The sequence below is a fragment of the Panicum virgatum genome, chromosome 1K, assembly GCF_016808335.1.
Source record: "Panicum virgatum strain AP13 chromosome 1K, P.virgatum_v5, whole genome shotgun sequence".
NCBI classification, from domain to species: Eukaryota; Viridiplantae; Streptophyta; class Magnoliopsida; order Poales; family Poaceae; genus Panicum; species Panicum virgatum.
Genome location: NC_053136.1, coordinates 18,860,788 through 18,932,134, shown reverse-complemented (window position 1 = coordinate 18,932,134; position 71,347 = coordinate 18,860,788). Strand labels below are relative to the sequence as shown.

General features: G+C 44.3%; 4 protein-coding genes across 8 annotated transcripts; all 4 read right to left on the bottom strand.

Annotated features, from left to right (window-relative positions):
- Window positions 1–18,546: 18,546 nt before the first annotated feature.
- LOC120698382 lies at window positions 18,547–24,076 on the bottom strand. Of its 2 annotated transcripts, none has more exons than XM_039981957.1 (3): window positions 23,221–24,076; window positions 22,751–22,919; window positions 18,547–18,816 (listed from the first exon to the last, which is right to left on the bottom strand). In XM_039981957.1, the coding sequence occupies exons 1-3, from the start codon at window positions 23,863–23,865 to the stop codon at window positions 18,800–18,802; spliced, it is 831 nt and encodes a 276-aa protein (XP_039837891.1). In that variant the 5' UTR covers window positions 23,866–24,076; the 3' UTR covers window positions 18,547–18,799. The 2 variants fall into 2 exon arrangements, with proteins under 2 accessions (XP_039837891.1, XP_039837885.1); XM_039981951.1 differs by having other exon boundaries at window positions 18,547–18,827; window positions 23,221–24,073.
- A 3,240-nt stretch (window positions 24,077–27,316) lies between these two features.
- Window positions 27,317–28,801, bottom strand: LOC120698371. The gene has a single exon (XM_039981940.1). The coding sequence runs from the start codon at window positions 28,412–28,414 to the stop codon at window positions 27,602–27,604; it is 813 nt and encodes a 270-aa protein (XP_039837874.1). The 5' UTR covers window positions 28,415–28,801; the 3' UTR covers window positions 27,317–27,601.
- Window positions 28,802–40,232: 11,431 nt separating this feature from the next.
- On the bottom strand, window positions 40,233–54,644 carry LOC120698339 (putative elongation factor TypA-like SVR3, chloroplastic). 4 transcript variants are annotated; one of them, XM_039981898.1, is made up of 14 exons: window positions 54,323–54,644; window positions 53,552–53,661; window positions 52,877–53,080; window positions 52,370–52,546; window positions 52,112–52,264; window positions 50,895–50,984; window positions 49,628–49,762; window positions 49,429–49,545; window positions 48,804–48,955; window positions 48,648–48,732; window positions 48,418–48,512; window positions 41,432–41,597; window positions 41,161–41,356; window positions 40,233–40,823 (listed from the first exon to the last, which is right to left on the bottom strand). In XM_039981898.1, the coding sequence occupies exons 1-14, from the start codon at window positions 54,519–54,521 to the stop codon at window positions 40,693–40,695; spliced, it is 2,010 nt and encodes a 669-aa protein (XP_039837832.1). In that variant the 5' UTR covers window positions 54,522–54,644; the 3' UTR covers window positions 40,233–40,692. The 4 variants fall into 4 exon arrangements, with proteins under 4 accessions (XP_039837832.1, XP_039837841.1, XP_039837849.1 ...); XM_039981907.1 differs by having other exon boundaries at window positions 53,552–53,658; window positions 54,323–54,615; XM_039981915.1 differs by lacking the exon at window positions 54,323–54,644 and adding an exon at window positions 53,733–53,787 and having other exon boundaries at window positions 53,552–53,658.
- A 9,544-nt stretch (window positions 54,645–64,188) lies between these two features.
- Window positions 64,189–66,190, bottom strand: LOC120698330 (glutathione S-transferase T3-like). Its single transcript, XM_039981885.1, has 3 exons — window positions 66,102–66,190; window positions 65,018–65,459; window positions 64,189–64,932 (listed from the first exon to the last, which is right to left on the bottom strand). Exons 2-3 carry the CDS (start codon window positions 65,447–65,449, stop codon window positions 64,372–64,374), a joined length of 993 nt encoding a protein of 330 aa, XP_039837819.1. The 5' UTR covers window positions 65,450–65,459; window positions 66,102–66,190; the 3' UTR covers window positions 64,189–64,371.
- Window positions 66,191–71,347: the final 5,157 nt, after the last annotated feature.

Sequence of the window (71,347 nt, the reverse complement as noted above, 5' to 3'; positions counted from 1 at the left end):
AGTTATATTTTTTTTCCTTTCCTTTCTAAGGTATTCCTTTGAGTATTAAACTAAGTTCCTTTATCTAATATTTTTACATTCAGTTATGTTGTCTCCTAAGAAATTTTTGTTTGATAAATATTTTATTGAAATTATACTAATTTTTTTTTATGGAAAGTTGGATAGTGAACTTATGCACAAAAATTATGCGAGAAGTTTTTCTGATAATATTATCATGGAAGTTATGCTAAAAATCCTCTAATAAGTTTTTTTTACAAAAAATTATACATATAAGTTGCATATCATAAAAAGTTAAAGATGAAGAAATCAACCGCAAGATTCTCCGAAGCCTTCGCAAGCCCGATTACGACATCATCAATACACTCTTGCAAAAGGAAGACTTGGTCAAGCTTACACCCAATCAAGTCATCAATCAAATCATTGCCCATGAATATAGTATGGGGATGATAAAGAAGAAAGAGCAAGAGTCCACCTCTTCTTCAAGCAAAAAGAGTCTCACCGCCAAGCACTCATGCAAGCACCAACAAAGGCGACAAGACTCATCAAACTCAAGTGAACAAGAAGAAGAGGATGAGGAAGATAGTGATGATGAATCAAGTTCAAGTGGTGAAGAATATCCAAGGGCCGTGCTATACCACCACCGCAAGATTGCCGAGCATGTACATGAGCTCTATGAGCTTGGGTACAAAACTCTCATTAGAGGAAGTGCGGTTGGGATGGAGAAGATGGCAAGGAGAAAGAACAAATCAAGATCTCAAGTTCTCTCCGCCATCTACAAGCCCAAGAAAAGTGGTGAAAGCTCAAGTCACAAGAAAAATTCCAAGAGCTCCACCACCCATCGCCCTCGGAGATCATCACCACCTCCCATGTGTCTTATGGCACTAGGTAATAACGATGTAAGTGATGACTCCTCCTCCAATGATGAATCCGATGTTGAAACCGAAGAAATTAGTGAGATGATGACACTTCTCCATAATCAACAAGAATGTCTCACTAAACAAAATGAAGAAATCAAAGCTCTCAAGGGTAAAGAAAAACTTCATGCTTCATTTGTCTCAAGATATGAGAACTTGCTAAACAAATACAATTTGTTAGACAATGAGCATGAAGATCTTAAAATGAAATATGAGAGTCTTGAATCTAAAAGTGAATCATCATCGGATAAATCTTTCCCTTGCAATATTCCTTGTGCTATTCCCATTGTCAAGGTAGATGCGTCTACCTCTTGTGATCTAACCCCTTGCAATGAGGATGTGATTGTAGAAACATGTGACGATCTCATTGCTAAAGAAAATGATGAGCTTAAACAAGAGGTAGAAAGGCTAATGGCAGACTTGAGGAGGCTCAAAGGAAAGTATACTCAAGAGCAAGTCCAACCTTCTCAAGATAACACCTCCGCGGGCGTGAAGAAACTTGAGAAGGGAGAAACCGTGACTTGCTTCAAGTGTTGTAAAGAAGGCCACAAGTCCTACCAATGCAAGGAGAAAGAGGGCAAATCAAAGGGCAAAGAAAATGGCAAGCCCAAGAACTTGAACAAGAACAAGAAGGCATACTTGAAGGCTTCATACATGTACACCAAGCCCACCCACAAGAACAAGCAAAAGAGCAACCACTACTTACTTGAAAAGAAGAATGGCAAGGTGGTGGCTCATGTCATGGGGTGGAGAACATATGGATATAATCGGCCTATTTGGGTGCCTAAGGATATTATTCATACCATGGATGGCTCTCAAAAGGTTTGGGTCCCTAAGACTTAGGCACCAAACAAGTGCGACGGGGAATTTGGAGGCTTGGCAAGGTTTGGGATGCATGAGTAGGGATGCATCATGCAAAGTTGAATTAAAGCCAAGCTGTGGATTAAAGATTAGTGACCCAAATTCCCCTCCCCTACATATGAGGTAATGAGCAAGGTAAAAGGATGATCTCAATTTCATTTGATATCCTTCATGCATCATTGTAGCTCAATGCCTCTTTAGGATTGCATGATCTTATCTTTACTATTGGTCTTTCATTTGATATGCCTTCCTAGAAATTTCATATGATAGGTTGTCTATGCTTTAGCATATCTTGTTGCAACCTACATACGCTTAATTGTTTCTCTCACATGGCATATGCCGTCCATAGCATATCTTGCAATTTGATATCTCTCGTATTCGTGGTAAAAATGCTTTTGATATCAATTGCTTGCTTATGGTGCCATACATTTGTTTAAAGTAATTCAAACACTAATGCACACTTTTAGGGGAAGCTAACTCTGTAACTTATGTTTGTGTGACTAATATGCTTTGCAAGTGCTATTTGTTGTAGTCACCTAGAGCTATCTCCATGAGTTCAAATTTCTTTTTGAACACTACCCCTACAAGTCACAATTGGCATCACAATTGGTGTCAAGATAGGAGGTGCCACAAACTTTGAAAAAGGGGGAGCTTGTTCAAACAAAGAGAGATATGCCAAAGTTAGTGGGTATAATACTCTATCACTACTAAATTCCTTTTGCTACTAATGCTCTTTGTTTCTAGTGGTTATGAAGCTTTTATGTGTTTGATGACAAAGGGGGATAAATGTACCCTAAAAGCAAACAAATTTTAGAGTAAATGATGCCATTAGCAAGGGGGAGGAATGGAAAATGCAATGCAAAAGGATGCATGGTGATAGGGGGAGGTACTTAGTTAATGTGGGGGAGAAGTGCAATTTGATGATCCCATGGACTAAGGTACAAAATTTTTTTCATTGCTCATATGGTTGAAACCACATAACTGTCTTACATTGGCCACAAGCCATTGTTTCACAATTACTATCAAGCCGGAAGCATTTTCGTCCTATGGGCTAATCAAATGCCGGTGGCTTTTTAAATGAGCATTGAAATGTCATATGAGCAAACTAAGTAGTTTCTAACTTTTCAAATTGGTATCAATTTCATACTCTTGCAATTCATCTTGCTTGCTTTCGTTGTGTTGTCATCAATCACAAAAAAGAGGGAGATTGTAGAGAAAATGGTCTCTCATGCCATATTTCAATATAATGTTTTGGTGATTGATATAGACAACACAACACTTGGACTAATATGATTGTTAAGATGACCATTCTTAGGCTTTTAGATTCAAGTAATGACAAAGAGAAGATAGGCGTAGCTAGGCCCGAAGGACAAGAATTGAAGAGACCGTGAAGAAATCCAAGTCGAAAAGATCAAAACGAAGACAATTTGCTATCACCGGTTAAACCGATGATGAGCAAATTGCACTCATCGGTGCAATGAACACAGAAGCTGCGAGCTAGGGTTTGGCACCGGATTAACCGGCGTTGGGTGTTTTACACTCACCGGTGTAATGGACTTGGAGGCCGAAGAAGCAGCAGGAGTTTTACAGGCACCGGTTAAACCGGCGATGAAGGCAAAGTGAACGTCGGTGTAATTGTCCAGAGAGTTAGTTTTTCAGGAATCATGGGACGGTTACATTCACCGGTTAAACCGATGGTACGTCGGTTAATTGCCCGTACAACTAACTGCTAGTTTTTCAAGTGGGCAGATTACCTTCACCGGTTGAACCGACGATGGTCATTGGAGGAGCATCAGATTAACCGGTGTTACGAGCTTTTTCTGTCAGCTTTCCTCCAACGGCTAGTTTGCGGGGTTGGGCTATATATATGCCACCCCACGCCTCATTTGGTGTGTGCTGGAGTTGCTGAAGCCTACTACTCTTGAAGAACACCTCCAACCACCATAGAGCTTCATTGTACATCATATAGGCTTAAGCACACTTGTGAGAGTGCTTAGTGCTTGGTTAGGCTTAGCTCTTAAGAGAGTAAAGCTTGAGTGAAAGCCTTGCTGTGGAAAGCATCTTGTGTACTCGTCGTGTGACCCTCCGACTTGGTGTGGAGCGGCAACGACACTTTGTGCGGGGAAGGAGACCCCTCTTGGTGAGAAGCTCTAATAGTGAAGATGGTGCCGTTAGTGACGCTTTGAGAGAGATGGTGGCGGTGGCCTTGTCTTGGTGACTTGGCGCCACTTAGTCTTTGCTTGCCGGAAGCCTTGGTGGCGAACGCAAGACGGTGATCAAGCGAAGAGACTTGGCATCACACTTGTTCTTGTTGGACAAGGGGCCGTGGACGTAGGGAAGGACTTGGTGTCCTAACCGAACCATGTTAAATCGTGTGTCTTGGTGTCTTCATGGGAGTTTGCATATTCTCTCCCCTACCTCTTTACTTACCGTATTACGTTTCCGCATTTACTCTCTCTTGCGTGCCTTTACTTTCCTAGTTAGATTTATTAGGATTGGCTATAGGTTGCAAGTCTTTTAGGGGTAAGTAGAGAGTAGCATAGATAAATCTTAGTCATAACTAGCATGTGTAGGACGTATTAGGTTTATCTCATGCAAATAGATTGAGCCCTAGGATAGAAAGTGATTAGTGACCCTATTCACTCCTCCCCTTCTAGGGTCGGACACCCTGGTGATCCTTACACACGTCGCATAAGTAATATTATTAACCATAATAACATTAAGAAATAATAGTACAATAGCTGCATAATAGAATTTATTAGAAAAAAATTCATAACATAAGTAATAATATTAAGCATAATAACATTAAGTAATAAAAATATCGTCCCACAACAAAATGATACAGGCGTTGACTTTTCAGGTGCATTCACGCCTGCACTCCACGAGTACTTAACTTGCTTCCACCTATATATACGCAGTGCTGGATGCGTTGCTACTAACTTCAAAATAAGAAATTTGTAGGGGTACCAATGTCTGGAGGTTCATCGAGTAGAAAGGCTTCCGGCGCTGGGAGAGGAAAGCGGGGAAGGAAGGGTCCTCCCATTGTTTGGGAGGGCTCTCTTGGTCCTGATTTCTTTTCTGAAGCGGTGTATGAGTTTCCAGTTGAGAGCAAAAGTGATTTCAGCAAAGACTCTCCTCTTAGAGGATATGATAGCCGAAAGGAAGATTGGCCTAAATGCAGGCATGGGGAGGACTGCTTAGTGCAGATGTGCGCCGAGGGGGTAGATGTAGGTCGATGTTTCTTCAAATGCCCACGAGCATGGGTAATTGTTAGTACTATGCATTTGTTAAATATCTTTCTCTTATTTTGCCCAACTTACGAGAGATATTTGATGTAGTCTTCCGACGCTCCAGAAAATTGCGAGTTCACTAGGTGGGTCGAACCTTCTCCTATTCATCCGCATCAGGAGTACATCTACTACTTGCAGAACTGTATCTTCGATCTTGAAAGGGAAGTGAGCAGCTTTTACCCTGATGAGGCAGAGAATGACAATGGCAACGGTGCCGATTCACAGGAAGCACCGTGCACTGATCCATATTGCAATTGCCCCTGTCACAAAAAGAATATGTCTCTGCCCCCACCGCCGCCACCGCTGCCTGCAATGGGAGGATACTGTGGAGAAGGATCTACACAATTTGCTATGTGGGATAACTGCTAGGAGTATTATATCTTATTCACATGCTGCATCCATGCGTTTGTCATTCGGTTTAATTACCTAAGGCATGTTAGGTTTAGTATAGAACCTTGTTAGCCTTTATTCGGTAGTGGTCTTCACATGCCACCCCATGTGTTGTGAGAGTTTAATTATGTAGTCGATCCTTTGTTAGTCATTTGAGTGTTCCCTACTATGCTTCCCGTGGTTGACATGTGACTCATGGAGTAGTTATTACCATGCCTATAAAGCTGCGTGGTCGGGAAGGAACATAACTTATTCAGACAGCAGGACCCAGAAGTCGGTCCTGCCTGGTCGGGAAGGAACATAACTTTATTCGTTATGGAGGATGATGCACGATTTTATTACAAACGAACAACAACCTCCAGAACTACAATGAGTACACATAGAAAGCACGCAGAAAAAATATTACATAAGGGCCCAGAAGAGGCCTTCAAAACAAACACACAATATATTGGTCGGAAAGGAACATAACTTATTCAGACAGCAGGACCGATCCGAATGAAACGGTCCACTACAACATCCATCATTCACGGCCAGTACCGTTGTAAGCATCTAGGCCCTCTAGGTATGTTTCGGTGATTAATGACAACCATTATTGTGAATAATGAGTTTGTGCAGCTTAATGAAATATTATCGCTCATTGGATCATATGTTAAAGAGGCCCCTCAATTTCATTATTCAAAAAGGCGATCTCGGTATTCAACTCAAGTATATAACAAGACTAAGGATCTTTCTAGTCCTAAGTGTCAAAAGGTTGAGAAGGACACTTAGGTTAGTATAGGTTTTATAGTTTTGTAGAGGTCGCACTATTAAGAGGGGTTAAGGCCAAGTAACTTGAGCATGGACATGGTCAATTAAAAATAGATGCACACTATGGTCACTCAGGTTCCTAGAAGTTCAAATAAGTGGTTTTCAACTTATACCTCAAGAATATTTTGATTTCATTCAAGACTCAAATTAGAAAAGGCAAAATCAAAAAAAGTCTATACACCGGTTTAACCGACGACTCCAATTTTCAATACATCGGTTAAACGCAGTTATTGGAGTCTGGACAAGTACATACACCGGTTAAACCGACGATATTTGAAATTAACGTCGATGCAGTTGTCCAGAACGTTGGTTTTCCAAGGTGTTTCAAGGTTATATTCACCGGTTAAACCGACGATATTTGAAATCAACGTCGGTGCAATTGTCCAGAGAGTTGGTTTTTTCCAGGGATTTCTAAGGTTATACTCACCGGTTAAACCGACAATGGATTTGAGTTAGCGTCGGTGCAGTTGTCCAGAGAGTTGGTTTTTCAGTTGATCAGTGGACAACTACACTCACTGGTTAAACTGATGATACGTCGGTTAATCTGTCCGAGTTATAATGGCTAGTTTTCCAAATGGGCAGTTTACATTCATCGGTTAAACCGACGATGACTTTTGGAGGACCGTCGGATTAACCGGCGTTGCATACTTTTCTGGCAGCTTTTCTCCAACGGCTCTATCCGCGAGAGCTGCCTATATATACCCCTCTAATGGGTCATTTTGAAGTCTCTTGACACCAGGCAACATTCATACACTCATACTATTGTTGAGAGCCACCTTGAGCTTCATCTTCCACACATTTGATCATTCAATCATTCAAGAAGCAAGACTAAGGACTTGCGTAGAGAGAAGCTTGTGTGCATCCATTCTTGGTGATCGGTTCTTGCTCAAGTGAAGGCCCTAGCTTGTTACTCTTGGTGATTGGCAGCACCTAGGCGATCTTGGTGATTGATTTGTTTCTTCCGGAGCTTGCCAAGTTGATTGTGGGAGCCCGAAGAAGTTTGTACGTGGCTTGAGCTCCACCACACCGGGATGGTGAACGGAGACTCTTAGTGAGCGCCCTCGTCTCGGTGACTTGGGAGGTGACAAGACTCTTAGTGAGTGTCACAACGTGGATTAGGGGTGTGTGCCAACACATAGACACCATGGGAAAAAAATCCGGTTGTCTCTTGCCCACTCTTTACTTTTAAGAACTTACTTTCATGCAATTATTCATGTACTTGACCTTAGAGATCATAACTTAGCTCTACCTTGCTTAGTTTCATATCTTGTTGTATCTTTTATAGCTTGTGTAGTTTGCTTAGTTAGCCGGTTGGTGAATTGAGCCTTACTAGCATTGCATAGATTAAGGTTGCTTTATTTTGTTTTAGAAATTTGAAAAAGGCCCAATTCACCCCCCCTCTTGGTCCATCGATCCTTACAACCGTTTCCACGTTCCGCTCGTTCTGCTTTCTCAATGCCGGACTTGCGTACATCATAATCCACCTTCTTCAACCACGCCACATATTGCTGATCACGAGGACTGATGGAGGTTTCAATCCACTCATGAAAATGATAAAAATGAGTATTCATCCCATGAAAACCGTCCTTTCATAAACAAGAAACGAAACAAAATTGTTAGCATAATTGAAATTAACTAGACAAACATATTAAAAAAATCTAAGTACCTGTGATATTGCAACCGTTTTTTGAACTTCCTCAATATTCTTACAAGACCAATACCTCTGGCCAAAAGTCTCGTACTCACGAGTTATTTTGGGAACACAACGCATCTGGCAATAGCAATAGGGTGGCTCTACACCTTTCGGCCATACCTTGCAATCTGTAACACATCTAGTTTGATCGTTAGGAGGGCCTCCTAAATGCGCCTCAAATTCCCGACCCAAAGCTGCCCTCGATGACGAGCTCACAACGGTTTGTTTGTGCTTACTGAAAATATGTTCGAAGCTAAACTGCCTCCACTCTCGACAACCACATCCTCGCCTTTTATAGACGTCGGACTGCCTGCATCGTCCTTCGAAACAGCGACGGAGTCACGAGATTAGTACACCGAAGAAGGCCTCAGGATGTAATCATATCGAAACAGTATTTCAAATAGCGACTTTTCATGTAGTGGCGGTCAGTCGTGAAGTCACGTTGGCCTGAATATTGTTGTGTTGAAGCACGCCGGAGTCTCATTTAGGATTCGCAGTGACGTTTCACGTCAACAGTTTCTTGTCGGATTGGTAAATATGAGCAAAATATTTAATTTGGATACTTAGCATTGGATGCTTGTACTTCATCATTAAATCCCGGCTTTGATTACAAAGTACAAATGCTGGTTAGGTCATAAAAACCTCGTAGCTGGCCAATGTGTAGCTACTACTACGGTACACTGAACGGTAATCTAGAACAACAAATTGCAATGGCATGTGCAAACAGGACGTAACATGCCTTAGGGGAATTGAAATGCCGGGATTACATGGTGCTTCATTACTAAGTGCACCTGGGATACTTCCCCTTCCTAATGGCCTCGGGCCCCGCTTCCTTTGCATGGCGGGCCCTCTCGCACTTTCTCTCTCTATTAGCCTCACGCTCCTCCGCCTCACGCTCGACTGCTTCAATTCTCTTTCGGATCTCTTCCTGATCCTTCATGCACTTCTCTTCCATTTGTTCCTCGTGCTTCATTCGCTACCACCTTTCCGCAGCACACTTTGCTTGCCACTCAATATAGTCCTTTGCTTTCGGTGACTGCTCCGTGTCCAACCATTGCATGAAATCACAAAGAGGCGGGGGGGGGGGGGGGACTAGGGTGCAAACAAGTTAGAAGTAACTTAGCAAAACCCATAAACGCTCTAACAAGATAGTATGGTGTACTATCTTTGGTCTATTGTTGCCGTATCTCCTAGGCGGATCGTACTCGTAGTCGTCGCACATGAAGAACCTCATGCCGTAATCGTCGCCCAAAACATGAGACTCCATAAGCTTGCACAACGAACCACAAAAGCACATAGGCACCTGCATTCCTTCAAGCACCGTTGCTCTCCTCTTGTTGAATAGAATGTAGGATGGACCTGAGGATGCCATGGTGCTTATGTATTGTGCTGTAGTGGTGTGGTGAGCTCTGTGGATATGTGGGGTGTGGGCATTGAAGCCTGAGTGTCCCTATTTATAGATGAATAAACATGGTCTATGGACTTAGTTCACCAGTATTTTTATTTTGTAATAGGAGCCGAGAATTTATGGATCCTACCTACTTCATTATATGGCTTAGATCACCAGCATTTTTACTTTGCAATAGCACGCATATCATAGTGTGCACCAACTTACATAACATAGTCTAACGAAATTAAGTAAATCATAGCATATGCATCACAACACATCGGTGGGCCGTACAGGCCTAGTCCATAACAAGCGAGAACCTCAACACTAGATGCATCCGCGCTTGCCCCCCGTCCTCCTGCCACGTCACTCCGCAGCCCGAGCCGCCCTCGTGTGGTGCTGGGAGTACATCAGTGGCTCCGGTGGAACAGTCTCGCGAGTGTACCGATGACCCTGCTCAGGAAGAGATGTCTGCTGAAGCTGAGTGGAGTCCTGCGTCACGGGTGGGGCGCCGCCTAGCTGTGAAAGGCCGACCTCCTCGTGCGGCGGTACAGCAGAGAAGAACATGTTCACTCACTCCGTCTGCGTGAAGGTCTCTATGTCCTCATCCTCTTCATCGTCGTCTGTCCCTCCGACCTGACGGTACTCTGATTCACATAGCTCCATCCATCATGGTTCAGTTAAGTATATTCTTGTTATCGCAAATTAACAAGTGTTTTTAGGCATACCTAAATTGTGTATGGGACGTCGACGGGAGGAAGATCCGGTGCCGTACGGATCGATCGGAGAAAACAACGACGAGCTGGGCGCTGCACGAATAAGAGGTACAAGTTGATGAATCAAGTTTTAGATGCTGCGATATTGTAAGTGACATGAGGTTAAAATATAGTATACCTGCCGAGTACAAATAAGCTGGCCGAGGCACGTACGCAGAGGGAGCTGCAGGAGGCGATGGTGTCACCATCGTGAACGGTGCCCGTGGCGGAGCACCCGACTGCGCCGCGGGTGCGGAACGTCGTGACGACGGACCGACACCTGGCACCGGACCTGGAGCACGAGGTGGGAGCAAGGTGTCGTTAGAACGACAAGTCACGGCTCGCCGAAACCGCCCGCACAGGTCAACGATCCTCTACAGCGTGCTCTGGTGTTGCACGGGCGTCATGTCATGGTACTGGCCCATGCTCGACGAAGCCTCTGACTCAATCGCTCGTATCACATCGTACTGAACGAAGAAATTTGTAACATCAAATGCGATCGGTTATATAGAATGCAAAATCAACTAACAAAACAAACCGCTATAGCGAAGTTCTGGTCTCGCACTATGGGGTACGTCTCCGACACCGATGCCGCCATGATCCGAGCCTCTGGTGGAACGTGCCGGACACGTGTGCGTGTCCTCGGCATGTACCACCGCAGGTAGTCTACGAACGCCTCGTCGCTGGGCGGCCGATCCTCGAAAACCACATCGTCCAGGGCATGGGCCCAGGACTCGACATAAGGTAGGACCTTGTCAGCCCACAACGACCCTGGTGGCTGCCCCTATCGTGTCCACCTGTAATACAAAGATAGAGTGGACCAACATTCATTGCAATACAAAAAAAATTATTTCTAATACAACTATAAATTCCATACCTGTGAATGTGGGCCTGCACTGAGTGCTCAATCGGGACCGGGGTCTGCTGGTACAAACTAAACTGCCTCATGACCCGGTTCACGTGGTACTCCTCGATGTGGATGTCGTAAAGGATCAGTTTTCTCATCATCCAGTACTCCGTGTCGTGCAGGCACAACGAAGAAAGACCGCTCGGTGCCTGAGCGTCTATGTCGACGGCACTGTACGGAGTCCACCTCACGTCCATGTCCATAAGAGCGTCGAACTGTCCCGCAAAGTTAGGGTACGGCTTCCTCGTCTGCATGCCGACCCAAGATGGCTGCATAAAGGAAAATATATTTTCACCACTAAATCGTACAAGTATGAAGGCATGTAACTATAAGCAACCGAAATGATGTAACGTACTCTCCTGAGGCACTACAGCGAACCCATCGTCGGTCTGTTGACGTCGTCGTGGTCTAGGGACAACTCGGCATATGGCTCGAAGTTCATCTCTGGCCTATCCATGGGGAAGCGTTTGTACGACCATAGCTGTAAGAGTAGAGGGCAACCAACAAAGATGGGCTCCTCTGACGAGACCTTCATCACGCCCGTGCAAAGGCCCCTGTACATCGCAGCTAACATGGCCGAACCCCAACTAAACTGTGGGATGTCATTAAGTGGAGCATCCGCTATCGCCCTCGTCAAAGGAACGAGCTGCTTGGGGCACGAGTCGCCCTGAGAGTTGCAGACAATGATCCAACCAAACCGCCACAGTAAGTAGGCCTCCAAGTGTCTGGCGACTGTAGCATCGTCTGGGTCAGCCCTCATGTAGTCGGCCTGCAAAATGGTATGAGTTGGTCAGTGCAAGTATGTTAAAAATATAAGTACCCAAGGGTTCAACATTATAGGACTCACACTGAACTGTAGGAGCCACTTCTTCGTCGGTCCGTGGTTCGAAAAGAAGGGCCGGTACGGGAACGCTCGGTCGTTGCGCTGAACTCCCGCGAAATGAGCCAAAAGGTCGTCACGCCACGAGACGTGCACGTCCTGTGCACCTACAGCTCGTCCAACACAGGGTAACCCCAAAAGCGTCGCCACGTCCTGAAGAGTAGGTGTCATCTCACCGACCGTGAGGTGGAAAGTGTGCGTCTCCGGACGCCAACGGTCGAGAAGTGCCACGAGGAGGGACATGTCGAACTGAAAGCATGCAGCCTTGTCCCTCAGTGGACATCCAGGGTCTGCCACGTCTCCCTCAACAAGTCGCGCAATCGGGAGAAGGCCCGATGCGCGTAACCTGCAACGCGGAAAAAAAAATTATCAGGTTGCAAGAAACATTTAGCGAGATAATCAAAATATGTGACATATTTAACTCGTACCTAGGAACCCAGCGAGGGTCTATCGGCATCGTCGACATGGGCACACGTGCCCGAAACATCCCCAAACTCGTCCCACGGACCGCAGACATGTACGATCGGTGACGCTTGTCGACGAGAGCATCAACCAAATCAGGGGTGGCGCCTTCCTCGTGCCCCATAGCTGCACTAAATGAAGCAGTAAATAAAGCATAACAATACATTAAGTTAGTTAAAAAAATATCATAGCAAAATACAATGAAATACTAAATGAAGCGTAACATACTGAACAAATAAATGATGCACAACACATTACATAACACATAACTTCAATTTTGAATGACAACAACAAATTTGAACATAATATTATGCCACACTTTACAACACTTATTAGTACGACAACACGAAATCAGTTCATCACTTAGTACTTCGTAAGATTACATAATTTAATGTAGCACATAATTCGGTACCGAACGACACACTTGACAATCATCATCCATCACACAAGGCCATCGTTGTTTACACGACGAGCACGTCGACCTATTTGCTACACCAACGGATTTGGAGCACCTCCTGATGAGCTCGCTCCAGCTGTGCTGCCACCATAAGTCAATGCGGTGCATTCCTTATACGTGTGTCCCGTCTCATGGCACTTGGAGCAGAGGCACACGACTGGACCAGCCTCCGATCGATCCATGTTATTCCGAATGCGTTTCTTCTTGCGCCGCCCCACCCCTTGAAACATTTTTGGATCTGGGTCTGGAATATAACTTGCATTGTGTCCAGGGTTAGTTATAAAATCTCCCAGGATACGGAACCCATAAATCTCGTTCCTCCAAGTCATGAAAATACTTTCCTTCAGGAAGTATTGTGAGACATACAAACGAGGCTGTAGTCCCCCAGCTTCAAAACATGCAACAATGACATGTGTGCATGACAGGTGTAGTAGCTTCGGCTTTTGACATGAGCAAATGCATGCATCGGTATGGAGAATACACTCCTGCACATGCTTCTCACGCCGGCCCCCCATTCGGCCTTTGTCCCTACACATCACCTCGTAGCGACGTTCCACAGCACCAACTGGAGTAACCCGATGCAAATGAGCCTTTTTAAATGCCACCTCCATGTACTATGTAATCTTGTATCCATAAACTTTTCGATTATCAGCCATATCCTTATCTGCCACAGCGTACCGATCTCTAAAGTACTCGCAAGTGCGATACAAGAAGAACTCCATAATCCCAACAAGTGGCAGTGATCTGACACCACGCAGCACCCAATTGTACACCTCTGCTAGGTTCGTAGTCATTATACCATACCTAGCGCCTCCTTCATCAAATAGTAAATCCCATCTCTCCTTAGGCCAATGCTCAATCCACTCCGAAAATGTCTTAATTGCCCTTCCCCTTTTCCGCCAGACAATCGGACCGTCCAAGCCCACGTCTTCAAGTGAGATCGGGTCGTCCTCCTCAGTATTGACTACCCTCTTCGATAGCTCTGTTGTTTGCTTCTTTGTCAGCTCATCCAACTTTTTCCACAGGAAGTTGAATTTTCTCTCCTGATTCTGCCTGCATAACCGCTTGAACAGCTTCATAAGGGTTTTGTTTTTGAATTGGCTATGAAAATTTGCCACCATATGCCTCATGCACCACCTGCTCTTTAAGTCCGGCCATTGGGCAGCCCTGCGACGCTCCGTATTACCATTCTGTACGTCATCAATTGCTTGTAAGATACCCTTGTGCCGGTCATGAATCAAACACATGTTCGCTACATCTTTCACAATCATCTGCTTTACTCTCTGCAGAAACCAATACCAACTATCCCCGGATTCTTTCTCCACGAAGGCAATCGCCAAAGGCAACAATTGCCTATTACCATCAGCCGCAATGGCTATGAGGATTGTGCATTTATACCTTCCTGTCAAAAATATCTCATCTATGCAAATGACTGGACGACAGTGCGGAAACGCCTCAATGCAAGCACCCAAGGCCAAGAACGACCGTTGGAGTACCTGCTTCTCAGGTTTCTGGGCACATGGATATGTTCTCAAGTCATAGTAGCTTCCAGGATTTCTAAGGCATATGGAGTGCAGCAGTGACGACAGATTATGATACAAAGCTTCATACGTCCCCCACCTCATCTCCAGCACTTTCTGCTTCACTCTGTAAGCTTTGTTGTAGCTAATTTTATATTTAAACTCCTCCTCAACAGCGCAAATAATTGACTTCGGCTCGTAACTAGAATTATCCACTATTAAAGGGTACATGTAGTTAGCTACAAAACTAGCTGTGAGGTTGCAGTGCTGTGATTCTAATTGCTCAAGCAGCCATGTGTGTTCCACAACTCTAGTCACTTCCCAGAAATCCTTTCACTTTCCCTTAGAAGCGTATACCCTGAAAGGGCATTCACTTCTCACACAGCGCACCTCATATACTCTCGGACTGCTCTTCAACACCTTGAACTGTCTTTGCAAAGATAGAGTGGACCAATATTTTATAGCTTCCTTCATATTGTCACTGTTGGCATACACCGAACCGTGCATACCTTGTTCTCCCTGTACTCCCAAGGGACCGCTTCACCTTCATTTACACTTAATTTTGAAAAATCATATCCGAACCAGTTCTGTGGGACGTGAACATCATCATGATCATCATCATCATCTGAGGAGTCATCATTCATTGCATGGTTCTGCTGTTCACCCTCCCTCTGAAACTCTTCGACTATCTCGGGAATGTGTCCCACCTCATCAGCCTCGCCAGTTGCTTGACGAGGTTCGTGTGAAGCATATGTATCATCTTCTAACATCTCGAGTTGATCCTCTTCTTCACGAGTCGTCTCCAGTTCTTCCGATGCTATATCTCTCTGGCTTTCATGTTCCCCACCCGCTTCAGTACTAAACCTAGTCCTCTCGAACGCTTGAACAAACAACACAAGCGGTAATCCTTGCTACTACTTATATTAACATAGTTCCTCCAGTTTTGCGTCCCTTCAAGAGGCAATAGCTCCCAAAACAGTTGTTCCCTTCGATTCACCACTGCCATGACTGAGGTCTCATGTTCATCTCGATTAAGCCCGAAAGCTTTAAATAGCCAATTGGATATTGAAATCCAAGTCCTCTCTCTTGCTCTGGGTATTTTTTTTTGTGATCGAGCTGAACTCTGACAAATCTACCCCCTCAGGACCATATCTCACTTCTCCTGACCCATAGAACACTTGAAAATACAAATCGTCTATCTGCCAACATTTAGAACATTAAGTACTCGTACTTAAAATTTAATCAACACAAGTAAATCTTTCTGTTATTTTGTAATGTCAAGTTCAGACCCCTGTCTAAGTATTGAAAATATTTTGTACCCAAATGTCAACATACAAAAATCTATTCAAATTAATATTTGAATATTTCAATTGCATAAATAATGTATGTGAGTCACTTATATTATATTGCTGAGCATTTAATTCTAATATTGTTAGCATATGTTACCAAGATATATAATTTTAAATCACCTAGCGGTGCGTAATAAATTTTTTGTATGTACCTTAACTATTTTTCCTATTATTCCTATAGCCGACTAGTACTTCTAGTATTTGTATCTAAATTAATATAAGTTACTAATATTTCTATCAAACAAATATTTCTATTTAAACAGATATTACTAATATTGCTAATATTCGTATCTAAACTAATATTCGTAGTTCAACAGACTACTATTTCTATTTAAACTAATATTTCTAATTTTATTGACTAAAATTTCTATTTAAACTAATATTTTGAATTATTTTTTAAATATTATCTAGATCAACAAATTATATCCAAATCGCTAATATTCAGCAAATATATTTTTAAATCTAATATTCTATTCATATATCTATTTACTAATTCTCTAGCCACACGAGCGTCGGGCCGGCAGACGAGCGGCGGCGACGGGGCGGCGGCCGACGGGGTGGCGGCCGAGCGAGCTCCGGAGCCTCAGAGCGCGGCCGGGGTATTATGGGGGGTCTTACCGCCGGACGTTCCGGCGGATCCTATTTAACGCCATTTGAACCGGCAGGACCGGTTACCGTTGGACCATCCGGCGGTAGGGGTTACCGCCGGACCACCCAGCGATAGGTACGTGGGCCCAAACCTACCGCCGAATGGTCTGGCGGTAGGTTCTGGACCCAGCCCGGCCCATTAAGCGTGTAGCGAAAATGGCCTCTCATGCCATATTTCAATATAATATTTTGGTGATTGATATAGACAACACAACACTTGGACTAATATGATTGTTAAGATAACCATTCTCAGGCTTTTAGGTTCAAGTGATGACAAAGAGAAGATAGGCGTAGCTAGGCCCGAAGGATTCGAAGATTGAAGAGACCGTGAAGAAACCAAGTCAAAACAATCAAGACAGAGATATTTTAGTATCACCAGTTGAACCGACGCTAGGAAAATGACATATGTCGGTGCATTGACTTGGAGCACGTCTGGGAATTTTGGTAACACCGGTTGAACCGACGCCAGGAAAGTTGAATACGTCGGTGCAATGAACTCAGCAGCTGAGGCAAAATCTATACACCGGATGAACCGACGCTAGATATTGGTGAATGTCGGTGCAGTTGTCCAGTGAGTTAGTTTTTCAGCAACTACACTCACCGGTTAAACCGACGCTGCATCGGTTGATTACGTCGGTCGATTGAGGTAGCCGTTGAAGTATAACAGCTAGTTGGAAAATGCACTCACCGGTTAAACCGGTGATGATAAAAACGGGAGTATCGGTTTAACCGGTGATAGCGCTTTTTTGTCAGCCTTTTTCCAACGGCTAGTTTGGGGTGTGTGGGCTATATATATGCCACCCCACGGCTCATTTGAGAGTGCTGGAGACTAAGGAAGCATAAGACACTTGAAGAACACCTCCAACCACCATAGAACTTCACTGTACATCATATAGGCTTAAGCACACTTGTGAGAGTGCATAGTGCTTGTAATAGGGATTAGTTCTTGCGAGAGATCCCTTATGAGAAGTCTTGCTACGGCAAGCAATCCTTGTGATCCGTCGTGTGACCCTCCGACTTGGTGTGGAGTGGCAACGACACTTTGTGCGGGGGAAGAGGAGACCCCCTCCTTGGTGGAGAAGCTCCGTAGTGGATTTCGGCTGGGTGACCGAGAGAGACGGTGGCGGTGCACGAGACTCGGTGTCTTGTGTGGCTTTGCTTGTCGGCATCGCCTTGGTGGCGTAGTGCAAGATAGTGATCAGAAGAGTCTCGGTGTCCCATGGATGTAGGCATTTGTGCCGAACCACGTTACATGACCGTGTCTACTCGGGAGTTTGCATCCCTCTTGCACTTACTTCTTTACTTACCATATTACGTTTCTGCATTTACTTTATCTTGCGTGCCTTTACTTTCCTAGTTAGTTTGTTTAGGATTGGCTATAGGTTGAAAGTATTTTGGGGTAAGTAGAGAATAGCAAAGATAAACATTAGTCATAACTAGCATGTATAGGACATGTTAGGTTTATCTTATGCAAGTAGTTTGAGCCCTAGGTTAAAAAGCGATTAGCGACCCTATTCACCCCCTCCCCCTCTAGGGTCGGACACCCCGGTGATCCTTACAAAGCGGCTGTCCTATCGCCATTTGGACCGGCGATTACTGGATACAGCCATTTCATCCGGCGGTAGGATATTTCTGCCGGATCAACTCGTGGCCGGATGACAAATTTGCAAAAAAAAATTAAGTATATATTTTTGACAAAATGGGAAAAAATAATATAAAATTCCCGTGGCGATGTCCACCCTGGCAGGTGTGCGGCCAGCACGTGCGCGAGGCTTGGCGGCGCCATGGCGGCCCCCTCCGCCGGGATCGAGTTTTTTTTTGTGAACTGACTGTTGAGGAGATAGACTCGGTTAATTCAGTTATAACGGGAACCGAACTGAAAGAACCGAAACCGAATTTTCTCGGTTCCTATTTCTGAGAAGAACCGATCGATCCCTATTTCTTAAGAACCAATCGATCCCTATTTCTTAAGAACCGAAGAACCGAATCGATCGGTTCGGTTAGAACCGAATGCCCAGGCCTATCCCCTGCTCTGAGCTTGGGTCGCGAGATTAGGAAAAGATGGTTTAAATTTAGTTGTTAGGGACAATCATCTTAAGGCCTGCCGATGACGTCTTAAGATTAAGCAAGGAAAATCAAGGATTAATCTCAAGTAACATGTCATGTCTCTTCCCTCTGTCTGCCTATTGTCTCTTCTGCCTGGATTCTTCCTCCCTCAAGCCATCGTGTCATTATGCCTATTTTTTAGATAAAGGAATAGTCATATTCCGGCCTCTATAAGGCAAGTTATATCCAGCCCTTATTACAAAGTAAACACCACCAGATCCAAAGAAGGAAGGGAAACAGTTTTAAAAGCAAAGCCTATTTCTAAACTGCCACCCATGCCTCGCAAAGATCTCCATAGCAGTTGATTCCAAGGCCTGACATGCTACTGAGATGGTGTCCCAATCCTCCTCCTTGTGAAGTATCGCCCACGTCCTTACCAAGTGTGTGGCCCTGAAAAGAATCTGCAAACCCGTTTGCTTTTTAACATTATCAAAAACAATATCATTTCTGCAAAGCCAAAAGGCCCAACATAAAGCGCTAACCCCCATATAAAGCAAGTTTTTATGTCCCCCTTTAATTCAAAACAACCAAGACCCGAACATATGGGTAATACTTCTAGGTCTATGAATACCGAAAGTTGTGTGAATTATTCTCCAAACTAACCTAGCTAGATGACAATCAAAGAAAAGGTGAGCAATGGTTTCTTCAGCTGAACAATAACAACATTACTTACTTCCATTCCAATTGCGTTTAGCCAAGTTATCTTTTGTTAGAATAGCCCGACGATGCAACAGCCAAATGAACACATTAACTTTAAGAGGGATTTTTAGTTTCCAAAGCGGTTTATTTATCGGAAGGATTACCTCATCCATGAGAGCAGCATACATGGAGTGGACTGAGAACTGTCCACTTTTGTGGAGTAACCAGATGCAAAGATCAGGGTTATTTGTAATCTACACGTTGGAGGTTATATACACCAGCTCCTTCCAGTCATCCATATTCCGCCCAATCAAATTTCTTCGAAAAGATACGTTGAAAGGGACAGAACATACAGCCTGTTGTATGGAGTCATGTTTTCGGCAAACCAGGTTATAAAGATTGGGAAAGTGCTCCCTAAAGGAGGTGTGCCCTAACCAGACATCATTCCAGAAACTTACTTGTTCACCATTATGAACCTTGAAAGAAACCCATCGTAAAAAAACATTTTTGACCTTCATTAGCCCTGACCAAAACTGGGAATCCCCAGGTTTTTTCTCCACCTGAGTAATTGTTTTGTTGGCGAGATACTTGTTTCGGAGCATTTGTTGGCAAATGCCCTCCTCGTTAATAAGCATGAAAAGCCATTTACTGAGAAGACATTTGTTTTGTGTTTCTAAATCCATAATTCCTAGGCCACGTTGCTCCTTAGGCCTATACATTATGCTCCACTTTGTTAGTCTGTATTTTCTTTTGTGTCCATCCCCTTGCCAGAAGAACCTTGATCTAAAGTGATTTAACTTCTTTAGAACTTCTTTTGGAATCTCAAAGAAGGAGAGCATATAGACTGAAAGATTGCTAAGAACCGAGTTAATTAAAGTGAGCCTGCCTCTGTATGAAAGCAGCTTACTTTTCCACGTGCTTAGCTTCCTTTCAAATCTATCCTCAATAACTTTCCAATCTTTGTTACTGATTCGTTTATAGTGCAGGGGGATCCCCAAATATGTGAAGGAGGCCTCTCCAACATTACATCCAAAGATGTTCATGTATTCTTGTTGCACCCCTTTCGCTTCATCGAAGCAAAACAATTCACTTTTATGAAATTTAATCTTGAGTCCGGATAGCTGCTCAAACATGGTCAGCAACAGCTTCATGTTTTTAGCTTCCTCAAAGTTATGCTCCATAAAAATGATTGTATCATCTGCATATTGTAAGATGGATATACCACCGTCCACTAGATGTGGGATAAGGCCTGAGATCTGTCCATCTTGTTTCTCCCTTTCAATCAAAATTGCCAACATATCCGCAACCAAGTTGAAAAGAAAAGGTGACAATGGGTCTCCCTGTCTCAAGCCCTTTTTTCGTTTGGAAGCATTTACCGACGTCATCATTGACTTTGATCGCTACACTTCCCTTTGTTACAAAAGCTTCAATCCAAGAACACCACAGCTCTGGAAAGCCTTTCATCCGTAGCGTTTGCTGGAGAAAATTCCACTCGACTTTATCATATGCCTTTTCAAAGTCAAGTTTCAAAATAACTCCATTAAGTTTTTTTTCGTTGGAGTTCGTGTAGTGTTTCGTGAAGGACCACCGCTCCCTCGAGAATGTGTCTTCTTGGCATGAAAGCAGATTGAGTTGGGCGAATTATATTATCCGCCACATTCATCAATCTATTGACAGCTACCTTTGTGAAGATTTTAAAACTCACATTTAATAAGCAGATCGGCCTATACTGTTGAATTTGTACAGCCTCAGCCTTTTTAGGAAGGTGTGTTATAATCCCAAAATTAAGGCTAAAAAGAGGAAGGATGCCTTCATGGAAGTCTTGAAACAAAGCCATTAGGTCATCTTTAATTGTTTCCCAAAAAGCTTGGTAGAACTCAGCTGGGAAACCATCCGGACCCGGTGCTTTGTTATGTTCCATTTGAAAAATCGCTGTTCGAGCCTCCTCTTGGGTGAACATGGCGATTAGGCTTTCACTTTCATCATCTGTTACTTGTGGTATATCTTCCCTTCTATTTTCATCAATAGTCAAAAAATTATTCTCCGAGGGACCGAAAAGACCACGGTAGTAATTCATGATGTATTTTTTAAGTTCTTCATCTCCTTTTATAATTTTATCCCCATCTTCCAGTTGGAAAATTCTAGTTTTTCTGTGCATGCCATTAGCAATCAGTTGAAAGTATTTGGTATTCATATCACCGTGAAGAATTTTGGTTGTTTTTCCTCTTTGGTACCATTTTATCTCCTCTTCACGTAGAAGTTGGATAAGTCTTGATTTGAGTGTTTGTTTCTGGTCAATCTCCCACCGAAGGAGTGCCTCATTTTGTGCTTTCTTATCCAGCACCTCTAGTTTTGAAATAAGTTCTTTTTTCTCTTTTTTGTAATGGCCGCTTTTATTCTTGGCCCAGCCCGAAGGAATTGTCTAAGCCGTCTTATCTTATTCTGCCATCTCTCAATAGATGAGACCCCTCTATTCTCTTCTCGCCAAACATTTTCTACTACCTCATGAAAGTCATCTCGGGTAAGCCAACCTAATTCAAATTTGAACATAGATGGTGTCACCGTTGTGTCTCCAAAAGATAGGAGCAAAGGCGTATGATCGGAAGAGATCTCTCTCGTTAATGCTTGCACTGTGGTACGGGGGAACTGAAGTTCCTATTCTGTGGAAACCAACACTCTGTCCAGTCTCTCAAAAGTAGGATCAATAAGAGAGTTAGCCCAGGTGAACTTGCGACCTGAAATCTCTAATTCTTTCAAATCTAGGCTGTTTATTACCGCGTTGAATAAAGATGGCCATCGGTCGTCGTAGTTATCTTTATTCTTTTCACTAGGTCCCCTAATAATGTTGAAATCCCCACCTAACATAAGAGGTAAGGATTCATTTTGACAACATTGAACTAATTCGGTTAAGCATTGCTTATGCTCTGGTTGAGCAGCTCCATAAACCGCTATTAAGTTCCATTGAAAACCATCCGCTTTATTTCTCATGCGAACTTTTATATAATATTCACCTTGTGAGATAAAACCAATGTCAAAAATAGAAGAATTAATACCCAACAGTATGCCACCTGAGTGACCCTTGGGTTCAATCCAACTCCATAGGAATTGTCTTCCGGCACACAAGTTATTTAACTCTGTGTCTATATAATTTTTACGACGTGTTTCTAGGAGAGCAATGAAATCGAGATTTTGCTCTTTTGTGAGATCTGACAAGAATCTGAATTTAGCCAAGTCACGAAGACCTCTGCTATTCCAAAAGATTCCCTTCATTTTAAACCCTTTGTTTTCTTGGTTGTTTTTGTCCCTATCTTTTTTTTCAGGGCATGTTTGATTTTACTGGATATAGATTTTTTTCGTGACTTGAGAGGACAAATATCACCTAGGTGACTATTGTTCTCGGTCAAGAAATCCTCCAGTGCTGCACTATTCATTTCTTTTATCATAAGTTGATCAAAGCCATCATTCTCCGTGTCCTCTAAAGCATCTAGATCTTTACTTAGATCTCTTTTAACTTTAGACTGGTTTGCTGGCGAGCTGGCTAGCCTACCATGTTCCAGTTCCCTAATATGTCTAGTCACACATTTAGACTGAGATTCGCTAACTCCCATCAAAACTCCTAAATTTGTGATATTAGAGATAATACAATCATCAGTCAAAGACAGAAAGGAAGCAGATGGACGAGTACCTTTTGGCACATCCAAATTTCGCATAGCCGTCAATCTTTGTGCTCTATCTAGAGAATGTTCATCCAGAGAATTAGCTCTTCGCTTGCTGGTGCGTCTTGTTGGCATTTCCTGCAGCTCCTCGAGCATAGCCACAGGAGACAACTCTGCCGGAGTAACCGGGCGGTCCACCTTGGGTGTGTTTAGATGTGTAAAAAGAGTGTAAAAAGTGGATGCGAAAAGTCACATCAGTCACTGTAGCGCACTGTAGCACGTTTCGTTTGTTTGTGGCAAATATTGTCCTATCATGACCTAACTAGGCTCAAAAGATTTGTCTTGCAACGTACATCAAAACTATGTAATTAGTTTTTTTATTTAACTACATTTAGTACTCCATGCATGAGTCATTTGCTATATTTAATGTTTTGATGTGATGGAGATGTGATGGAAAGTTTGGAGTTTGGGGGGAAGTTTTTGGGAACTAAACACAGCCCTTGTTCTTTTGTGGCCCAAGACAGGCAGCTGCAGCCATCTCTGCCGAGTGTCGTACTACCGGAGGAGTGAACAAGCTGAGGTCCTCACACCCCTCCTGCAGCTCCTCCCCTACGGCCAGCAGAGTGCTAGCAGCAGCAACAGAGGAGGAGTCAGCGGTAGCAGCTGTGGCAGGTGCGACTAGCGGCCCATCGTCCTCCGCTAAGACCTTATCCGCTATCTCCTCAAAAAGTTGCCCAGTCACAAAATCCAAAATATCATGTGCCATTGATTCATAATTAACTGGCAAAGCAGCATCCCTTTGGTCTTCTTGGCCAGTGTGCTCCTTAGCGATATCCATGTCTGACTGATTGTTTGCTGAACCATTACCTTCTTTATGATTATCTTGATCTCTCATAACATCTCCACTCATCGAATTACCATCCCCAGTGTTGCCATCCTTATCCCCATCAATGGATGTTTCCACGAAAGATTCCACCCCAGGGATTATGGACTCAACTTTAACCGGGAACTCAAACCAACGGTCGCCGATCACAACACTTAGTTTCGCTGGCAGATTTTTTGAGTCCAGAACAGAAACTAAAACCCGTACATAATCATTCTTCTTTGAAGCAACCATATCAGCTAGCTGAGGAGCCCCCATCATGGAACCCAGTGCCCACACCACCTGTAATTCCCTCAATCTCTTAGGGACTGAGTAAATATTAAACCACACTTTTGGGATTAACAGTCCCTCATCTTCAGTGGCCCACTGCTAAAAATTGAGATGTATCTTTTTTTCTTTGAGAAAGAAACCTCCGTACATGATTATGCGCTGCAAATCATCATCAGTTGGTAAGGTCACTATGAAAGCATCCTCATCTTGGCGAATGTCCCAAACCCAAGTGCTTGGACAGGGGATGCGATTTTGCAATTCTTCAGTGAGCTGTTCAATGCTCAAAACTCCACCATCCACAGTGATTTTAGCAGTCTTTTTGTCAGTGTCACCCTTGAACGGGGCATGTGGAATGTGGAAAAAACCATTCCCATCTAGCGCATGGCCTACCCACTGCACCACATTCTTGGCTGCCTTGGTTATGGGGCATTTCTGCTTCACATGTTCTGAGCTTTCACAGATCTCACAGAAGACAGTTGCCTGACACTCTGCAGTAGCATGTCCTTTGCTAAAACACCGAAAGCAAAGGCCATGTTTGGATGAGGGGTGAAAATATTTTGATGAGAGAGAAACGATGTTTTGACCACTAATTAGGGGTATTAAATAAAGTCTAATTACAAAAGTACCTCCACAACTATGGTACTGTAGCAGTTGCTCTAGCTAATGAAGCCTTTGACCGCACGACTAGAGGATGATTGAGCGCGGTCACTGTAGCATCACTGTAGCCAATAATGATGAAACTTGACTCATTAGATTCGTCTCGAAAATTTACACCCATTCCTAAAAAGGTTTTGCAAATAGACTTCATTTAGTACTCCATGCGGACGTTCGTCTTTTTGTGCAATCTTGATTTGATGGGTAACCAAACATGGCTTGCTTTTAGTACTCCATGCGGACGTTCATCTCGAAACTTTGGTTTGGCTTGCTTCCCATCACTTTTATCTGACAAGATTTCAGTAGCAGCAGGTTCAGGTGCATGACGCTTACTACCAACTCTTTTAAACGCAGCAGGTACTGGTTGGAGATCAATTTTCTGAGCACCAAACTGAGCCCCAAAATTCTTACTGGGACCTCCGAAGGATGAAGGGTGCCTAGCATCAATAACTACTGGTTTCTTGTTTCGTGCAATAGCAGCCTCAATTGAAGTATCTGCTACCCGTTCTAATGACCTGGCACCAAACATAAAAGAATTGCCTTGTGGTGCCGTGGACAAACCTGGAGCCGTAGTTCCTTTGGGGACAGGACCAGCACCAAAGCCAAATTGTGGGTTTTGCTGCGACGTAGCAGAAGAACCCTGCTGCATCCCTGTTGCCTGCACGAAGCCAGAGAAAACTCCCAGCCCAGTGTCCACTCCAATGGCCGGAGCGCTGTGCTTCGGTGCAGCACCAAGAAAAGGAGCAGATCCAGGCACCTGTGGGAACGTCGGTGTAGAAGAAAAACCTGCCCCCGTCGATCTCAAAGGTGCCCTAGACGTCGCTTGCCTCTGACCCGATGCAGTCTCCTTCACTGACTTTCCAGCCATCCGATCCATGGTGGGCGGCGTCCGCAGAACCTCGGCGTAGGAACGCTCGTCAAGATGAGATAGCGTCGCCGCCGGCTTGCGGAACCGAGAGATTGGTTTTTTCGGGAATACTTTGTGTAAGTTCGGAAGGGGTCGGCGAACCACGGTGGACCCGTAGGTCAGAACCAGGACACGGCCCACAGATTGATCCGGGGACGCCGAACGATTCGTTCCGTGATTTTCGCCTTGATCCGAAGACGTTTCCAGTTTTGAATTTTGAAGTCCGAGGATCGGAAAACTGCCGCAGCAGCTACCGTCGTCGGCCCTCACCGGTTGCTTGTTGGAGAGATCTCGCGGGGCAGAAGTCCTCGCCGGCCGTTTGCCAGACAGGTTCCCCGTGGAAGAGGACTCAATTTTCTTGTTCGTTTTCTTGAAAGTTACCTGAACATCCCCAATCGTAATCGCCGGCGAACGTCTCGGTTTCGGCAGTGGACCAACCCAGGGCTTCCTTCCCGTGTGTTGTGCTGCCACTGCATCCATGATCCGTCTCGGCAGCGAAGAGGAAGCATCGTCGTTGTTCAAAGCTGCCTCAGCCTGCAACAAATCATCTTTGGAGAAGCCAGCGTTGAGGGCATACCGTACGAACTCCGGCGTGGAGATGTCGTCGATCGCCGCCTCTGACTTCCCAGGTTGACGGCGACCACCCAGAGACCAAGGTCGAGGTGCCACCCAACGGAGTTTCCACGGTGAGGACGAAGATCACAGCTCGCGGCTTGCCGCAGAAAAGGAGCCGAAAAGGTCCGGCGACGAGCGCCGCTCATGTTGACACCTCTCCGCTCAGTTACAATACCAGTGATTAATTAGCCATGAGCGACATCAGCGAAGCTGATGGATCGTGTCATTATGCCTATAGACTTATAGTTACTCTTGGCTGCTATTTTACCCTACTCTAAGCCAGTCCTTCAATTTATCCCAGCACGCATCTAACTTGGATAAATCTATCTAGTTGAATTTAAAGATGGAAGCACGACTTCCAAGTTCTTGCGCACTTTTTAATGCACAAGAAAGAGGTTTGCTGTTTGTCCAACCTCGACAGGATGTTTACAAAGGTCAAAATGTTTGCGATTAATATGTGCAAGAAAAAGGCTACTTTGTTCCAACAAGGAAACTACATGCAGAACATCATTTATAGTCAACAGTCATCAATTTGATGATTTTCATTTTTCTTTGCTACCAGACCAACAACCTTTGGTCTGATGAAGTAATGTCTTCAGACAAAACTTCAGAATTTAGCTGATGTATCATAAATGATAAAATTTTGGAACAAAAAAGATTTGAGATCTTTGTACTTATGTTTTTTCGCGACCGTGCCTGAGCACGTATTTCATTAAGAAGTCTTTGTACTTATGTTACAGGCAATGTACGTTATTGTTCCTGAGAAGTAGCAAGTACTGAATTGCGCAATATGCACATGGAAGTATATTTATTACTACAACAATGTTCATATGTGTCGTCTCTGAGCATTTTGATCAACCTGTGCTGAATTCCGTTTCTTTCCTATTTTGCAGTTGTTCTTGACGAACCTTTAAGCTACAGTTTGGTTGACTGCATATAGTTTATCCAAGAAGATAAGCTAGTGGAGGGCACTCCTACAAGAATGCACTTGTGCAAGAACCCAAAAGTTCCAAAGAAAAACAAAAGGTTATCACATCGATTCATTCTCAAGGCATCAGTTTTTCATCTAGGAGCTGCCCATTTCCGTTACCAGGGCTGATCTGACACCTGCATGGCGTCCCACCATGTCAGTAATAACATGGTTATTTTTTTAGATCTGCAGAGTAAAGGTTGCAAGATTCAGATGTGGATTATATGCAATTTGGTGATGATTAAATCACCAGATTATACAAAAGATGTTTATCGTAAGCTCCACGAAACAGCAGAAACACTTGCAAACTGGAAATTCCAGCATAAGAGAATTAAAGTTTTAGATAGGTTCAATTCATATATAGGGCTACAAAATGAGTGCTACTCTATATCAGTAGATTACAGTTACTGCAGAAAAAAAATCAGTAACTGCAGGGAAAAAAAACATGTGGAACAAGCAGCTGCTGACATCCCAAGAAACCAACTCCTAGCTGCAAAAATCGGTTCTGCTGGTGCCAGGCACAGCTGCTCCATCCTTGTGCTGCAAAAATCTCCAAATATCTGCCAGTTCATGAGCAGAAACTACCCTCCTAGCAAGTGATGCAGTAGCCTCTGCCTGTCTGGCACCGTGCAGTTGCTCTGGACATCAGCCGTAAACGAACTCCAGAACTCCTGCTGGTCTTGGTTATCTCCTGCCATGTCGCCGATGCCTGGGACCACGCTGTTGCTGTCGACCCCGTTCGAGCTCCAGAACTCCTGCTCAGCACAGTTGGTGCTTTGAACATCGACCCCAATCGAGCTCCAGAACTCCAGTTCCCCTGCAGAAAGCTGCTCCACCATGCCAGATTGTTGGACCATCAGCTGTGGCATCATGACCTGCTCCTCCTCCTCCTGTGTACTCGGCACCTGCTGCTCCAGCTCTTGGTACTGCTCCGCATTGGCTGACGCTGTGGAGGGGAAGCCCAGGAAATCGCTGCTTCCGAGAAGAGGACTCTGAGGGAAGATGTCACCGCCGGTCAGGACGAGCTGCGAGCGCTCTTCATCTCCAGAAGCGGGCACCACCTCGCCGGAGTCAGGACCGAGCATCTGCATCTCCCCAGAAGAACAGCCACAGGCCGCCGCGGCCTCGACGCGCGCGCGCCGGGACGCGTGTTCACTGGGGTAGTCTTCTTGGCCATCCGGCACGCGCTTCCGCTTCCTGCCGTGGCCGGTGAAGGCGATGTGGCAGATCTTGACGGGCGACGGGCACGGCGGCGCGGCGACGGTGTACTCGTGCATCACCCACCCCACGCTGCCGCCGCTCTTGCCCTTGCCCATGTGCAGGCTGAGGTTGCTCCTGCGGCAGAGGATCCTCTCGCCGCCGACGCGCAGGCCCTTGTCGGCGCTGCTCTGCATCTTCCACTTCCACGCCCCGGCGCCGCCGTCGCAGCCGCGGTCCTGGCGGGCGCCGGGCTTCCTGGCCCCGCCGGTGCGCGCGAGGAAGTAGGCCTCGTCCTCGCCCCCCAGTCCGTGGCGCTCGAAGAGGTCCCAGGGCAGCGAGCTCCCCGCCGCGTCGTCCTCGATAATGACGCCGGGGAATGGATCCTGGCCGCGGGCGCGCGGGAGGAGGTAGAACTCGATGAGCTCGCGCTGCGTCGGCCGGAACCTGAAGGTGGGCGGGACCCCATCCGGGATCTCGGCCGCCGCCGCCGCCGTCGGTGAGGAGGAAGGGGACGGGGAGGAGAGCGCGTGTCGGAGAGAGAGTGAGAGAGGTGGGTGGGGGATTTATTGGGGCGGAACGGAAGAGCGCGTCGGATTGATAGTGCGGCGGTGCAAGTCGGACGCACGTTCAATTCTCTATCGTCTGTTTAGCGGTGTTGGCATTCACGAGTAGATTTTAATTGCTTTCTATAAAAGCAGGATGTTTTCTCGTTAAAAAAAAGACTAGATTTTAATTCGGGTCACGTAGATGTTTGATGCTACCTAGAAGATGAAATATAAGCAAACTATAAAACTAATTGCATAAATGGAGACTAAATCATGATATAAATCTATTACACCTAATTAATCCATAAGTAGCACATATTTACTGTAGCACAACATTATCACATCATGGACTAGTTAGGATTATTGAATTCGTAGCCTCCATTTATGCAATTGCTTTTATAATTAGTCTATATTTAATGCTTCTAATTATTATTCAAACATCCTATGTGAAAATGGACTGTCTTTTTATTAAAAAAAATTGGGAAAAGTTCGGTTTATGTGATCGAACTATCATATAAGTCTGAGTTTTAGCTTTAGAAATAGGGAAAAGTTTGGTTTACGTGATCGAACTATCATAGAAGTCTGACTATCAGCTTTTCAACTGTTGATATCTGTCAAATTTGACCCTTTGGGTCGTTTCAAAGGTAACTTTTTAGTTTGTAAAAATTAGAAATATTCAAATTTAAACTAAAAAAATCATAAGTAGTTCATTTAAATAAAAAATTAAATAGGTACAAAAAGTTTTCTAAAAATATAACCTATCTATTGGTGTTGGAATTGATCTCCACTAGTTGGCCCAACGGCCAACTAATCCCTTGACCTCGTGCCCTGATCGGGGGCCCAGCCCAAGACGTGGTTGGTGGACTCCCGTCGCGCAGCCTTATAAAGAGGAGGTGGGGACTGACGGCCGACGATATGAGGTTCACCGCTGCCACTGTTGACCACCTCCAAACCCTAACCCTATCAGAAAGGGTGGGCTGCAGCGGCGAGAAGCGCCACCACGCCATTGCCGGAGCGCCATCACCACCGCGACGTCACCGCACCTGTGCCACGCCTCTGCGACCTCGTCGCCCACAACATCTCTGCTCTGCGCGTCGCTGCCCTAGCGCAGAACTTCTCCGATAGACTTCGACTTCCACGACGACGCCATGGAAGTCGGCCAGGTTTTCCTCACTGTAAAGTTCTTTCCCACTGGATCTACTCCTAGACGTTCCTACATATACTAACATTGGTATCAGAGCCGATCTAGTGTGTAGTTCGAGATGAGAAAAGTGGATTCGTTCATGAATCAAAGAAACAAAGACAAAGAAAGGAACCGAATCGATCTCGGATCGAAAAGTCGCACACCCTAACCCTAGCAAAGTAAAGGGTCGGCCGGACTTACTTGCACGGACCCCAGAGGCGCTGGCTCGCCAGCGCAACACCGCCTCCGTGCGGAACGGATCCGCGCCGCCGCTCGCTGGGGCGCGGCGTGGCACAGATAGGAGCCGCCGCCTACCGTCCGAGATGCCGGAGGCGAGCACACGTGCCGGCTCGAAAGCAAGGCGCCACCAACGGCAAGCTCGACGGCGGCGCGCTCACCCTCCGGCGAGCGCGCGTGTAACATCTCCGGTGTTTAGCACTGTTTAAACATGCCATTAACATCAAATGATACAGTAAACCCTGTTTCGGTGATCGCGTAAAAGCCGAATTTCCATTTGAGTAAACCAAAAAGTCAACTCTCACATGTTCGCTCAAATGAACTTTTGCCCAACACGAAAGTCGTAGAGTTTGACTAGTTAAACAACTTTCACGTTCAAAGTTTTTCAAGTTCTAACATGAAAATTCGAGTTAACCCCGAAAAACAAGCAGGATCAGTAAACATGAATTCAAATTTGAAACTTTCAAACCATCGCTCAATTGAATTTTTGCCTAAAAGGAAAGTTGTAGGAAATTTAATTTTGAACAACTTTCGTGTTCAAAATTTTTCGAGTTCCAATTAAAAATCTTGAGTTTTGACTGAGTCAAACCGCTGACTTTCCTTTCTCTCTCTCCACTCTCTTTCTCTCTCTTTCTCTCTCTCCCTCGCTGACTCTCCCCTCTCTGCGCGCGCAGGCGTTTAGGCACGCCGCGCGTGCGCCCGCTGCCGCGCTGCGCCGCTGCCTGCCCCCGCTCGCTGCCCTGCTGCCTGGCCGCGCGCCGCTGACTCCCCCCCACTTGAGCGCGCACGCTGTCCTCGCCGCGCCCTGCCCGTTGACGCGCACGCCGCGACAAGCGCACGGCGACGCGCCGCCTCGCCGCCGTGGCGCCCAAACGGACCGGTCGTGCCCTGCCGAGCCGCTGACCGCGGCCAGCCTTCATTGCCACGCGCTACCGATGCCACTGACCTCCCCTCGCTGCGCCCTGACCGCCATCAAGGCCGCTCGGCAAAGCACGCCACCGCACGCCACCGCACGGCCGCCGCTCCCTTCTTCTGCGCCCAGCCCTCCTCGTGCCCTCACTTCGCCATTTAACTCGCGCCGCGCGTGTGCTCGCATGCCCGCACCCCATTCCCCACGCCCACGCCCCACCCCTTCGCCCAGAACGGCCAGCGCCGCCGCGCCACTGCGCAGCGCCGCCGCGCCCCCATTCCCGCCCGCCGAGCCACGGCTCCCGTGGAGGGCCCAGCTCAGCGCCCCTCCACCCCCACCGAGCACGCAGCGAGCTCCATTTCACCCCCAGGCAACTCCCAGGCCCGCCCAATTTCCCCCGGAGCCTCCCAGCGCCGCGGAACACCGCCGCCGCCGTCGTTAACACCGCCGGCCGCCCGCCCGCCGCGGACCTCCCTGCTCCGCCCCTCTCCGACTCCAATCCACCCCCGAGCTAGCTTCCTCAGGGCGCCATAAAGCTCCCCGGCCTGCCCTTGCCCCTCCTCCCGCACCGGAGCGCCGCCGCCCGCTGCAGCCGCCGCCGCCGCTCCCTGGGCCCCGCCGCCGACCCTGCTCCGGCCGTCCCCGTCGACTACAGCATCCACCCCTAGGTAGATCTCGGCGAGCTCTTGCCCCAGGACACCACCCCCACCGCCGGCGAGCCCTTCCTCGCCGGGAAACAGGCCGCCGCCGCCTCCCCTGTCTCCTACCTCCGGCCAGAGACCCCGGCGCAATTTGTTTTAGGTTTCCAGGGGGTTAAGTGAAAGATCCAGGGGCCCCTTTGCAATCTGTGTTTTTGTATTTTCTAGATTTTCCAGTGAACTTGTAAATTCGTTTAAAAATCGTAGAAAAATCGGAAAAATGCAAACTCAACTGTTCTGGAATCCTAGTAAAGATATCTACAACTTTTGTTACATACACTTTTTCATTTGCTCAATAGTTTTTACTTCATTTAAAATACAAAGAAAATGTACTTTATATTAGATCTCAAGTTACAAGCATGAGTTGTTAGCCATTTTTGGTCAGTGTGGTACATGTTAGATGTATAACCTTGTGTAAAAGTTTCATAGACTTTTGACATGACTAGCTATCTGTTTATTTAAATCTTGCTTTATGCCTTGTTTAAATTAGTTTGTTTGTACATACTGTTTAACTTGGTTTACTGAGCTCAAACTTTTACAGTGCCTTTAAAATTATATTTAGTTACTGTAAAAAAATTTTGAGAAATTTTAGATAGGTGGAATCAGTCCAACTAATTAATAGTATAGATATTTACACTAAATCAATAAAAATAGTTTCTTTGCATAGAAAATCTGATAATTTTTCTAGGGGATTAAATTGAGTTTATAACCATACTGTTAAATTATGAGGCTCTGAAACTTGCTATAACAGTCTTTGGAATTTAATTTTGATCCATGCAGCAATACATTGTACTATTTTTCATATCCTGTACAGTGCTTGTTTAATTGTGAAAAATTTATGACAGGCTCATCTTTAGGTAGGAAACACTCAGTTAAAATTTCATTACCAGTACTTGCATAGTTTGACCTGTAAAATTCATTTTTTCTTCTAGCAGTAGCTGGTTATTTTATTTTTCATGGTTAATGGGCTGCATGAAATAGGCTAAAAATTTCACAGTAGGCATTTTACTCAGAGGTGTATCTTGCATAAAAATTTCAAACCCAGAATCTCTGTTTAACATTATTTGTGATAAGGACATGCGTAATCTAGTAATAAATGAGAAAAATCCTTTCTTTTGCTGCATAAGGATAAAAGGTACAATCCACCCTAGCTACTTTGTGGAGTCAGATATAATGATTATTACTCTATGAAGGATTGTCCAAAATGATGTAACATAATCTTTTGCAAATCATCTTAAGTTTGTGTTGGATTACAACTCTTTAGTGAAGAATTGATTAAATCGTATCACTAAAATAACTCACGCATATGCATTTCATATAGATTCGACTACTCTCCCTGACGGTACGTACGAGTTGGTGCCGGAGTCCGAGAGTGAGCAGCGTGAAGCTCAAGTGAATCTAACTGAAGCCACTGAAGACCTGAACCCGAGTTCAGAAGAGCCCAAGGCTAGCTCCGCTCAGGAAGGCAAGCCCCGGAACATGTCCTACCTATTCTAGATTTATGCAACTATTTATATTCCTATCTATTTGTGCATTTAAGTTGCAGGAATTGTTTGGAACCTTAGTTGCATGATCCTAGGTACCTATGCTTGAACACTAGTATGTGTAGGTCGCTAGTTGGCTATGCTAATGGTTCGGTAGAAGTCGAGTGATTGCCTGTCACTCGCGAGCTCATAGGAGTTGAATGCTTACTACACACTGCAATATAAGGTTTACGGGCGGGGTTGTTGTACTTGTGATACCCCGTCTGTTTAGTCAAAATGGATAAGGCCGCGGTGTGTGGTAGTGGTGGTTAAGCGTTTGAACGTACTAACCACATGCCGAGAATATGATAATCGGTAAGCTTAAGTACCTGATGGAACCGGCCGTGGAACATACTCCCCACTGTCTGGTCTATGGTCACGCACGGGTGCAGGGCACCCTAGGGCTGTGGGCCTGTTTCATGCCCGGGGAAAAAGGGGAAAAGTCGCGTGGGTGATTGCATTCCCCATGCGTGTGTTTAGGTCTGCCTGGCCAGGTTAACAAATTCGATTCGAATCGTCCGTCTCTCACGGATATTGAGACTGCTTAACCCTTTTGCCACATAGAGTAAGAAGTGGAACAATGATGATGAGAAATATGGTTGAATGATGAAAAATAATTGTTTTTCCACCATGTATGCTATTGGATAGATGCTAATGTAGAATGGTTAATCAAACTAGAACTTGAAAGCTAAAATCGGGAAATAAGGACTTACTCTTATTGCTTGCGGCAAAAACAAACCCCTCAAGCCAAAAGCCTTGCATGTCTAGTTAGAGGGTTAGATATATCCTAGTCGGGTAAGTCTTGCGGAGTATTAGTATACTCAGCCTTGCTTGTGGCTCCTTTTTGTTTCAGGTGATACTTTTGAAGATCAGATAGCTAGTTTGACTTGGCCGTGTGTTTTACCTCCTGGTTGGTCGGTGGAGTGGGATACGACTCCGGCCAGCGATGGCAATGCTGAGTGATGTCATGTACGGGCTTCATCATGACATCATGTATCATCATTTAGAACTCGTTTTATTTCCGCTGCAGTGAACTCTGAACTCCTTTCAATTCGAATTTCAAGTACCTTTCGAAGATTTCGAACTTGGTTTGTAATAATTAAGTTAAGACTCTGTAATGTAATATATCTGTGAAATGTTGTACTCTCTGGACTCACCTTCGTGTGGGTTACATGTAAGCTTTGGGTTCGATCGACGCTCAGGTGGATTCTTCGGGACTTTACCCGACAGCACTGCCGAATTACTCCGTTTGAAGTGCGTGTTAGCCGGGATTGTCTTTAAGATGATGGTTAGCGCACTTGAGTCGGATTAATTAGGGTGGTACTGCCACAGCGCGCGCCGGCGAGCAAGCTATGGCGGCGTCGCCTCGTCACCTCCTCCGGGCTCCTTCTTGGCCGCCGCTGTTCGCGTGAAAGAGGAAAGAGGGAGGAAGAGAAGATACAGGGCTGCGGAGAAGGGGGCGGGGGGTGTGCGCCGCTGCCTCCCCCGGCCGCCCAGTGGCCGCCGCCGCCGGTCCGTGTGGAGACAGAAAGGGGAGGGGGGAGCAAATGACGCTAGGGTTTGGGGAGAACCGGCGCTCGCCGGTTTTGTTCCCGCGAAGATCGCGGCCGTCCGTCAGATGTAGATCCGACGGCTAGGGACGGCCGGCGCCCAAACGGGCCAGATCCGGCCCAGGTGGGAACCGAGTGTGGGCCTCATTTCTGGCCCAGGCCCAGGTTACGGCCTGGCCGCGGGGGAGCGCCGCGGGCGCCAGCAGGCCTTGGGCCGAACTGGCAAGCCGGGCCGAATGCATAGTGAACGAAAATTTTATGTTTTCTATTTTATCCAGAGGCATTTTGATTGATATTTAGATGGTTTTATTCATAGTTTGTTCTCCATTCAATTTTGCCCGAACGTGTATATTGCTTAGGAGAACAAAAGAGTACATGAATGCCTCTGGACATAGAATTTTACATGTTTCCACTGCAAAGTTCATAATATTACTCTTAATTTTAATTCAAACCAATGGGAGAATTATTTTTAAGAGCATGATTAAAGAGCTTACTTTGAGTAAGTTTTGTACAGTTTTATCTCTATTCAATTTTGAACCAACGAGATAAATTGTTTAGAGAGAAAATAAGAATAAAGTATTGTATCTGTAAAGAAAAGGTTTTTTGCTGCTACAATGATGTTATCTTTCAATTAAGTCGGAACCAACGAGAAGATTTAATTGGAAGAATATTATAAAAGTCTTAAATGAGTCTTTCCCTGTGGGTTAAAGACACGTTCAAAGTTTAAAGCCTCAGAAAAGCTTCTGCTGTCTTAAGTTAAAGTTAAAGTTTTGGCATCATTTCGCCAATTGAAGTCTCAAAGTTGAGCATTGGTTTGTCCTTACAACCGAAACCATAAAGAAAATTCTCAAAGAAGATAAATTTAAAGATAATTATAGTATTGTTATTTGCTGACCAACATTGATGATAACAATATTATAATTTTATGAGTCATAGCTCAAAGATTAAAGTCTCTGGTAAATGTTGCATCAAAGTGACCATTTTTCAGAGAATACATAAAGAACTGCTCATAAACAAAACAAATGTATTTTCATGTTTCCGCTGCCATAAAGTTGATTATCCTCTAATTAAATTCGAACCAATGGGAGAATTTAATTTTGAGGAACAAACATATGTTTTAAAGTTAATTGAGTTTTTCACATGTCAATTCCATTTCTGCCCAACGGTGATGTGGAATTAATATAGAAGAAAGATATTTTATTCTATTATAGAATAGAATCTAAAGATTTGATTATTGTTTTTTCAGACAAAGGTTTCCATGCTTTCATTACTGAAGGTACAAAAGAAAATTAGCTGGGTTCTTGTGACTCAGAAAGAAAGAAGGCCATTGCATGAGAGAAGGTGTTCTCTATAAAGAATGGCTTGGAAAGAAAAGTACTCATGGATATTGATCCAAGAAAAGAAGACAGAGCAATAAGTGTCTAGTTTGAGAAATGTCCCTTATGTACTCTATCAAAGAAGAATTTATTTTAAAGTTTTGTCAAAGTTGTAATAAATCATGCATGTTTAATTTGACCAACGTCAGATTAATCTTGTGTGTTATGGAATGTTTGGATTTATTTCTGAATTTGATGATTGATTATGAGCCAATCCTGGCATTTATGTCCGGGAAAAGTATGAGATGATACCCGCATGGCGGGGTAAAGTTGGCATAGTGCTTGTCCTGCATGGCAGGAGAAAGTTATAATGACCCATGTGTTTTTGGTGTATCCCACACTGGGAGAAAAGTTTGAAGTAGCTCTTATGCTATCCTACAATTGATCAGGCACTTCTATTGTGTCATGGTGATTAAGTAGTCAACAAGAACATAAAGTTACATATGAACCTCAAGATAAGAATGATATGCGAGCGTGACTTGCACAAGTACTGACGATAAAGGATTCTGTTGAGTTCTTAAAGTAAAATGAGGAAAAAGTACTCCCGTACAAATTAAGAAATTACTTCATTCTGCATGACGTAATCATGTGGATACAAGAAAAAAAAAGTAACAAAATTTCCTCATTCACAAGAGTTATCAATAGTTTTCGAAATTGTGGTAGAAAAGTTCATGCCACATTTCTAGGGGGGAAATATGTTAAGAAAGAAACTATGCAATGAAAGCAAGAGATGATCTATTAAAGATGAATGTGATCGTCAAGGGGAGTACAACGGTCACTGTATTGATACCCCTATATATAAAGAAGTAGCTAAATCCTTTTAAAGTTCCAAAAGAAGATAACGTAGTTAGCCAGTATTTATGCTGGATGACCCTCAAAGATAGTAAGACCGTACTTACAGAGCACATAAGAAGTCTTTAACAGAAGTCTTTTACAGAAGGAACCCAAACAAGAGATTGAGTGACACACCATCTTTTACAGAAGATGGAATGTGGGGGAGCTTGGTATGTATAGACCTAAGACTTGAAGAGAAGTTGGAATGTGTGTCCACTTCGATGATTCAAGAGCAATAAGTTTCTCATACTTGTTGATGTTGTATACAACACCTGTTGTTAGCCTTTGAAAGAAGATCAATCAATAAAGGGTCTTGTTATGCAAGAGCCTATAGAGTCCATTGCCTTTTGGCAAAGAGTAACAACAGCCCCATATAGAAAACAATGTGCCAAGTAAAAAAATCAAATGGAGGTTGATTCCACCTCAATAGAAGACGTCACTAGTATTCCATGGGTTGAGTCCATGGACAAAGGAATGGTTCCTAGAAGATTCATCACAGTAGGTTGTAATGGACCTACAAAGAGGAATGTGACTCCAGAGGGAATAAGTTGATGAGAACTTTTCCAGTCTCATGCAAAGGATTCTAAGAATCATAATGACGTTAGTCGCGCATTATGTTAGATGAAATGTTTACATGACACTACCTAACGTTTTGTCATGAAAAGAAAAGAATATATATGGGATACCACAAGAAAAAATCCATTTATGGATCAAAATAAGCCTTGAGACGGTGGTATCTAAAGTTCATTGAAATGGTGAGAAAGTTTGGGTTTTAAAGGAATTAAGGAGGACAATAGTTTTTAAGGGAAATTAAAGAATGGTGAATTTGATTTCAACAACTTAAATAAAGATAACACCCTACTTATTAGTGGTGGTGTTAATCTAACATCATAGATAAAGAATTCTTGTCCTCAAGTTTTGATCTTGGTGATGGGTTTTTTATTCTAGGAATTGAAACTCACCGAAATAAAAGAAAGGGTTATTAAAGCTATCGCAAATGCATACTTAGAAAAGATTCTAAAAGAAATAAAGTATGCTTGCGAGCAAAGTTGTGCCTGTTCCTTATGGTCAAGGGTAATAGTTATGGAACTTTAGTGTTCCAGGAACCAATGTGAGACAGATCAAATGAAAATGGTTCCATATGCTTCAGCTGTTGGAAGCTTTATGAGCGCGCAAGTAAAGAATTTACCCCGACATAGTTTTGTTTACCCGGTTTATCTTGGCAAAAGTTCAATCCAGATATAGATAACTGGAATGAAATTGAAAATATCGGCCTCATGCTAAGAAAGATATAACTAGTGCTCTCAAAGGGTTGTGAGTACAAAAGTAGAGCTTATGAAATATGTAGCTAAATCCACAATTGTCGCTAACTTTCAAATTTGGAGTTTTTGTGTGGAAAATCTCCAAAATAAAACAATTAACATCAATGTGATGCAAAGACATGGTATAGCATGATACATGGCCGAGGGACAGGCAAAATGGTTAAGGGAACCTATACCCAGAGTTGATAATGGTTGACAACAACGATAACCATTTAAGTAGTTTGCTCATACGACAACAGGTCAACTGTGGTGCCAAACACATTGACACAAAGTTATACGTTATAAAGGAGAAAGTCCGGAATCATGTTGAAGTGCATTGAGTAAAAGAATGACAAACAAGTGTTTGCGGATCCGTTTATTAAAGGCTTACCGCCCAGTGTGTACAAAGAACACACAGTCGACATGGGTTTATGGTATAACCTATGTTTTTTGGACAATAAAGGGCCCCAAAGTTAAAGAATCTATTTCAGAACAGAGACATGTATTGTAGCTGTTGAATCTATCGGCAACTGACCATGACGATGAAATTGCTCTATGCATTAATCTGTGATGAAATATGAAAAGAAGTAAAAGATATAAAGGTGAAAGTATAAAAGGAGATCAAGAGGGAGAATGTTAGAATTGATCTCCACCAGTTGGCCCAACGGCCAACTAATCCCTTGACCTCGCGCCCTGATCGGGGGCCCAGCGCAAGACGAGGGTGGTGGGCCCCCGTCGCGCAGCCTTATAAAGAGGAGGTGGGGACTGACGGCTGACAACATAAGGTTCACCGCCGCCACTGTTCCCCACCTCAAAACCCTAACCCGATCAGAGAGAGTGGGCTGCAGCGGCGGGAAGCGCTACCACGCCATCGCCGGAGTGCCGTCACCACCGCGACGTCACCGCACCTGTGCCACGCCTCCGCGACCTCGTCGCCCACAACATCTCTGCTCTGCGCATCGCTGCCCTAGCGCAGAACTACTCCGACAGACTTCGACTTCCACGACGACGCTATGGAAGTCGGCCAGGTTTTCCTCACTGTAAAGTTCTTTCCCACTGGATCTCCTCCTAGACGTTCCTATGGATACTAACAATTGGCACTCTACTTGTCTTCAGTTATTCGGATCCAATTTGTTCATGTTATCGTATTTGGTTGCTTGTAGTTATGCCTATTATTTTTAAACAAATAAAATTTAAATAGAGCAATAATAAACAGATTATATATTTTTTTGAAAAATTTAGGCACTAGTTCATATTTTTTAGATTTAAAATAAATTAATTAATTTTGATTTTTAGCTCTAATTTGAATTTTATTTTTTAAATATGAAACTACCTTGGAAACCATCCAAAGAGCCAGACTTGTCTGGTTTTGCAACAGTTAGATGACCATTGTTATTCGATTTTGTAGTTAAATGTTGAGAGTCGAACTTTTGCGATAGTTCAAGGATGTAAACCGAACTTTCCTATTTTTTGAAAAGACAGTCCATTTTTGGGTGATTCAGCTATCAAGTCAACATAATGGCCTCCAGACATGGCCGCCGGAGCGCCTGGTGGCTCTCACTGCGAGGATAGTTTCTGCTCAAGAACTGGCTGTTGTTCGGAGACTTTTGCAGCACAGATGGAGCAGCTGTGCGGCTGAACCGGCAGTGAGCCAGCGCCAGCCGATTTTTGCAGCTAGGAGTTGGTTACTCGGGATGTCAGCAGCTATAGCAGGCTGCAGCAAACTGCTTGATCCACATGGTTTTATGTGAAGTAATCGTAACCCGCTGATGAAGAGTAGCACTCATTTCGTAGACCTACTACCTATGAATTGAACCTATCCTAATGTCCAATTATTGTATGCTGGAATATCCAGTTTGCAATTGTTTCGGCTGTTTCATGGAACTTCCAATAAACGTGTTGCATTGTAAAAGAGCAGGTGTCCGAAGCAGGACAGCATGCTCCATTAGCTAAAGCTTTGCCCAAGTCCTTACTAGGACTAAGAATCATCTACAGTACCTATAAGACCTAAAGAGATGTATGTAACCACAGAGATTGCTGTAGAAACCATGTACAGCTTATCTACAGCCCAAAATACTACACTCCAGCCTCTCTAGTGATGAATAAAGAGACTAATCAGCTGCTTTAATCATCACAAAATTGCGTATAACCCTATATCTCAATCTGACAACCTTTAGTTTTAAGTCTGTAGACCACCAAAATAGCCTAGTTACTGATTTGTGTGGGCCGCCATGCAAGGGTCATATCAGCCCTGGCAGTGGAAAAGGCAGCTTCTATCTGAAAGTATGCCTTGAGAATGAATCCATGCGATAATGTTACTTTTTCTTCGAAATTTTTGGGTTCTTGCACATGCGGATACTTGAAGGAGTAACCTCCACTAGCTCATCTTCTTGGATAAACTCTATGCAGTCATCCAAACTGTAGCTTAAAGGTTCATCAAGTACCACTGCAAAATAGAAAATACAGAAAATTAAGCATACTTTGATCAAAATCTAAGAGTCAATAACTATGAATATTAGTGGAGTCATATTAGCATTTCCAAGTATATTTTGGGCATTTCGGCACTTGCTTCTTCTCAGGAAGAACCACCTACACTGTCTTCAATACATGACTATATACTAGTATCTCTGCTCTTTTTCAAAGATTTTACCATTTATATCACAGCAGCTATCAGACCATTTTACAAGAGATAACTCACAGTACATAAATTTGTTGGCAGGTCTGGTAGATAAAAAAATGGAAATCACCCAACTGCTGAGTGCTAAGTAAAAAGAAAGTTTTACCTGTAGTTTCCTTGTTGGAACGAACATTTGTAGCAGCTTTTTTCTTGCACACATTAATTGCTAAATCACCAGGTCGCTGATGGATACCGACAATTTGACCTTTGTAAACATCCTGCCCAGGTTGGACAAACAAGAGACCTCTTTCTTGTGCATTAAGAAGTGCGTAAGAAGTAGTGCTTCCATCTTCAAATGCAACCTAAATCAGTTTGTCCAAGTTAGATGCTAGGAAAAATTTAAGGATAAGCTTCATTGCTTTGGAACTTATTCATACCAAGGATCCCTGATCACGAGAGCTAAGATCTCCAGCCCACGAGCCATAGCTGTCAAAAATTGTGTTGAGTATAGCTCTGCCACGAGAAGCTGTAAGAATTGCATTCCGAAGTCCAATGAGGCCTCTGGTAGGAATCTTGTATTTCAGCAATGTTGTTCCCTCCGGCCTACCATTCAAAGCAATTATCAGTAAGGCAGTAAGTCAATATAACGAAGAACCAGTACGCAATAGCCTGGGGCATAATATAATTAATACAAGACAAGTCAATAACTAAGCATATAGTTTCCCTCTTTCATTGAGAAACCATGCCTTTAATTAATTAGAACAATTCACCTGATGCATGATTTCTACGCTAGATAAGATAAACTATCCATAATTAAGGACTGATACAGCAATAAAGTGAAGTCACAACTCCCAACTAAAGTTGTGAAAACTGACCATGGAAGAACCCACAGCAAATTGACCAGTTTGTTGGATTTTATCACTTTGGATTTGGATAGGTTCACAACGATCTTTGAGCTTTTCTTTCCCAAACAAAATTGTTCCAAATATACACAACAGATAATGACACTAAAGAGTATACAGTTAAGTTTACTTTTAGTCCCATACTGCATACACTTACTGTTATGACCGGCCTCACGTACAAGATGCGAGGTGCGCAAGGTGGCTAGGCGGCTGGTGCGCCAAGGGGCCAAGGAGGCCATTTATCTTCAGATTATTATCACATATCCAGATAAGTGTCTTTTGTGTGATCAGGAGGACGAGAACATACAGCATTTGCTCATTGGGTGTGTGGTCGCCAGGCAGTTTTGGTACTCCCTCCTTCATAGTGTTGGCCTCTCTCAGCTGTCTCCGGCGGTTAACGACTCTCCTTTCGAAGCATGGTGGGAAAGGGTGGCAGCAGCAGTTACTGGAGATGTGCAGAGAGGGCTAAACTCGCTTATCATCCTTGGTGCTTGGTGTATATGGAAGCATAGGAATAACTGCGTTTTTAATGGGGCTTCCCCAAGTGTTGCCAGCATGCTAAGCATGGCTAGAGATGAGGCTCATTTGTGGACCCTGTCAGGTGCCAAGGGTCTTGCCTCTCTCTCGGTCAGGGTTGTTGGCTAGGATGTTCTTGTCCAGGGTCTTGGGTCGCTCTTACATGTAACAGGCGATTTATTCCCCCTCTAGTTTGGGTGTGTGTGGGTGTGTGTGGGGGTCTTTCTGTATGACTCCAACCTTCTTCTCTTAATACAATAATACGCAGCTCTCCTGCGTGTTCGAGAAAAAAAAATCCCGGCGTGGGCGATGGGATCGGCACCTGCGCTGGTCTACACCGCGGCTGTGACGACCACGCCGTCCGCTACACACACGACGGCGCCCAGCTTCACCCCTCCGACTGCCGCCACCCAGGGTCCTTCCTATGGCGGCATGGAAGGGGACTCCGACGACAACCAATTGAACGGTGCCCCTACTGGCCACCCAGCTCCGCCGCGGTACTACAAGTTGGAGTTCCCGACGTTCGACGGCGGGGTGGATCCGCTGAATTGGCTCAACCAGTGCGAGCCATTCTTCTGTGGCCAACGCACCTTGGCTTCAGATCGCACCTGGCTGGCCTCGTATCATCTTCGCGGCGCCGCGCAGACATGGTACTACGCACTAGAGCAAGATGAGGGCATGCCCTCCTGGGAGCGCTTCCGCGGCCTGTGCCAGCTTCGTTTCGGGCCACCGACACAGGGCACACGGCTGGCTGAGCTTGCGCGGCTGCCCTTCCTCTCGTCGGTACAGGACTACTCGGACCGCTTCAACTCCGTCCTTTGCCATGCAAGCAACCTCAACTCTCTCCAGAAGGCCAAATTGTTTGTGGGTGGCCTTCCCGAGCACCTCAAGGCGGACGTGGAGATGCGCAGCCCGCAAGATCTTCAGTCGGCGATGTACTATGCGCGTGCGTATGAACGCCGCGCGATCGCCCTCGGCACGACACCGGCAAAGCGCGGCTACCGGCCTCCGGTGGGGCGTTCTACACCACCAGCATCACCTCGTCAGCAGCTTGCCGCATCGTCTGGAGGGGTGAGCACTCCAGTCCAGCCGACAGCACCCGCGCCGTCGCGATTCCGCCGCCTCTCGCCGGCGGAACAGCAGGAACGTCGTCGCCAGGGCCTGTGCTTCAACTGTGACGAGCCGTACGTCCGTGGCCATGTGTGTCAGCACCTCTTCTACCTCGTCAACGACGGCTACGTTGACGACGACGTTCCGGCGGAGGCCGCAGTGGCAGCCATGTTCCAGGAGGAGCGCACGCCTGCCCCCACGTCCCTGGACTCCACCTGCGACGCCCCACCCGCCGGGGATCCGCCCACGGTGTCCCTCAACGCTCTCGCGGGCGTTCGCACGGAGAACTCCATGCTGCTGCCCGTCACCGTACGTGGTCAATGGTTAGTGGCCCTCCTCGACTCCGGCTCGACGACGAACTTCATCCACGCCGACCTTTTCAGTCGCTTGGGGCTGAACACTACTCCGCACCCCTCGCTGCGGGTGCTGGTGGCCAATGGGGACCTAGTACCGTGCCAAGGGGTCGCCCGCGACGTCGCCCTCGCCATCAGCTTGGAGGAGTTCACCGTCACGTGCTTCGGCATCACCTTGGGCGAATTCGACCTCATCATGGGCGTCGAGTTCCTCCGGGCGCTCGAGCTCATCCTATGGGACTTCGAGGGTCTCTGCATGACCTTCACACGCCGCGGCCGCCGCATCCAGTGGCGCGGGCTAGGCGCTCCGCACGTCGACACTCGGGCGCTCAGCACTCGCGCCGTCGCCGCCTCGCCAGGGCAGCCCCTCCTCGACCACCTGCTCCTTCAGTTCGCCGCGGTCTTCGACGAGCCGCGGGGGCTGCCGCCAGCACGCCTGTATGACCACAGGATCCACCTCCTGCCGGGCACCGCTCCTGTCGCCGTCAGACCCTACCGCTACCCGCAGCTACAGAAGGACGAGCTGGAGCGGCAGTGCGTGGCCATGTTGCAGCAGGGGATCATTCGGCCCAGCACCTCTCCGTTCTCCGCCCCAGTGCTCTTGGTCCGCAAGCCGAACAACACTTGGAGGTTCTGCATCGACTACCGCGCCCTCAACGCAATGACCTCCAAGGACAAGTTCCCGATCCCGGTGGTGGACGAGCTCCTTGACGAGCTTTACGGCGCCATCTTCTTCACGAAGCTGGACTTACGCTCGGGCTACCACCAGGTGCGCATGCACCCGGACGACATCGGCAAGACGACGTTCCGCACTCACGAGGGGCACTACGAGTTCTTGGTGATGCCTTTCGGCCTCTCCAATGCGCCAGCCACGTTCCAGGCGTTGATGAACGACGTCCTCCGCCCATACCTTCGCAGGTTCGTGCTGGTGTTTTTCGATGACATCTTGATCTACAGCTCCTCTTGGGCGGAGCACCTGCAGCACGTCGCCATCGTCCTACGGGCTCTTCAAGATCACCACCTCCACCTCAAGCGCTCCAAATGCTCGTTTGGGGCGTCTTCGGTGGCCTACCTCGGCCACGTGATCTCCGCCGGGGGGGTGGCCATGGATGCAGATAAGGTGGAGGCCGTGGCTTCGTGGCCTGTCCCGCGCTCCGCTCATGCGCTGCGGGGCTTCCTGGGGCTGGCCGGCTACTACCGGAAATTCATCCGGGACTTCGAGATCATCGCCGCCCCGCTTACGCGTCTCTTGCGGCGAGATGCGTTCGCTTGGGACGAGGACGCCGAGACGGAGTTCCGGGCGCTTAAGGGCGCCGTCACCACCGGCCCCGTACTCCAAATGCCGGACTTCGACAAGGGCTTCGTGGTGGACAGCGACGCTTCGGGTGCGGGGTTTGGTGCCGTCCTCCACCAGGGCGCCGGACCCCTCGCCTTCTTCAACCGGCCATTTGCTGCTCGGCATCTCAAGCTCGCTGCGTATGAGCGCGAGCTCATTGGCTTGGTGCAGGCTGTTCGACATTGGAGACCGTACTTGTGGGGGCGCCACTTTCTGATCCGAACGGACCACTACAGCCTCAAGTAGCTGCTGGATTAGCGGCTCTCCACCGTTCCTCAGCACTAGTGGGTCAGCAAGCTGTTCGGCTTCGACTTCGCTGTGGAGTACCGCCCGGGCCACCTCAACATCGCCGCGGACGCCCTCTCCCGCCGGGACGAGGAGTCCTCTCCTTCCGCGGATGGTACAGTGGTCGTGGCAGCCCTCTCGGGGCCATCCTTCGCCTTCCTCGACGACGTCCGCCGCGCGACAGCTGCGGCGCCCGACGCCGTTCTTCTACTGGAGCGCCTCCGCGCAGGCGAGCTGACCGCAGCTTGGCGCGAGGATGCGGGGCTCTTGCTGCACGGCTCCTGTATCTTCGTCCCCGACGTTGGCGACCTATGCCAACAGGCCCTGCGACTGGCTCATGGCGCCGGTCATGAAGGGGTCCAGAAGACACTGCACCGCCTCCGCTCGGATTTCTATATCCCGGGCGATCGCTCACTGATGCAGGACTGGGTGCGCACCTGCGACACGTGTCAGCGCAACAAGACCCAGACTCTACGGCCGGCTGGGTTGCTGCAGCCCCTGGAGGTTCCGTCTCAGGTGTGGGCGGACATCTCTATGGATTTCATCGAGGGGCTTCCGAAGGTTGGCGGCAAGTCGGTCATCCTCACCGTCGTCGATCGCTTCTCCAAGTACGCGCATTTCATCGCGCTCGGCCACCCCTACACGGCAGCGTCGGTCGCCCGTGCCTTCTTCGACGATGTTGTACATCTACACGGCTTCCCGACGTCCATCGTCAGTGACCGCGACCCAGTGTTCACCGGCAACGTCTGGCGCGATTTGTTCAAGATGGCGGTTGTCACACTTCGCATGAGCACGGCCTTCCACCCTCAGACGGACGGCCAATCGGAGGTGGTTAACAAGGTAATCGCAATGTATTTGCGGTGTGTTACAGGAGATCGTCCGCGTGCGTGGGTGGATTGGCTGTCGTGGGCGGAGTATTGCTATAATACGTCCTTCCATACCGCCCTTCGCGCCACGCCGTTCGAGGTGGTGTACGGCCGTTCCCCGCCGGCCATTCTGCCGTACCGGCCGGGAACCGCGCGTACTGAGGCTACGGATGCTCTTCTCCGCAGCAGGGATGAGATGCTCGCTGAGGTCCGTAAGCGCCTCATCCAGGCGTAGCAGCTGTCGAAGTACTACGACGCCAACCACCGGGATGTGGAGTTCGAGGTCGGCACGTGGGTGTGGCTGCGCCTCCTTCACCGCACGACGCAGTCCCTCGACCCCCGTGCGCGTCAGAAGCTCGGGCTGCGATGGGCGGAGCTGTTCGGGGTGCTCGAGCGCATTGGCAGCGTGGCGTATCGTCTACACTTCCGGAAGGCGCCCGCCTACATGATGTCTTCCACGTCAGCCTCCTCAAGCAGCATCACGGCGACCCTCCAGGGGCGCCGAGTTCCCTTCCTCCGACACAGGATGGCCGCATTGTGCCTATCCCTGAGCGCGTTTTGCAGTCCTAGCAGTGGCGAGGTGCATGGCGCCTCTTGATCCAGTGGCGCGGCCTGCCAGAAGAAGAGGCGACGTGGGAAAGTCGCGAGGACTTCACTGCCGCTTATCCAGAGTTCCAGCTCGAGGATGAGCTGTTTGCGAAGGCCGGGAGAGATGTTATGACCGGCCTCACGTACAAGAGGCGAGGTGCGCAAGGTGGCTAGGTGGCTGGTGCGCCAAGGGGCCAGGGAGGCCATTTATCTTCAGATTATTATCATTAGGGGTTTTCTTGTTAATTAGCGTGAGACATATAAATACTTGTGTAAGACTCTTGGAGAAATTAAGGCGCTGTTTAGTTGTTCACATGTAAACACAAAAAAGCCGTAAACGCATTAAAGTGAAACGGAATCTTGCTAATTTGAAGCACTAAATAAAGTCTATTTACAAAACTTTTTGCATGGATGGACTGTAAATCGCGAGACGAATCTAATGAGCCTACTTAATCCATGATTTGCAACAGTGATGCTACAGTAACCATCCGCTAATTATTGATTAAACATGGATTAATTAGCATCATTAGATTCGTCTCGCGATTTACAACCCATCTATGCAAAAAGTTTTGCAAATAGACTTCATTTCATACTTCAAATGCCATCTTTACATCTTTACATCTTTTTGCAAAATGAACTAAACACCCCCTAAGCAGAAACATATTATTGTTTCCGGCTTCCCCACGGGAGCCGGCCCTAGCCCTAGCGCCGCCTTCTCCTCCTGCGCCGGCCACAGCGCCCTCTCGCCGCCCTCGCCGCTCCTCGCCTCGCTTGCTGCCCACGCATCCCTACAACCTCCGTCCAATCCCCGGTAGGACTAGGGTTCCTAACACTTACATTGGTGCACAGAGTATGAAACTTATGCTTAGACCATTATTTAGTAGTACATTTTGATTTACAGGGTGTACTTTTCTTTTACTCAGGGACCAACGAGGTAGCTAATGTGGCCAAATTGCCCCTGTTAATTCTGAAGAAATGTATGCAGATCTGTTCTCCTGTCTCTCAGCATGCAGCCACGCAGGTTGCCAGATATTAATGAGTCCATGGCGCGGGTGCCTCTCAGTTACCTATTGGACACTGCTAGTGCACGCATCCAGATTATCAATTGCTGCAATTGCCTTGCATATGCATGGGTAGGACTACCGACACCCATTTGTGCTTTGCAAACTGAAAATGCCTGATAAAAATGAACAGCTAACAGAAAAAAGGACACCCTGAGTACTTGTAGTTACAGAAATACTATGTTAAAAATAACAGAAAATAGGTTATTCAATGATGAAAGTGTGGGACTGGAGCACTGGACTCCAAGGTCATTCTAAGAACCAGTTGAATTCTCTATTTCTGATGAATCATAACAATGATAGCAACAGTTCTTATCACTTTCTGTTTTCTATATCCAAATATTGTACAGAGTATAACCAGCATTTCACCAAAGATCTGATGAAGTAATGAAAGTATGGTACGAACCCGCTAGCTTCCATGTTAACCATTTGTCCACGCCTTTTCCCCAAAAGCTCAACAACTGAGCCCATGTACTCCTCTGGAACCTCAACAGCAGCTATCTGGAGCACAGTAACGTGGGCAAATGAGTTACATAAATAATAAAGTAATAAAAGAGGAGGTTTATTGCCAATAGATCAGAAAAAAATATGTATTACAGCTCTATTATATATTTATTCAATAAAGTATAAACTTACCTCGTAAGGCTCTAGTAGTTTTCCATCCACTGTCTTGTTTATAACCTTTGGAGGTCCAATCATAAATTCATATCCTTCTCTCCGCCTACAAAGTTCACATTGTTCTTAAGACAACCAGAACTCGAATTACTAATAGTAACAAACTTATGTTCTTACATATTTTCTATCAATATTGTGAGATGCAGTGTGCCTCTTCCACTAACAAGGAATGTATCAGCAGTCTCCCCATCTTCTACTTTCATTGCCAAATTCCTTTCAAGCTCACGATATAACCTGTCACGGAGGTTTCGGCTAGTAACATATTTCCCCTGTGATAAAGAGAATGAGAAGAAGCAAATATGTCAGTATTCCAGAAAAAGAGAATAAATCCAACTATTCTATTATATTAAACATGGCATGGTATATTGCACAAATGATGTGATGACACAATAATGGAGGGCAATCATTTACACAATTCATTAGATATAGATGACATTTAATTTAACAGCACACACCTTGTTATTATTTTCTTAATTACATGTTAACAAAAAAATTAAATCATAACAATGTCAAAGTACTTTGACTTTTTATAATATACCATTAACATTTTCATGTAAAAGCTGAAAAAAATCTTCTACATATAGTAGTGGTTTTTAGAAAGTTGACAGTATGAATTTAGAACAACTAATGCAGGAGATCTTGAATGAATAATCAAGATCAATTTTATGGATTCTCTTTAACACAGAATAGCATGCTAGAAAAAGAGACAAATATTTTATGTCAGCATGGAGGATAGCTATACCTCCCGTCCAACAAAAGGTGATGTATTGATGGAGAAAGACATTCTGACTGTTGGCTCCTCCACTTTGATAGTGGGCAATGGTGTCCCTGTAATTTTATCAGCTATAGTTTCCCCAATCTGGATAGTTCAAAGCATACAATCATGTTATAAGGATAAAAATAAACTGAAAGAATTGAATACAAGTTGAACAGACACATACCATGATATCATTCATTCCACATACAGCACAAATGTCACCAGCACTAACAGATTCAACTGGAACGCGACTGAAGTTTTGATAAACAAAAAGCTCACTTACTTTGCCAACCCTGCAAGCATCATGTGGTGTACAAACCTGCAAATATCTTAATCAGTAGAAGCTTGACTGCAATAAGCCAATAACAGCTGAAGAAAATTTCTACTTTTATTCCATGGAAGACTTAATAATACTTTGAACCAATAATCAAATAAAAAATTTGACCAGACAAACAGGAATTAGCAGGCACTGTAAACACAATAATTTCTGACCATATCATTAACGTTTGCTAACATGCATGTTGGAGTGGCAGTAAGAAAATGGGATGCACCAAATGAACTTCTAAATTGTAGATAGAGAGATATGGAGTCTAGTTTAGGTCTCAGTGCTTGAGAGAATAGTTATCTAGTTCTTTTAATAAGGCGTTTTTGTACAGGTTTTTGCCCAAAACAAAAACCTGTGCTGTAACTTTGGGTTCTTTACACCTTTTTCTTCTTAATATGTTGATACGCAGCTCTCCTGTGTGTTCGAGAAAAAAAGAGATATGGAGTCTGCTCAGGCCTCAACTAACCCCAGCAGTTTCTTAATCTTATATGTTTGCTTTACTCACTGACTTCCTCGAAAATTGGAGATGAATAAAAAGGCAGCAAGCCCAAATAGAGGCATATCCTAGGTACTCATAAAAATACTCTACATTTTATATCCTTGCAATGAAACTCAATCTGACAATACTTTGCACAACATATATGTGATGAGAACCATATACCACCTCATTATAAATGGATATTTTTCGTTTCAAGCACATGCAGAGTACGAATTTCAATCTCTCCATAGGGTGAGCCTGTCTATGATGCTACCATGTTCCTACGTAGAATTTTCTCACTGGAATATTCATGTTTACTGAAAGAGATGTAATTTGTGTGGAATAATTGCTTGATTAATTGGGAGATACACAGGTTACATATATAGGGCTGAGAATAGCTTGGGGCTAAAGGAAACCCCGAAACCAAATCTACTCAGGACTCTAACTAACCATATCTCTAGCTTGGGGCTAAAGGAAACCCCGAAACCAAATCTACCCAGGACTCTAACTAACCATATCTCCCTAACCAAACACAGGGCCGGCCGGCTTATACATGTCTAGCGCAGGACCCACACACAAGTATATACAGAATCTGTCTAACATTTACATTGCCATGCAGAAACATGCACAAGAAGAGCTGATTCATACCTTGACTTCCATGCCACGCTGAAGTTCTCCTGCATGCAACCGTCCAATTGCTATTCTTCCTTTGTGCTCATCATATTCAGTATTAGATACCTTGATAATAGTCAGCAATTAGAATTAACAAAGACACAGAGATAATGGAGAATTCGGCACTGAAGATAAATGGGGAAGCCAGAAAGCCAGCTCAGCAGAAATTTGTACACGATAAAATAATTGGAGCTTTACAAAGCATAAAGACTGATAGAAGCAACAAAATAGATAAGATATTCTGTGTTTGGTGAGTTTCTGTGTTCAAATTAGCAAGGGCACTCTTGTAGCAGAAATGCGAGTAAGTGTAGCAGAAACATTCTTGTAGCAGTATTAGCTGTCCATGACTAACAAACTTTTCTTGATTGTGAATGTCATAAAAAATAATTCACTTCCAGCAAAGTTTTCCCTTTTAGTGAATATCAGATATTAATCATCTTTAACAAATGCATATAACTTAGTTTTCCAAGACATGCTTTTCAGCATTTAGAATAATGTTGTTGCTTCATACTTTATTGATAGAGACATAGACTCCCTCTGTTCTACAATACAGGATGCGCTTTTCTTTTTCGATCTTGTCCATGTTTACAATGCGCGTACAATTTTCAGTTCGGTAATGAACCACTATGCCCCTGATAACTCCTTTGTTTTAAGTAGTTAGCAGTAATTGGTACGCATTCATTTGGTAGGTCACTCCAAGGGGGCACCTGCATGTACAGCTGTATTTCCTACTCCAGTGCATGCTGAGAAATGAGAGGCCCAAGCACTGTGAAGCATGCATGCTTATGCAATAAATAAAGCTGATTTTGTCACTGTTGGGACCTTGTCTGTCCTTTAGGCAAAATGAAGCATGACTTCTAAGTTCTAACATAGGAGGGAGGGAGTAACTATTTAAGCATCTACATAGTTTTACCACAAATGACTGTAAGTTATTAACAAATACAACATAAAAGAAACTATAGTTCTACAGTTTAGGAGGCACTATTTGTGAAATAAACTGATAATTACTAATAATGGAAAACTATTTCAGAGAAGCTACTAACTAAACTATCACCAAGACTGATACACACACGTGACACCCATGAAAATGAGATGTGTCAACTTTGAACAATAGCGAGCACCATCAATGCAAATCAGAAACAGAAAATAATGTACCACAAACAAGGAAAGAAACACCAAAGTTTAGAACTCACGAGCATTTGCAGGGCACCATCTTTCTCGATGCGTGGCTCTGGGATGCATCTAAGAATAGCCTCAAACAACGGTCCTAGGTCATCGGCCAAATTTTCTGGAGATAGCCCAGCCTTTCCTTTAATTCCACTTGCATAGACTGTTTGGAAATCACACTGGCATATTGAAATAAAACATGAACGTGAGGGCTAGGATATGACGTGTGCTGATAAAATAAAAACAAATTAAAAGAACAAAGATTATAGGTTTAACTACTTTACCTGTTCATCAGTTGCATTTAATTCGATAAATAGTTCAAATGTCGAATTCACCACAAACTCAGGACGAGTAGTTGGTCTGTCAATCTTGTTTACAACTACAACAACAGCATGTCCAAATTCTAGAGCTTTCTTCAGAACAAACCTTGTCTGTGGCATAGGCCCCTCTACAGAATCAACCTGTACAGCATACATGCTTTAATTAATCAGATGATATTGCACACAATTCTTCAATGTATATTTCTACACTCCTCAGAAAATCAATTTGATAGGGACTTGGGTAACTAACATGTAGCAGAAAATGAACATATATACTGTCGTGATTACAATTTTTTATTGAATATATGCATAAGCCATGTCAAAATGTGGCAGCATCACAATGACTATGTCTGGGAAAACTAACTGCAGTAATAAACATTAGAAGTCAGAAAGTGTGTCAAACCCAAAAATAGCTACTGCAGAAAAGAAAAAGATGTCATCATTTGCAATGAAACAAAGATGAGTTAGTACCACTAGGAGAACTCCTTCCACCATGTTGAGAACACGCTCAACCTCCCCACCGAAATCTGAATGTCCAGGAGTATCAATTATATTGATTTTAGTACCCTTATACGTTATTGACGTATTCTTGCTCAATATTGTGATTCCTCTTTCTCTTTCCAGATCATTGGAATCCATTATTCTTTCTTGCACAACTTGATTATCTCGGAAAACCTGCATAAGGTATGCAGTTAAGGCAAACAAACAAGGAGATCCATTCGCAGTAAATGCACTACTGATTTTTGGTACTACATGGCGACGGAATGGTAATTCAATGGATAAAGTTCTGTAAATGGTTTCTAATTTATCTCATCAAAGTAGTTATAAAACCCTGCAGTACTATTTAGTTTAACATTTATACATAGAGAAGGGTTCCAGACTGAAGAGTGACGCTATTTTATCAAACGAAGGATCCAGGTTTTTCACTAAACCAGACTTAACTGATTGAATAAAACCAAACAATAGGTTTCTTGTGGGATGGGTTCGAATCAGTTTCTAGACCGCTTATGGACCTCTACAAGTTGCACATGTCGACCATAATCAATCTGGATTTTGCAAGGTTGTAACAGTTGACATTTTTTTAGTAAAATATATGAATGGTCATTATACTTGTCGATGTGTTTCAGTCATTGTGATTGAATGTACCTTGGCTTGCCTTAACATTGAATCCACCAGAGTTGTCTTCCCATGATCAACATGAGCAACAATTGCTATATTCCTCACATCTCTTCTAGTTGCTTGACTACTCTTCCCTGCTGAATAAACCAGTGAAGAATGCACATAAAATTGGCATGGTGTCAACAGAGCATAAGGAAAGTCGACGTACATAGAAAACAAAATGGCACGAAGGAAATTTCGGGAATCATCAAGCAGTCATTCCAATGTTACGAAGCCACAAGGAAGGTGAAGAATATGATCTGAAATGCACATGTCTTTCGCATGAACTGCTACTTTGGCCAAAATAAAAAAATCAATGGTGAAGTCGACAATAATGACCAGGAATCATCAAATTTCATCAAAGTGCTGCCTATCTAATTGTAGAAAATAGAAATGGGCCAAAATATATATATTTTTTTGAAACGAACCAGCAGGAGAGCTGCCTATTGTATTAAAAAGGAGGGGCAAAGTCTAGAGTAAATGGGCCAAAATATATTAGATGCTCACAGATACAGCCATCAAGTTACACATGAGAAGCCCCACCAAGGTCGTTAACATACCGATCACTCAAATGGACTGAGGACCTCACTACGCCAAATTACTGATCAGAATGCAAAACACCTATCAACGGCGCTAAATACTAATCCTACTCCCCAGGGCCCAGGTACGAACCTCAGCGCCGTTCCCTGATCGATTAAAAAAAAAACTCCCAACGCCGTCCGGGAGTTTGAGAAGCTATTAGCGAGCGAGTTGGACTACCGGAGGGAGCCGGGGAGCCGGCGACTTCCTTGACCTCCTGCTCGAGCGAGGCGGAGGCCCTGAGGGAGCGTGGCCTCCGGCGTCGGGGCACCCGCAGCGCGCAGGGTCCGGAGGCGGCGAGGTGGGCGGAGCTGGCCGGCGGCGGCGCGGCGCGGCGGGCGGCGGGGACGCCCCGCAGAGTGAGGGTCTGCATCTGCATGGCGGCGGCGGCGGGGTGGTAGCGGGAGGGGTGGTGCCGCGGCGGGTGGCTGCGGATGGGGTTGGGGGGTTTTGTGGAGGGCGGGCGGGCAGCGGGAGGCTCGGGAGTGGCGGTGGAGCCCCGGCGGATAACGGCCACCGGCTCTACCTGGCTTGGGTTGGAAGCCACGTCGGCTGCCGGCACGGTTGGAAATTACCATATATTTTTTCTCATGCTTTTTCGAAAATGTTCCTAGCCTCTTGATATATACTCCGTACACGCGAACCTCGAATGCAAAGAATAATGTGAAACAACTAATTATATTAATTAACATGTGCCCTGTAAAGAATAGGCACCTAAAGCCTGCAATTAAGACAATTAAACATAGGCAACGGCAAAATAGGAAAAAACCAAGATTTAATTTGTGCCCTGAGCATGTCTAAATAAGAGAAACAGAAAAAAAAATCACATAAAAAACCTTGGTCGTACAAGAATCCAGCACCAGAAATGAAATGCGAACTATACCGGACAAAGTCTGATGCAGCTAAAATTAGAAAATCTAGTGCATTCTTCCTCTTCATCCACAACAGTGAGTTGACTCATGAGAATAAAAAATAGTTAGACACGTTCGGTTGATTCGGCTAAGCCCAACATCAAATAAAAAAAATATGTTCTTCTTAAGTATTGCTCGGGAGGTGTACCATCTTCTTTTGCAGCTTTGTTTATTCGTACGAGTTGATGCAAGGAGCTACTCAAATGTTGGTTGGACTGGCCTGACATGCATATACAAAATCCCGATCAAGCTGTGAATCTCTCTGATGATAGGCCTGAAAAGCCAGTAGAATGGGCAAGGTTAGGAGTTGTAGCACTGACAAGCTCACAGCCAAAGCCTCCATTTACAGCATGTTGTATTATCGATCCTCATTTGATGTTTTTTTTTCTCACCTCTGGGCTAGCTCTCTAGCCTACATACAGCCATGCCATCATGCTCATGCAACAGTGCAAAAGGGTCAAACTTGTACAGCAATCTGGTTGGACTTGCTTGTTGTTGGTTTTGATTAGGGTCTTCCGGACCAAATACTTGATGTTAGTTCTTGGTGTTTCATATGGTGGTGGCGATAACTGTTTCATATTGAAGTTGTCAGCTGAAATTCTAGCAAATGTCCGGGAAGTTTATTCATGATAGAAGTGCAGTTGGTTGGGATAATGTAGCCATGTGGGAGTATTATTTTCAAGTGATTAGTCAAGTTACTAGGGATTACTTCTGTGACTTCGGAGGTGATGACATCTCAACTCTTTGGAGTGCATTTGAGCTAGAGGAGCCCATGATTATATGGGAAAACCTTGAGATAAAAGACATGCGATTGAGCAGTGTCACCGGAGAAAGTTTTGTAATACATCTAAACAAGGATCAAGATGCTTATCAAAGCCATTTCCGTGATCCACCTACCTATGCCGATTCGAAACTAAGATGAAACCCTATTGCCCAGCAATGCTAAGCCTAAGGTAGGTATGCAATGTAGTATAAATAGTCTAAATGGATATAAAGGCGTATGTTTAGGTGCCTTAGCTTGGTGTGTATGTTTTTCAGGGTGGGTGTTAGGGCGGGGAGGGGGGGGGGGGGGGGGCATATGCTCTAGCGGTGAGCACACTACTACAAATTCTGATTAATTGCGACCTCTGTTAAGGGTGGGCGGGTAGGCCTGCGCACACCACTTAGCGGCATCCTGCCGACCACTTGGCGCCCCCAACAAAACGGTATCTTCTTGGACCATAGGGAAGGAAGCTTCCTAGAGACATTCGCTCATGCAGCCTACGTAGAGTATTTCGTTACTCATCATGTTCTAATAACTCAGATCGCAACGAGACGTAAGAGTCTCCACGACACAGTATCTCACTGAAATCAGAAAGATCGACTCTTCCCCAACAAATAAACTATCAACCTCTAGTTGAATTAATTCAACTAATTCATATATTTTTCTGTAACAAAAACAATTAACTATTAACCAAATAAGCTATGCCAACCCAAACATTGGTAGTTTTGAGGTAGTTATAAAATTCTCACACTTCTTCGACTCGAATAACAAAAGAAAGAATTTTTTTGTAAAGTAAAATTAAGATCTTTGCTTTTACTTATAGCATTCTTTCTTTTACCTAAAAGAAAGAACTAAAAATAAAAAAGTATTTTTTTAATCCATACCAAAATGGATCATTCTGGATATTTAAAGAATCACAGATCGAGATCGTTTTTGCTTAACCAAAGAAGGACCCTTCTTTTTTACAAATAATACATCAAAACAAAAATTGATCTCGATCATAAAGGGATAAGTCTCATTTTCTATACAGTGTTTTACCTCATTAATCATGAAAATAAAGATATTAAATATGATTGGACTTAGCGGCATCCTGCCGACCACTTGGCACCCTTTCTTCTATAGCAGCTTATGATTTCGCTTCGATACGCATCGCCTAACATCGCAACATATTATTTGCTATGTACGTTTCCTTTCGCAGGCAATGGGGATCTTCTACATGACGAGCAAGGAGGTCCTCCAGGTGAACGCTGTCATCCTAGCGTTGTTCATCTTGGGCCCCGGCTTAGTGTCGAGCTAGCGAACACGTGCATCACGCCCTACCGATTCTACAACAGGCAGCACTTGTCCACTAACTCTTCCTCTTTGTGATCCTGGCGTCGTGCTACCTGGCGAGCTAGGTGCTCCTCGTTGTCGCCATGGAGGAGGGCGAGAGCCTCCAAGTGCTTGGCACGGTGGCATTTTTTTTCTTCATTTTGGCATTTTTTTTGCAATTTTCAATTAAAATAATATTATTTTAAAAAAATGGGGGGGGGGAATATGCCATGTTTCTTATGTTACTCTTTTCTTCATTAGCTTTGTTTACTATACAAGATTTTTCTATTATGGTGAGAACACTACTAAAAAACGTTGATTTGTCCCGGTTGGGAAACCCCCAGTCCGGGACAAAAGGGGGTGTCCTTTTGTCCCGGGTCTGGCAACCGGGACAAAAGAGGACCTTTTGTCCCGGTTGGTAACACCAACCGGGACAAAAGGTGTTGCCAGCGCCCACGTGGCTGGCGCACCCTTGTCCCGGTTGGTGTTACCAACCGGGACAAAATGTCATTTTTTTTTCTTGTTTTCCTTTTCTCAATTCTTTTTCTATTTCAATTATACTTTTGCATTACAATTAAACTTATGTATTGGAATTCAGTGTGTATGATCTCCACTAATATATATATATAGTTACTTATATAATATTTGTCCTAGATAGTTTTCATATATAAATTAATTCACTTATATATATATATATATACACACACACATATATTATTGGAGTGCTTATATATATAATACATACATACTCATAAATAGAAATTTAATACATACACACATATATATTTACATAGGTATATTCGTTCTTAATTACATATATATGCGTATATTATCATATTTGTTGGGATTGTCAATATTAGATAGTACATCATAGTAGAATTCGCCTTTTGGATCGAGGACTTGCTCAACAATAAATCCGGACAATTGTTCTCGAATCGCCATAATCTTTTCCTCCGGTATGAGTTTATCGCGCATCTCCTCGACCTATGGAAAAAGGGGATAATTAATTTCGACTAATTAAAATACGAGTTCAAATATTAACAAGTTTTTTACTTACTTTCTCCTCCCAATCTGTCCAGCCCTTTGGAGGACCTACCAGACCATGGATGTTCTCGCATACATAGTATGCGCATAAATTAGTGTCTTGTTTCTGCCTCATACACTTTAAGAGAGAAGAAATTATCAGGTATTTACATGAATATATAATAAAACTAATGAATCGTGCAACGAATCATCCAAGTGCGTACCGCAAAATCTGTCTTGATCTTCAATTCCTTGTCAAATTTGCCTGGATGATTTTTAGCGAATTCTTTCCAAATCCTGTGCATGATTAGAACAATTATAGTCAAGTAACAAAGTGATTCAAATTATCGGTCATCGACGGAGTAGTGGTAGAATTACTTTTTCATCATGTTAAGAAGATTTTCGTATTGTTCTGGAGGTCTCCTCAATGAGTCCATAACCACGAGTAGGCTCTTCTCGGGAATTATGATAATTAGGACCCAGTGTTCACTGCAAGATTATACGGAGGCAGTTCTTGGTAGTTAAGGTTTAAACAATTCGATTACAGAATAGAAAGAGTTAGACGGAAGGAATCACTCACGCAAAATTGTAAGAAAACAATATCATTTGCTTGTTGTGATGAACGCTTATGTACTTGAACAAGTTTTGGTATAACTCATCGGCAGTGTCGCGTAGAATCCTCCAATTACAAGTAATTGGGTCGATGAAGCCGAGGTGAGAGTATCCCTTTCACCTGCAAGTTTGTATCTCCATTCTACATGATACCGAATAAATCAAGAGATCAGTATGTTGAGATCATGCAAAACAATACGTAAGGAGAGTAAAATACTTACAGAACCCACAAGCCGACCATAGAGATGTCGGGGGCCTCCTGAGGGAATAGTTGGTAAATTTCTTCCCAGTTTATCCATATAATGGCCTCCCCCCATAAAAAATCATCATCTTTAATCTTTGCGCCCTGCATGAAGATGCAATCGGCCATCGCACGCATGTAGTGCTGGTGCAGCTTATACATTTGCGTTGGAAGCACGGACACTACTTCGGGGGTACAAGAGTTTTGCCGATCTCATACGTCCATTTGACGACCACATCGGCCTTTGGAATATCTTCTCCCCCTGCAATCTGAGTCGCCGTCAGGTTTGATTCTTTCAAAAATGTAACAAAGTCTTGTTCTTGCGTCCCCTGTAGTCTCTGGGCTGCTCGCTGGATGTTTGGCCCATAGATGCAGTCACCAGTCAATGGGTCCAAGCTTCCCTCGTGACCATAAAACCAGGTCCTTGACCTTTCAGGCCAGTTCATGGTCGCAGGTTGGATGCCTCTGTCAAGCAGATCCTGCTCCATCTTCTCTCATTTGGGTATTGCAAGCTTGTAGCCTCCTTGGCCTAGAGTGTGATGGTACACTTTCTTCGAGGCGTTGTCTTTGGCCTTCTGCACCTTCTGAAGCCCAAGCTCTGAAGACTTGTATTCCACAAATGCATCCCAGTGACCCCTGAGCTTTTCGAGCTCGCCGGTAAATACGGGTGTGGTCCCGGTCTTGATATATTTCTTCGTCAAAATTTTCTTGAATGATTGCAGCTGTTCGGCCATCTTACTCAGGGTCCAGCGCTTGCATATCTCTTCGGATTCAGCTGGAACCGTGAAGTTTTTCTTAAGCTCCCGCCAGCACCATTCTTTTTCTCTTTCGGGTACCGCATCCCGTTCCTCGCTTGGATTGGAAGCTTTCCAGAGCCTGAAGCTGATCGGGATGTGGTCCCTGACAATACATCCGGATTGTCTTATGAATTTTTTGGCGGCAGCTTCTGGAGCGATCGGTTCGCCATCTGGAACAACTTCCGTTATAATGAACCGCCCTTCCAGTTTTTTTGTCGGGCCCCGCTTCGTCTTTTTCTGCTGCGACGATGATCCAGACGGCTATAAAAAAACATTCATAGTATTCATATAGATTCAGATGAAAATATGATTTTCACTACAAATAAGTATAGTTGTGATATGTACATTAGCACTTTGTTCACCAGCAGCGTCATCCTGAATAGATGGTGGCTCAATTCCATCACCGGACATATTCAAATATATGTCGGTATTGCTTCCATCATCAGCTTGTTCAGGGACATCTCCTTGACCTTCGCCAATCATATTCAACAGGAAATGTTCGTCTTCCGCGTCTATGTGTCGCGGGTCCATCGTAACTAAAATATGAATACAAATAAAACCCTTAAAAAAATTCTCTAAAAAAATGTACATATTTGCGAGGATTGGATCAAAATTCGTTTACATGGACGAGGTCGAGAAGGGGACTACGTTTGGATCGGACTACGTTTACATGGACGTTTAGATGGCAAATACTCTAACCATTTCCAAGCGGTAACGAGAAGGGGACTACGTTCGGTAACGGTTTGAGTATTGAACGAGTGAGCGACCGAGTGAGTGAGTGTGTGTGTATGTGAGTGAGTGAGTGAGCGAGCGTCAGTGAGAAGGAGAGAGCGTCGGTGAATATAAAGAAGTAATATAAATGACACCTTTCAATTAAGAATAAAGAATACATGTAATTAAAGTATTTGAATGACATAATTAAATAATAAATACATGATAAATTAAAGTCTATGAATGACATATGTAAATAATGAATACAAGATAATTAAAGTCTTTGAATGACATAATTAAATAATAAATACATTATACACTCTCTAATTCTCTAATACATTATACACTCTCTATTTAAATAATTAAAAGCATTTCCTTCTCTATTTCTCTCTAAATTCTCCATAATTCTCACTATATCTAATAACTAAATTCTAGATAATATCAAATAATGGAAACCTTATACCTTAATTAAATTCAACAAAAATATCTCTATAATTAAATTGTCGTTAATATTTACTAATAGAAACAAATAATATATATATAATTCTAAAGTAAAAAAAAGAAATGGCCGGCGACCGGCCCATACCACGTCGGGGACAAGGACGACGGCGCGGCGTCGGCGTCGAGGCGTGCCAGTGGGTGGAGTAGCGGCGAGGCGGCGGCGCGGCAACATCGAGGCGTAGCCGGCGGCGCGCAGGGGCGGGGGACGGCGGCGTCGAGGCATACGACGGCCGGCGCGACGGAGGCGGGGCCGGAGCGGGCCAGGGGAGGCACGCACAGGGTGGAGGACACGGCAGCGAACCTCACCGGCGACTCCAAAGGGGCGGAACGGCGGCGTGGAGGCGGATCGAGCTCGGGCGCGCGACGCTCGTGGGGGATGATGGGGGACGTCGACGGCGCTCGGCGACGGCGGAGCTCGGCACCGACGGCGCGATGGGGGCGGCGGAGGTCGGCGGTGGCGAGCAGGAGGCGCGGTGGGAGCAGGGGACGACGGTGGCGCGACACAGATCAAGAAAACCACCAAGTGTTGGGGAAGGGGGAGGAAGAAAGGGAGATATAGGGGTGGGGGCCTTTTGTCCCGGGTGGAGCCACGACCCGGGACAAAAGGCCCTTTTGTCCCGGGTGGTGGCTTCACCCGGGACAAAAGGCCCCGCCTTTTGTCCCGGGTCGTGGCTCCACCCGGGACAAAAGGTAGTTTTGGGCGGGCCGGAAAAATTCCCAGCCCGTGGCCCACCTTTAGTCCCGGGTGGATCTACCACCCGGGACAAAAGGGGCCCGTTTTCCCTCATTCCTACCAAATCTTATGTTTGTGTTTTGTTTCTTTTTACTTCTCTTTTTAAAATAGGCTTTCATTTGTTAATTCAGTTAATAAATTTTGATTCCAAAAATTATGGAACAAAATTTCTTATCTCTATATAAACTTGATACATGCAACAAAAATAATTAATTTTCATTCAAGTGATTGGGTCAACGAAATATCTAATTTTTTTGAAATCATATTTGTTATTTTGACCATGCAAAAATATATTAGGTAAACAATTTTTTTCAAACTGTTGCTTTTCGACAGAAAGTGGATTCTATCACGATATTAACGTTTAAAAAGTGAATTTTACATAAAATTAAGTAATTTCATGATATTAATGAGTAGTGTGTGAGTTTGAGAGATAGTGTGTGTTAGTGAGAGAGTATAGTGTGTTAATGTGAATGTAATTTCATGAAATAAATAAAATTAGTTCAGTAATCCATTATTGAATGAAAATTATAATTGAGTCTGGCTCGGGCGGGGGGGGGAGGGAAGGGGATAAGGGGGGCCAAGGCCTTTTGTCTCGGTTGGAGCCACCAACCGGGATAAAAGGCCACCCTTTTGTCCCGGTTGGTGCCTCCAACCGGGACAAAAAGGCCCCTGTCCCCCCCCCGCTGGCCTGGCTAGCCGTTGGACCCGGGACAAAAGTCACATATTGTCCCGGGCCCAAAGACTGCCGGGACAAATGGTTTGAAATAAATGCCTATTCTGTAATAGTGGAATGATGAAATTTAATATCGATTAGGGCCTCTATGTCTATAGGCATTAGAGATCTTGTTTACTACAAGTTCGCGAGGATGACGGTCTTCTCCAACTGATGATCTCGTGCGAAGCATTGTCTTTTGGGTGGAAAGATAAAAGGTCTAGCATTGATTCATCCAAACAAGTAAGAAACAAAGGGCATATGATTTTGTACCAAATTGACAATGTAAAACAAACTGCAGATTGCAATTTGTAGCTCTTAATTTAGTTTTACCCATTATCTTTGATTTCCCGAATCCATTTTGACCTCTGCTAAAAGAAGCAGCAACAACCATCAATAAATGGAGGCCCACAAAATTGGATAGCCCAATGATGATCAATGGTTAATAAATGAAAGCCCTAGCAAAACCGTGGGTGAGCTGAACGTTACCGAGTCATCGTAATAATTTTTTGGAATTCAAATATTAAAATTTATGGATTTGCCTATATTTTAACAAGGCACATTTTGCCGGCCACCTCTAGACAGGTGTAGCGCCTTGTCCCCTGATATTTTCCTTGTCGTTGCTCATGGGCTCATGGCTTGCTCTGAGCCTATGCTTTGACCAAAGCTTTCTGCTCTCATGGTATGAGATAGATGAGGGCCATCGCGCCCTGTTACGTGACTGGCTCGCTTTTGACCAACCACGCGCACTCTGGAGTCTAGATGCTAGGACTGGCAGCGACGACACCCGCCGTGAAGCTGAGGAGTAGGCCCGACACGACGCCGAGTCACCAACGAACGACAACGCCGCTGACGCCACCGGACATACTCGCCCGGCCCCCTCGTTTGCTTTGTATAGTGTTATTATAGCAACCCTGGTTCTTTCCTGTATAAGAGCATCTCCAAGTGTTTGCTAAAATTAGCTTGGCAAAAGTTGGGTTTTAGCAACTTGGCAAAAGATATGCCAAGTAAAAACAAAGTACATCTCCAATAGTTTGATATTTTAGACTTGGCAAAATAAGAAAAGAAGGCCCACAAGGAATTGTTGCTAGCCTGTTTCACGCACCATCGTGGCCTGCTTCACGCCGTCGCCATCGCGGCCTGTTTCACACAGCATCGCGGCCTGTTTCACGCCGTCGTACACTTGATGAGTTTATTGATGCACACAAAAGGATCAGAGACAAGGAAACACATATGCAGTTGAAAGAAGACCTCATCGAGCACCTTTGGAACCATTATCCGGACTTGTATTAGCTGTATATAAAATTTTATATATGAGACTCATGTATCTTGTCATCAAACATATGTCCTGTCATTTAGACTCATGTATGCTTGTTTCGGTTGGTCATCAAACATGTGTCTCATTTAGTTCACTGTCATTTCATTAGCTTGTTGTGGTCGCCAAATCAGCAGCAGCTAGCAGGTGGCTTCCAGGATCATTGCAGCTAGCAGGTGGTCATTTCATTTGCTTGTCATTCAGGTGCAGGTGGCAATATCATTCAGTCACTGAATGACGAGCAGTTAGCAGGAGCAGCAATATCATTCAGGTGGCAATTCATTGCAGCTAGCAGCTAGCAGGATCATTGCAGCTTGCAGGATCATTGCAATGAACATTCAGGTGCAGGTGGCAATATCATTCAGAAACATATATGAACATTCAGGTGCGGGTGTCAATATCATTCAGAAACATTCAGGTGCAGGTGGCAATATCATTCAGAAACATTCACAGCAGTACCAGAACATATATGATTATGCAATTCTTGCATTGACAATCACGAACAGAAACTAAGGTTCAGTAAACGGATACATAAACTTCAATAAAAGTTGTGCTCAATAAAAAAAAACAAACTAAAGCTTTCAGGATTAGAACTAAATTTAATTTGCCAAACGCCTAGCGACAATCTTCTGTTGCATCGTCTCATAGTATTGACGCTGTAGCGGGGTGAGGGAAGTCATGTCGATTGACATTATTTTTTTCTCCTCTTTAATCAATTCTGCTTCAGCTTTTTTTTCATCAATTGACACTCGCCTCTTCTCTATCTCTAATGCAACCAGGAACCTCTCCTCTTTTGCCTTTTCCTTTTCTTTGTCGAAAGCCTCTTTCTTGGACCACATCTTGTCCAAAGCTTCCATGCAAGCGTCGCCACCACCGCCTCGCCTAAGTGCTTCTTTTGCCTTCTTTACCCCCGGTGGCCTTTTGCTTGCTTCGGTTTCTGGAGCAACTTCCTTTGCTGCATCTTCATCATTGTTGGTGCCTTCTGTATTCCTTGGTCTGGACTTCTGTTTTTTCTTGTTTGATAGTTTTTCCATCTCGGCAAGTTCAATCCTCTTGGTTTTCCACTTGTCCTCCTCCTTCAATATATTCCAACAATGTATAAGAGTAAATGACTTATTGTCATTGTCTAATTCCTGGTACAACTTGGATGCTTCTGAAATCTGTTGAGAGAATTTGGCAATATATAAATGTGCAGTTCAAATAAACGAAGTTGATTAAAGTAAATATTCAACACATATTGTATACCTTGTCTTGGATAGTTTGTCCACTTTGATTCCTACGCTCAATCTTATCATAGCAACAACAATACTTGTTCACTTGTGACTGAATTGTCAGCCACCTATGCATAATGGAACTCTCTGTCCTCACAGCTGCAGTTTGCTTGTGTTCCTCAAAGAAAGCATGAACTCTACTCCAAAACGTGGAACGAGATTGATTGGCACTGTTAATAGGATCTTTGCTAACATTCAACCAGCAAGAGCATATAACTTCGTCTTCCTTCCAATCAAAATTTTTTGTCCTCTTCGATCCCTTTGTGTTGCGACTTGGCTGCACTTCCACATGGGCTTGTTGACCTTCGGAAGTAATGCCTTGTGTGATCGGAATGTTGAGGTCGTCCTCCATACCACCATTATCTTGATTGAGAAGAATGTCTGTCAAGAATCCATCTCCTTCCATTTGAATGGGTCTACAAAAAAATAAGATCAATGACCAGAGCCCCCCTAGTGCAAAAAAAAAAATGAGATCAGAACTAGTCTAAACTATAGTCTGAACTAGGCTGAACTTTAGTCTGAAACAATGGGCTCGCTCAATGATTTATTAACACTAGTAGCTTGGCTATAGTCTGAAAAAAATGAGATCAGTACTAGTCTGAACTAGTCTGAAATATAGTCTGAAATATAGTCTGAAAAAAATGAGATCGGACAATGGCAAATGGAAGGAGTTCTGCCGTTCTGGTCTCTAGTCTAAACCAATATGCTAGTCTGAACTAGTCTCAGTATCCCTAGTCTGAACCAATGAGATTGCGCTCTAAACCAATATGCTAGTCTACCAGATCCCTGCACAAATTCATCTCCCCCAAAGCTCTAAATTCAGATCCCTGCACAAGGTGGCCACGCGCTTCGGCTCTAACCTGGCGGCGGAGTGCGTCGTGGACTCCGCGTGCGAGCATGAGTACCCGGCCGCGACACCGCAGGGCCTTCTACCACATCGACGGCCGCGTGCCAATCGACACTCCGGCGACGGCGTCTTGGACTCCGTCGGCTTCGAGCCCATCGGAGAAACAGCGGCCAAGGAAAAATCACAATCGAGGAGGAAGAACGAACCTGACCTGGCGGACTTGGCGAGGAGAGTGACGGGATCGATCTGATGGGGAGGACAGGTGATGAAAAATCCTCGTGAGCGCGGGAGAGAGGCCGACGTCTTTGCGCACTCCGGAGAAGTCGCGATGGGGCTGGATTTCGCGATGCGGAGTCGTATCCGCGCGCGGATATATGCGCGCCGGGAGGGGGATTTTTACCAAGTTGGTAAATTTGCCAAGCTCTTTGCCAAGCTGTTGGGCACCTAATTTTCTTTTTTTGCCAAAAAAATTAGGATGGCAAGTTAAAATGGGGAACTCTTGGAGATGCCCTAACGAGCGAGAATCATATGGCAAAAACTGACCTCAGTTGCTTCCAGGTACAGACGATCATAAGATCAGAAACTCGTTGCATGAGATCTTGAGCTAAACACTAGTAGTCCCTCCATTCCAAATTGTAGCTATTTTTAGAAAATTTAGATTCATAGTTTTTGCTAAGCATCAAGATTAGGGAAAAATTTCTCAGCAAAAAAATTCCGAGAAAACCGATAAATCACATTTATCGGTGGTAACCTGTTTGATAAAAATTCTCGGTAATTTTGAGTCCGCACTCACCCCTTGCCTCCTAAGCTACATATCTTCTCATTTCTAAGCATTGTGATGTCTTATTTTTCATATTAGATTGTTTGGAGATAATCTAGACTATTTTGGGTATAGTTTGAGAGATTTTTTTTTCAAAAATTTTACGAGAAATCTAATAAACATGTTTATCGGCAACCTCCGTTTTTTTCCTTACCGATAAAGTTTTCCATGATCAAGATAAACATTATGTCCAAACTCACAGAAAAAATTATGTATCTAGAATTTTCAAAATGGCCCACAATTTGGAATGAAGGGAGTACATAATAATTAACATACAGGGGAAAAATAGAGTTTCAGAGGCACAGCGTTTGGCAAAAAAATGAAAATTTTTAAATAATAGTATTTTTAATGGAAAATTACAAAAATAAAGGCTGAAAAAAATTGCAAATCTAGTAGCCTGTCCTCTACCCAAAAATTGACAAGGGTTCAAATCCAATAGCCGCACGCATGAGACATGAGCTCTGCTGATCAAGATACACTACTACAAAAATAATTTGTAGCAACGTTTCATTTTTTTCTAGGGGCGAGTCAAAATGTAACCCATTCCTACAAAATGAGTGAGGTTACTATAGCAACTGATCCATCCCTGAAAATGTATTTTTAGGGGCGGGTGACGCTATCATCTGTCTGTGAAAATGAGACCCATTTTTTAAGGACAGGTGATGGCGTTACTCGCCCCCTAGAAATACATTTTAAGGGTGGCTGATGCCATCACTTGCTCCTAAAAATGGGGCTCATTTCTTGAGACAGGTGATGACGTCACTCACCCCTAACAATGCATTTCTAGAGGCGGTGATGAAATAACCCACCCCTACAAATGTTCTCACGCAAAAAAATTATAACTTTTTCATATGATCTCGGATGAAGACAATCTTTATACCAAAATTATAGAGCTTGAAGAGATCTACAGTTTTGTGGTTGATAACTTTTTCATTTAATGTCACTTAATAGTCCAAAATATTATTATAAGTTCTCTAGTTTCAAAATTTATAAGTTTTGATTTATTTTCAAACAACCTCGGATGTAGAATGTAGAGTAGTTCCAGATCAAAGTTTTTAGTGGTATGATCTAAAATTTTGTAGTTTATGCATTATTCATTTAAAAATGTTTAGTATCAGAAGATTATTTGTTAGTTCTGCCCTACATATGGCCATGACTATATAGTAATATCTCATACAACTTAAGTTATATTTTTAAATTTTCACAATCTTAACCTTTAATACACCAAAATATATTTGGTATATTTTTATCTATGTCAATAGTTTACAATAACCAAAGTGCAGAAGTTTCACTTTTTCCACTATATTTAAATATTTAAATAATTTTTAGCATAAAATAGAAAAAATATTTTTAGGGGCAGGTGGTGGTGTCACCCGCCCCTACAAATCGATTTCAGACTAAATATGAATAAAGAGCATATCTTATGATGTCACAAGCAACTGCGTAGTGTGGTGGAAAGGTAGGTATGCATGAGGTTTGAGGTAAGCAGTTCAATTTTTTATTTTGCTATTTTCAAGTTTTTTTTTACTTTTTATTTTGTAGAAAATTATTTGTAGGGATCATCCACCCCTACCAATCAATTTGTAGGAGCGGGTGAGCTCATACCCGCCCATACAAATTGATTGTTAGCTGCAGCTGGTATCGCAACCGCCTTTAAAAATACGATTTTACCTTCTCTTAAATTTTTTTTATGTAGTAGAGGGACGTCAAAGTACGTATTTCCAGTTGATCTGATCGCCCGGTGATCAGGCCAGCAGCAGGATAGGCCACCTACCGAAACAACGAGCATTGAAACTGATTCAGGAGCCCAACATGCACGTCACCTTCAGTCTAGCGCTCCTGTTGACGGACCAGGAGGTGGTGTCGATGCCGCCGTACGCTTATCCTACCACTATGGTTCGACACAGGATTTTGCTTGCTGCCAAGCCGGCGCGCACGGACTTCGTAGTTCCACACTGATGGATCATTGTTCAGTATCAAGTAATTAATGGAAAGGTCGAACAAGCAAGTATCGATCTCTGATTAGTAACTCGTACAAGGATTAGCCGTCGGCAGGGAAACAAGAAAAACGACACGGCTACGTGATTTCAGAATTCAGGAGCAGACTTGGGTCTTCCTAAAAACAAGAAAATACATGCGCGTGTTACCTAACTTCTTTTATCAATAAAATAGACAGCTCTCAAACATTGACTGGATTCCTCAAGGGCGGTATGCAGGATTTTCTTTTTGAAACATGAAGCAATATATGTCTATTTGTCTCTGCTTGTTGATCAAAACGTACATAGTTTATGAAGTTAATTCCGTCAAAAGGTTATTCACCTTTGAGGTCGAATCTCTATCTAGTTTCTAAAAAACATCAAAAGTTAATTATTCAGGTTTGTTCACTTTTATTTAATAATCATGGATGAGATTAATGTGAGAAAATTATTCTCTCTCTCTATGTATAAGTCAATGAACGCAATGGCCAATGGGCATTTATTCTTCCCGCACTGCTAGCGGCCGGCAGCGCTTCCTTGCTTGCCAACTCGCCCATCAACCACGTCCCATCATCGGCTCAACCCTTCATCCCAACTTTCTATAGGTAGCTGAAGCTGAGGAATGAGATCCCACGTCAAACCTTGCAACTCCAGACGTAGTGCCTGTGTGTTAAGACCGGTAATTGATCATGACCACCCCCAAATTAATGGTAAACATGCATGGTGGAGCCCACAGGTGGCCAGGTGGGTTAATTTGGCCTAGCAGCTTGAGCACTATGGATGAGTGGCGTACTAGTTTGGACCTGGCCTAGTGAGCATGCTGGGGCAAGTGGCATGACTACACGACGCTAAACTGAGAACCGGATAGTGCGAAATAGCAAACCAGAAATAACGATGTTGCATGAAGTCTTCGATTTATAGGTACTCTCTCTGGTAATAAATACAGGCATGACGCCTTTGACTTTTTATGATATTTGAGTTTTGAGTTCGATCATTATTTTTGTTATTATTAGAGTATATTTACAATATCCAAATTAAGCATGTACCCGCAAAAAAATAATCTAAATTTAAACGTGATTATAAAAGCATTTCTGGAGTGATATAAATATATACACATTTTCACTACTACAGAACAGTCTTTTTGTCCCGGTTGGAAAAGGTCTTTTGTCCCGGTTTCCCAACCGGGACCGCCAAGGCCCCTTTTGTCCCGGGTCAGGGAACCGGGACAAATGAGGGCCTTTGGTCCCGGTTGTTAACACCAACCGGGATCAAAGGGTCTGCCAACACTGACCGGGATCAAAGGGTCTGCCAGCGCCGACGTGGCAGACACCCCTTTGGTCCCGGTTGGTTACTACCAACCGGGACCAAAGGCCCCTATTTTTTTCTGTTTCTTTTGGGTTATTTCTATTCCATTTCAATTGAATTTTATATTGGAATTTAAGCGGAGTATGAACTGTAATAATATAAATATAAATATATATTCATTTACTCATATAAAGTGCAACACAAAAGTCAATTATATATAAAGTGCAACAAAAGTTTTACATAATGTTGTCATATTTACTCCTATTATCTATATTTGATCTTCCATCATAGTAGAATTCTCCTGCCGGGTCCAGGACCTCATGAACAATAAATCCGCACATGGCTCCTGCCGGGTCCAGGACCTCATGAACAATAAATCCGCACATGGCTTCTTGAATCGCAGGATCCTTTCCTCTGGTATGAGTGTGTCTCGCATATCACTGTCCTGTGGAAAAGTGAGAATATTAATTACAATAATTTACAAAATGAGTTGCACACAAGCTAAGTTTGATAAAGTTTTTTACTTACTTCCTGCTGCCATGTGGTAATGATCCTTTGAGGACCCATTAGGGTATGGATATTCTCTATGACATAGTATGTGCATAAATTAGTTCCTTGCGCCTGCCTCCGACACTTCAAGAGAAAAAAATGAAGTAATTAGCTATCAATGTATTCATATATACTAAAGGTATGGAACATGCTAAGAAAGTAGAATCCCACCCGTACCGGATAGTTTTTCCTCCACTTTAGTTCGGGACTGAAATTATTGCCACTATGGTTCCGAACGAATTTCTTTCAAACCCTGAACACGAACCAAAACGAATAAATATAGTTGTTGATTTCAAAATAATGGCGATTGAGGTGGTAAATTACTTGTCCAACATGTCGGTCATATCTTTGTATTGTTCTAGATCTCTGCGCAATGAGTCCATAACAATCGCTAAGCTCTTGTCAGGATATATGTTAATTAGTATCCAGTGATCTCTACAAGATTTCATGTAGGGTTAATAAAATTCAGTTATATAGAACTAAAATAGTTACATGGCAGAAAAGACTTACCCAAAGTTGTACGGAAATGCAATGGTCGACTTATAGTGCTGAACGGCTAAGTATTTGTAGAAGTTTTTGGAAGTTTCTTTAGGATTGCTGTTGAGATTCTTGCAATTCACAACTATTGGGTCGACGAAGCCGACATGGTAATACCCTTTTTTCCGGCAAGTTTGAATCTCCATCCTACGAGATACAAAATGAAGTAAGGAATCAATAGGTTTGGAACTTGTAATGAATCGGGACTTCAAGAACACACTTACAGCAGCCACAAAGCGACGATAGAGATGTTGAGGGAGTCCTGATGGT

Excerpts from the sequence above, each read along its gene's own strand:
- LOC120698382 (XM_039981951.1), bottom strand. The coding sequence starts at position 23,865 with ATGATGGGGGCTCCTCAGCTAGCTGATATGGTTGCTTCAAAGAAGAAT. Across the intron at positions 22,920-23,220 it reads TTGGGCCACAAAAGAACAAG|GTGGACCGCCCGGTTACTCC; the intron begins GGCTGTGTTTAG and ends AACACACCCAAG. Across the intron at positions 18,828-22,750 it reads AAATTTGGATGTGCCAAAAG|ATTCTTTTCAGGGCCACACA; the intron begins GTACTCGTCCAT and ends ACGGGTTTGCAG.
- LOC120698371 (XM_039981940.1), bottom strand. The coding sequence starts at position 28,414 with ATGCAGAGCAGCGCCGACAAGGGCCTGCGCGTCGGCGGCGAGAGGATC.
- LOC120698339 (XM_039981898.1), bottom strand. The coding sequence starts at position 54,521 with ATGCAGATGCAGACCCTCACTCTGCGGGGCGTCCCCGCCGCCCGCCGC. Across the intron at positions 50,985-52,111 it reads ATGGTGCCCTGCAAATGCTC|GTATCTAATACTGAATATGA; the intron begins GTGAGTTCTAAA and ends ACTATTATCAAG. Across the intron at positions 48,956-49,428 it reads CACCTTTTGTTGGACGGGAG|GGGAAATATGTTACTAGCCG; the intron begins GTATAGCTATCC and ends TCTTTATCACAG.
- LOC120698330 (XM_039981885.1), bottom strand. The coding sequence starts at position 65,449 with ATGGAAGGAGATGGATTCTTGACAGACATTCTTCTCAATCAAGATAAT. Across the intron at positions 64,933-65,017 it reads GACAAACTATCCAAGACAAG|ATTTCAGAAGCATCCAAGTT; the intron begins GTATACAATATG and ends TTCTCTCAACAG.